General features: G+C 38.4%; 1 protein-coding gene across 1 annotated transcript; it reads right to left on the bottom strand.

Moving 5' to 3' along the window:
- Positions 1-39764: 39764 nt before the first annotated feature.
- Positions 39765-52911, bottom strand: LOC110789623 (serine/threonine-protein kinase STN7, chloroplastic). The gene is made up of 10 exons (XM_021994321.2): positions 52133-52911; positions 51952-52044; positions 51458-51577; positions 51227-51325; positions 44087-44255; positions 43907-44000; positions 42483-42576; positions 42321-42377; positions 41494-41907; positions 39765-40170 (listed from the first exon to the last, which is right to left on the bottom strand). Exons 1-10 carry the CDS (start codon positions 52565-52567, stop codon positions 40009-40011), a joined length of 1737 nt encoding a protein of 578 aa, XP_021850013.1. The 5' UTR covers positions 52568-52911; the 3' UTR covers positions 39765-40008.
- Positions 52912-72089: the final 19178 nt, after the last annotated feature.

Below are 72089 nucleotides of genomic sequence, written 5' to 3'. Positions count from 1 at the left end.
CAATTCTATCTTTCCACGAACTCTTTTCTATAAATAGGGCCCTAAGTTCGACGTGAAAAACACAACACAATTATTATTCTGAGTATTGACTCTAAACCCCTAAGCCTAAGCCTCACGCTGCAAAACTGAACACGCGTTCTGTCGCAATCGATCCAAAAATCGAACAGAACGTATCCTGTCCTATAATTTGAGATTCGTTAAATAAAAGGAGAAATAGCAAAGTCAAAGTGGTTAGTTTTCTGAGAACCGTGACGCACCTCTCAATGGTGCGTCGTAATGTGTCCCTCTTCCATGGTTTAATTGCTTTCCTCGCCCTTTTATGAACTGTTAAACTAATTAAATCTGATTGTTCTATCACGCCTAATAAAGATAACATGTTGGGAAATTGGATTATCATGCTAGGTCCCTTAAAACAATCTAAATCAGATAATCGCGTTCGATCTAGTACTATATGTTGCATATTGTTAAAATCAACTCAGATTAGTTTAATAGTTAACGCATGTCCCTTCAATTATTTATGCTGAGCTAGTAAGGATATCCTGCCTCTGAAGTTATCGAAGAGCGAGTACTCCTCTCGGTAGTTACAGTCCCCCGAACCCTCAATCTCTACCTTGCGGGTGTATGTTGAGAGATCCCCACCCCAGGGATCACAAGGGAACCTACGGCCGTCGTGGTCAAACATAATTGCACTCCCTTTATGTCACGATAACCGGGTTTTTTTCAGTTTTTCTCATTGTCGTTAAAACCTGAATGGCGACTCCTATATTACTAGTCAATTGGGTGTAAACTCACAGGAAATCCAATTACACTTGATTTGACAAAAGAAACGTCACACCCACGAGGGACAAGGTCACGCATTACCCTCGTGCTTTTTCGACCCCCTCACAGTGGCGACTCCACTTGGGATAGTAAGGGAAATACCCGTGCTCGTAGGTAATCAAAATAGCCGAAGGGTGAAAAGATCCTACCCCGCGTTTATTTCCCCATCAAGTTGGGACGACCTGAAAATCAGCATATTAATATGAACGGACAGAACCGCATAGCGAATCTTGGCTCCCTTGGATGTTTCATCTCGGGAGTTGGGACTAAGGATACCCATCGCCAACCGGGGGGTGCATACGCTTCGAATGTTGTCCACTCGGCACTTTCGCTAGTAGTACACCCGTCCCAAACCCAATCACTCGCCCATTAGGTCCCTCTCATTGGTGCATGCTGAAGGAAATAATGCCCTTGGTCCAAGTATGCATTCTATGTTAAGTCTAATAAATGCGGTTCAGTATTAATTAACAAGTTAATAATTCAGTGAGATCAAGTGAGCTGAATGCCTAGCTAGAGGCCGCTTCAGTTCAAGTGGAATTAATGATATTAATCCACATCTTACTCTTGACTGAACCCGTAGGGTCACACAAATAGTACGTAAACGGATCAAGTATTTAATGGCATTAGATACTCCATCTATGGATATTCGGAATCGACGGATCTTGGTTTCAGTGGGATCTGAGATCGTCACAGGCAAGAAATGAATACTCCGGAAACGATGATATTGCCAGAAACGGAAATATGGATCGTATCGGAAATATAAATATTATCCAAGTCGTAGATGTTGCCGGAAACGGAAACATGGTACGTATCGGAAAATATTTTCGGAAATGGAAATATTGCCAGAATCGGAAATATTGCCGGAAACGGAGATATTGTCAGAATCGGAAATATTATCGGAATCGGAAAATAATTCCGGAAACGGAAATATTAAATATTTGTTCGAAACGGAAATTGATTCCGGAATCGGAAATATTAAATATTGTTCGTATCGGAAATGAATTCCGGAACCGGGAATTTAATCGGAAGCGTATCGTACGAATTAGCATCGGACGAGGCCTGCCGGATGAAGGCCCAGCACGAAGTCGGGCCATCGCCCAGCAAGCCAAACGCGCGCCCAGCCAAGGCAGCGCCCAGGCCCACCGCAAGGCAGGCCCAGCGCGCGCCAAGGCCATGGCCTCGCTGCGTGGGCTGCTGCTCGCACGCACACGCATGGGCGGCCCTCGTGGCTGCCGTGTGTGTGTGAGTTTGTGTTCATGCATGATTCCTAAAACTATTAGAATTAGTATATGATTAAATTCCTATTCCTAAAAGGATAAATTAATTAATTAGAGTTCTTGTAGGATTCTAAGTTTAATTAATTCGTATCCTACTAGGATTCCAATTCCCTTTCCATAACTCTATAAATACGTGCCTAGGGTCACATATTTTCAGAGATTAATTCAAGTATTCAAAGTGAGTTTTGAGAGAAAAATTCAGTCATATTTCTTACCTAAGAGTGCCGAAAATTCTAGTACCTTAAGGGCGATTCTAGTTGGTCAATCTTAAGGCGGATCCGGACGTGCTGTGGACTATCTACGGAGGGACGACACTTGGAGTCCTAAAGACTTGTTCTTGTTCGGTTCGGGCGCAGCTAGGGAAGGCACGCAACAAAGAGTATGCATCTAAATTATGCTATATGATTATGTGTAAATAATATGTATTCCTGGCTAAATGGTTGTTTCCGCATGATTTATGAATTGTCATATGTATCATAACCGAACAGTGGTATCACGAGCCCCTTATTATTTTCATAATCTAAATTGCATGAACATGGTTAAATATTACAAATTTGCAAGAATTAAAAGGGGTGATTAATTTTCGTAATTGTTAATTAATTGCAAATTGCGTTTATTTAATTATACGTACGCAGTTTTTCGGCAGTTTCTTCGTTACTCATCCAAATCGAGTGATTTTTGTGTCAATTCCGCATGTAAAAGGCATTCTAAAATTTTGACAAAAAAATATTTTTCTGCCGAACCCAGAATTCTCAAATTCGAAGCCTAACTATGACTTTTCGAAGGTTTTAGTTTTTCGAATGCAAAATTTCGTAAATTTAAGATGTTAAATTAAATATTTGCGATTCTTGTTGATAAATCTTGAATTTTTGATTGACCTACTGTATATGTTTAACAAGTTTGAATGCCTAGCCTTGTTAATTATGCAATCTAATTTGTAATTATGATTAATTTGTTGAAAATTAGAATAATTTAGAATTAATTTGATTTTCATAATTAATTATAATTTAATTAGAAACCTATGATTAAAAACCACCATAAAAATTGTAAATTTATGATAAATTTTAAATTTTTATGACCTAGACTTGAATCCATAATAATCGGAAATCAATTGGATAATAAATTTTCGATTTTTCGCCCTAAAATTATGAAATTAATATTATTTATTAATTTGTCATTAATTTTAAATATAAATTTTAATTTTTTATGCGATTCGTTCATATAACTTGCACGCACAAAGCAATGGACGCTTCGTGTTACCCTTAAGGGGTGTTGTATAGTGCGGGCATGCGACGACGAGCAAGGGAGCTCGTCGCCCGTGCGGCACGAATGCAATGAGCAAGGGCATGGTGCACGAGCACAAGGCAGCAGCCCTGCCTTGTGTCGTGGGCCACGAGCTATTAACAAATGGGCATGGGCGAAAGGCAAGCCAAGGCAGTCGCGTGTGGGCTGCAAGCGAGCTGCGCCACGACGCGCACTGCCTCGCGCAAGCGCGCGCAGCCTCGCGCGCAGCGAGCGCAAGCTCGCGTGCCACGAGCGCTGCGCCCAGCGATTGATCGCGCGCAATTGCTCGCGCGCATAGCAAGCGATGGCTCGCGCGCACAGCGAGCAATGGCTCGCGCGCAGCGAGCGCTGGCGAGCGCGCACAGCGAGCGATGGCTCGCGTGCGTCGAGCGCTGGCGCGCGCGTAGCGAGCACCATAGCGTGCGATGGCTTGCGATGGAAGATGCAGCAGCTATGCGACGAGCGCATGGGCTGCGCGCACATGGCCAGCGATGCGTAGGGTGTTTGCGTTGCGATTAGATCGTTTTGAATGTTTAATTTGAAATTTTTCAGTTTACGTAATTTTAATTAATTTTAAAATTAATAATTTAAATTATTTCCTTGGATTTTAATTTTGAATATTGTAATTATAATAAAATTTATTTATTCTAATTATTTTACTAAAATTAAAATCATGAATTAATTTAAATACGACTGAAATTAAATTAAACTTTTTGGATTCAACTATAAATTTATATGAGCTTTAAATTTTAATTAAATTTGTATGTTTCCGGTTAGACTTGAAATATATTTTTATGTTTAAAATTAGTAAAGCATGTGAATTTATTGGTTTAAGTGGGAGCCCTTTTAGTCATAAAACTCTTGATTAGGTCTACGAATCCTTAAGGTTAAAACAACTTGATTAGAATTAATAAGGACTGAATAATTGGTAGATTATTGGTGCCGTTGATTAATTGCTGCAAATGTTTACGTGATGCATAATGTGTTTTACTAACCAGCTATGTGGGCCATTCATGATAATGAATGGGTGAATGGTATATATTGTATATGTACTGTTTTGCAGGTTATGAAGTGACTAGTATGGCCCAAATAGGATAGAAAATATGGTATGCGTACCATTAATTTGAATGTAATTGGTCTAAAGTACCAAAGTTATTTTTCAATTCAAATATGGTCTGCGTACCATCAAATAGTTGTAATTAGTTATAGCTTATCCTATTTGAAGAAAATGGTGCCTCCCACGGAGATTTTCAAGACGGACTTTGAAGTCAAAGCTTCAAGATGAAGTCGGGCCATACTAGATCACATTTATCTTATGCATGCTTTAAGTTATTTATTGCTTTAAATATGTCTTAATTATGCGTAAGATTGTGGCTTGATTATGTTGCATGATTAAGGATTTTAGTTCACTTAAAATCTAACCAACATAGTAAGAGCCTTAAGTTCCAAACTTAAAAATTGAGTTAAAAGGTGCCATGCCAAAATATACACTTGCTTGGATATCCTTTACATCAATCTAGTAATAGTTTTCGCTCAGCGAGGTGTTACTTATTGGTCCTAAAGGGGCAAGGTACACAAATAATTGTGAGTACATGTTAGTTTTGGTGAAACTCAACGATATAAGTAAGGAGTCCTTTTATGTCGTGGCAAAATCGATAGGTTTACCTAATAAGTTCTTAGACGTACCTATCAACCAAGAATAGTTTCTAGACTATTAGCAAAAGGCTTTTGCTTACCTAAGATGTTCTAGGATTAAGTCGACAAACTGTGCTTAGTTCTTCAATGATTTTAGGATCTTGGAATCATTTTATTCACACCTGCCGGAACACATAACTTGAATAAAATGCTTAATAAACATTGAATTATGCATGTATGCTAGAACTTAAGTTTATTAAGAGAAACTGTGAATGGTTATTTATTTGTTTATTCTTTTCAATTGTAGTTTTAATATGGCAAACAACAATCAAAACATCATCATGGGTTCTGAGCTTATGGTCAAGCTGAACCTGGCAAATTTTCTTGAATGGGAAGCTAAGCTAGTTGAAATAGTCAAACTCAATGGACTTGAGTATGTACTGTCACATCCCATGTCAAGCTACTATGCCAGAGACATGACCCTTGAGAGATTTTACGCCTGGGATGCGGATCTCAAAAAGGTTATGAGTCTCATGCTGAACAATATCCCTGATGATTGGGCTAAAAGGTTTGTAGCTTATGAACCTTTTACGCTCATCAAGAATCTGAGGGATATCTGTCGTGGAAGTACGGAGGACAGGGACCTGAACGTCCATGAGTTGATTGAATCAACGTCTGGTCTAAAGGTTGGTTCTCCCAACAGGTGTTATAGGATGGAGGTCCAAGAAACACATGTTCAGCTCCTTCGCACTAAACAGAGGGTAGGCGTCCCACTGAGGTTCCATGTGGATCTTATGTGTTCATACTTTGATCGCCTAAGTCTACTAGGAACACCAATAAGCGAAAGGATGGTAGTCTCTATCTTGCTCAATTCACTACACAGTGGGTTTGGTCGCTTCAAGCAACTATACCTAAGTGAACCAAGAGAAGAAACAGTTGCAGAATTTGTTCACCTTGTCAGAAAGGCTGAAATAATACTGGACTGTGAAGCCAAAGATTTACTCAAGGCTAGAAGGAGACCGTTCAAGAAAGGTGGAAAGTCCAAGGGCAATGCTAAATCAAAGCAGGACAAGTCCACATCAAGCTGTCTTTATTGTGATGGAATAGGCCATTACAAAAGAGAATGTCCAAAGCTAAAGGAAGATCAGAAGAACGAAACAGTCGTTCCATCTTCAGGTATTTTCGTTATAGACTGTATACTTGCTAATTCAACTTCTTGGGTATTAGATACAGGTTGTGGCTCACACTTATGTTCCAATCCACAGGGACTAAGAAGAAGTAGAAAGTTAAGCAAGGGTGAAGTCGACCTACGAGTGGGAAATGGAGCACGGATTGCTGCATTAGCTGTAGGAACTTACTATTTGTCGTTGCCCTCCGGGCTAGTTTTGGAACTGGAAGATTGTTTCCATGTTCCAAGTCTTACTAAAAACATCATTTCAGTTTCTTGCTTAGATGCTAAGGGATTTTCCTTTTTAATAAAAGACAATAGTTGTTCGTTTTATTTTAAAGAGATGTTTTATGGATCTGCTAGATTAGTCAATGGACTTTATTTATTAGATCACGACAAACAAGTATATAACATAAATACCAAAAAGGCCAAAAAGGATGATTCAGATCTCACCTATCTGTGGCATTGTCGATTAGGCCATATAAACTTGAAACGCTTAGAAAGACTTCAAAAGGAAGGAATTCTAGAACCATTTGACTTAGAGGATTATGGTAAATGCGAATCATGTTTACTTGGCAAAATGACAAAGCAACCTTTCTCTAAAGTTGGAGAAAGAGAAAATGAACTATTGGGTTTAATCCATACAGATGTATGTGGACCAATGAGTACAAATGCTAGAGGTGGTTTCAGCTACTTTATCACTTTCACTGATGACTTCAGTAGGTATGGTTATGTCTACCTAATGAAGCATAAGTCTGAATCCTTTGACAAATTCAAGGAATTTCAGAGTGAAGTAGAGAATCAATTAGGCAAGAAGATTAAAGCACTGCGGTCTGATAGAGGCGGTGAATATCTGAACTATGAATTTGATGACCATCTGAAAGAATGTGGAATTCTATCAGAATTGACTCCTCCTGGAACACCACAATGGAACGGTGTGTCGGAACGGAGGAACAGAACCTTGCTAGACATGGTCAGGTCAATGATGGGTCAGGCCGAACTTCCATTAGAATTTTGGGGACATGCACTAAATACAGCTGCACTCACTATAAATAGAGCTCCGTCTAAAGCTGTTGAAAAGACTCCATACGAATTATGGTTTGGAAAGCCTCCAAATGTGTCTTTTCTTAAGATTTGGGGATGTGAAGTATACGTCAAACGATTAATTTCAGACAAACTTCATCCAAAATCTGACAAATGTATCCTTGTGGGCTATCCAAAGGAAACAAAGGGGTATTACTTCTACAATACATCTGAGAACAAAGTGTTTGTTGCTCGAGATGGTGTCTTTTTGGAGAAAGATCACATTTCCAAAATGACAAGTGGGAGAAAAATAGACCTCGAAGAAATTCGAGTCGAACAACAAACTCTAGAGAATGCTCAAGATGACATTCAGGATGAAACTCAGAGATCTTTAGAAGAATCTGGTGAGAATCATGGTCAATCTAGAAATGTTACCCCGCGTAGATCGCAAAGATATAGATCTCAACCGGAAAGGTACTTAGGTATTTTGACGAACGAGAGCTATGACGTTCTATTACTTGAAAGTGATGAACCTGCGACTTACAAACAAGCTATGACGAGCCCTAGCTCCAAGCAATGGCAAGAAGCCATGCAATCTGAATTGGACTCCATGTCTGAAAACCAAGTCTGGGATTTGGTCGATTTGCCAGATGGCTACCAAGCCATTGGAAGCAAATGGGTTTTCAAACTGAAAAAGGACAAGGATGGGAAACTTGAAGTTTTCAAAGCTAGATTGGTTGCAAAAGGTTACAGGCAAGTCCACGGTGTGGACTACGATGAAACCTTTTCACCAGTTGCAATGCTAAAGTCTATTCGGATAATGTTAGCAATCGCTGCATATTACGATTACGAAATATGGCAGATGGATGTCAAAACTGCTTTCTTAAACGGCGTTTTAACAGAAACTGTGTTTATGACACAGCCTGAAGGTTTTGAGGATCCAAAGAATGCTAAAAAGGTATGCAAGCTAAAGAAGTCAATCTACGGATTGAAGCAGACATCCAGGAGCTGGAATATACGTTTTGATGAAGCAGTCAAGGACTTTGGTTTCATCAAGAACGCAGACGAATCTTGTGTATACAAGAAGGTCAGTGGGAGCAAAATTGCTTTCCTAGTATTATATGTCGACGACATATTGCTTATCGGAAATGACATTCCTATGTTGAACTCTGTCAAGATTTGGCTTGGGAAATGTTTTTCGATGAAGGATCTAGGAGAAGCACAGTACATATTGGGCATCAAGATTTACAGAGATAGATCTAAAAGGATGATTGGACTTAGTCAAAGCACTTATATCAATAAGGTGCTTGATAGGTTCAAGATGGCGGACTCCAAGCGAGGCTACCTACCCATGTCTCATGGAATAACTCTAAGGAAGACTCAGTGCCCAAAAACACTTGATGAGCGTAGACGAATGAATGGGATTCCATATGCATCATTGATTGGTTCAATAATGTATGCTATGATATGTACACGCCCGGATGTTGCGTACGCACTCAGTGCTACGAGCAGATACCAGTCAGACCCAGGAGAGGCGCATTGGACTGCTGCCAAGAACATTCTGAAGTACCTGAAAAGGCACAAAGATGACTTCCTGGTCTATGGTGGAGATGATGAATTAATTGTTAAAGGCTATACGGACGCAAGTTTCCAAACCGACAAAGATGATTTCAGATCACAGTCTGGGTTTGTCTTCTGCCTCAACAGAGGAGCAGTAAGCTGGAAAAGTGCTAAGCAAAGCACCATTGCGGATTCTACAACTGAAGCGGAGTACATTGCTGCACATGAAGCAGCAAAGGAAGCTATATGGCTAAGGAAGTTCATAGGTGAACTTGGTGTAGTCCCCTCCATTAAAGGACCAATAGCCCTGTATTGTGACAATAACGGAGCTATTGCACAGGCAAAAGAGCCTAGACACCACCAGAGAGTCAAGCATGTACTTCGTAGATTTCACCTTCTACGAGAGTTCGTTGAAAGAAAAGAAGTCGAGATAAGCAAAATTGGAACTGATGACAACATATCAGATCCATTAACTAAACCTCTGCCGCAGGCGAAGCACAACTCGCACACTGCAGCTATGGGAATCAAGCATATTGGAGAATGGCTTTGATGTCTCTGTTTAATGTTTTAAAGTTTTAGAGTTTAAATCTTTGTAAAACATTATTGGTTAATCATTCACAATAAATGAAAAGAATTCATTTTTCCTTTTAATTTGTGGTTTATTAAATGATGAGTCCCTTCAATTTGACGATATATTCAAGATAGATTGTCAGGACCAGTCCTGTGACTAAGAAATGTCTATCAAGTGAACTTGAATGTCAAAGGTTGAAAATGGTCCCTAGTCGGAGTTTTCTATAAAATTGGACGCATAGAAAACGTTAGACGATTAGAATGCAAGATGACTAGTAGTTCTGTTTCTTGAACTATGTGGACATGGCAATGTCATAATCATTTGCATAGATACTTACTTTGGGAAGACTAGTATCGGACAAGACCTATGAAACTTTACTGTAAGAGATAAAAGTCTGTCATAAGTAAATTTCATTAAATTATTAGACACTAAATCCTCAATACCTGAGTGATTTGAGATTACTTGTTTGAGAACTGGTTGCTTTGACGTTGACCAACCGTCGCACCGTAAAAGGAGGCTATAAAGGCAACGCTCAGGTAATCACCTATCAAACGAAGTCTAATCTCAAGATCGCAAGATTGGGATTGTCCTCCCATAAATCGGGATGAGATGCTTAAAAGTTGAACAAGGCCACTCGGAGAGCTAGAAACTGTGAAATGCATGGCCGTGCTCGGATGAATCATAGGCTATGATTATCTGTTTATTTGATCAGTTGAACTCTGAAACCGAGGAACACCTCTGGACATAATAAGGATGACAACTCTTACCTTATGTTCAAGAGCAAGCATCGAGCGACAAAGGAATTAGGAAATGCACACTTGTCCCTAAGGACAAGTGGGAGACTGAAGGAAATAATGCCCTTGGTCCAAGTATGCATTCTATGTTAAGTCTAATAAATGCGGTTCAGTATTAATTAACAAGTTAATAATTCAGTGAGATCAAGTGAGCTGAATGCCTAGCTAGAGGCCGCTTCAGTTCAAGTGGAATTAATGATATTAATCCACAGCTTACTCTTGACTGGACCCGTAGGGTCACACAAATAGTACGTAAACGGATCAAGTATTTAATGGCATTAGATACTCCATCTATGGATATTCGGAATCGACGGATCTTGGTTTCAGTGGGAGCTGAGATCGTCACAGGCAAGAAATGAATACTCCGGAAACGATGATATTGCCGGAAACGGAAATATGGTTCGTATCGGAAATATAAATATTATCCAAGTCGTAGATGTTGCCGGAAACGGAAACATGGTACGTATCGGAAAATATTATCGGAAATGGAAATATTGCCAGAATCGGAAATATTGCCGGAAACGGAAATATTGTCAGAATCGGAAATATTATCGGAATCGGAAAATAATTCCGGAAACGGAAATATTAAATATTTGTTCGAAACGGAAATTGATTCCGGAATCGGAAATATTAAATATTGTTCGTATCGGAAATGAATTCCGGAACCGGGAATTTAATCGGAAGCGTATCGTACGAATTAGCATCGGACGAGGCCTGCCGGACGAAGGCCCAGCACGAAGTCGGGCCATCGCCCAGCAAGCCAAACGCGCGCCCAGCCAAGGCAGCGCCCAGGCCCACCGCAAGGCAGGCCCAGCGCGCGCCAAGGCCATGGCCTCGCTGCGTGGGCTGCTGCTCGCACGCACACGCATGGGCGGCCCTCGTGGCTGCCGTGTGTGTGTGAGTTTGTGTTCATGCATGATTCCTAAAACTATTAGAATTAGTATATGATTAAATTCCTATTCCTAAAAGGATAAATTAATTAATTAGAGTTCTTGTAGGATTCTAAGTTTAATTAATTCGTATCCTACTAGGATTCCAATTCCCTTTCCATAACTCTATAAATACGTGCCTAGGGTCACATATTTTCAGAGATTAATTCAAGTATTCAAAGTGAGTTTTGAGAGAAAAATTCAGTCATATTTCTTACCTAAGAGTGCCGAAAATTCTAGTACCTTAAGGGCGATTCTAGTTGGTCAATCTTAAGGCGGATCCGGACGTGCTGTGGACTATCTACAGAGGGACGACACTTGGAGTCCTAAAGACTTGTTCTTGTTCGGTTCGGGCGCAGCTAGGGAAGGCACGCAACAAAGAGTATGCATCTAAATTATGCTATATGATTATGTGTAAATAATATGTATTCCTGGCTAAATGGTTGTTTCCGCATGATTTATGAATTGTCATATGTATCATAACCTAACACATGCCCCCTTGGCTTACATCGTGATTGGCCTCTTGGGCGAAATTCGTCTGTTGAAGGCACTACCTCGACCGGGGCATGTGTTGGATCTGCGATAGAAGCGGTACCAAGCCGGCGCAAACACTACCCATAGAAGCCTATCATAAACTACATGACATATTATTATTTTGCCTCATGATGTAATGTTAGTTATGTGTAGCGAATTATGTGATTGTGTGTTACAAATAATGCTAGAAAACCAACGAACTTAAAAATTGCCCAAACATTCATAAACCAATTGGCCAAAGAGTTATACCAAAATACGTGTTCCGCAAACCCGAACGATCGCCACAAAAATAAGCGACGCTCGGGATGGCCCGTAACGAATCCCACAAAACGCTGCAACGCGTAAAGGACGTTATTAGGCAAGCACGCAAAATTAAGTCGCATATACAAAAAAAATATACGCGAACAGAATACGAGTACCAGTCAGGGACGCATTTTCAGCGCCCCTAGCTGGGCGCCAAATATTCTCATGCCCACCGCTGGGCGCTGAAGTTGATGCCTGGCCTTTTGGTCAGGCACAGCAGCCTCGGTGCCCGCGCATAAAGAAAATACGTAGCAAAAAAAAATTTCGTAAAAAAAAGTGCTGCGAGGGCGTATGAAAAGGCACTCGATTCTAAAAGCAACTAAAATATAATAATAAATAACTCTTTGTGTCGTTGTTAAGCCTCCTAAGACGACAATGTTCGGCACCAAAACCGAGCATGCTAATTAAATGACCTTGAATGTCACATAGGCAAAGTATTCAAAAAATAATGTTCAAATAGAGTCTTCAAAAAATAATGTTCGAATAAAAAAAATAAATCCGAGTCTAGACTAGGCTATGCCAAAGTACAATCTAAATCCCAAGTCTTAGTTGTCTTATCCATAGAATCGGTCCTAATGCTTGGTGTCGTTCTGCAAGTTAAAAGGTTAAACCATATTGAGTCTCCCTTCCTAACATTTAAATCAATAAGCACCCATATGTAATTGTCATCCCTTGCTAAGAGTCTACGGCCTCAATACTCTCTCTCACCAATAAAAAGAATATATTATAATATTTGCAAAATGGAAACAGTCACATTCTGAAAATCATTCCCCCATAGTCGCACAACCCCCAAAGTGAACCTAAGGTATCAATACCATTGGCAAAAAAATTATTAATGGCCTCAAGGCTTATGATCACATTGGGTCACGACTATCATAGTCCTCTCGAGCCACTCGCTCCTTGAAATACTACTAAGTACGGACTAAAAGATTTTCCATGAATGCAACATGACGAGCCATGAAAATACCCAAATCGGCATACCATAAAGCTACCATTGGGGTAAAGCAATACACGCTAAGAGGGAAGCCGCACTAATGATTCTAGTCTTGCAAAAATGAAAATTCGATCTCCCTAATTAACTACCTTTCCAACATTAAAGCAAAATGACACATGACAAATGAACACCCAAGGGTTAAAATCTAAAGTGTCAACCAACGAAAGTTATGGTCCAATTAGCCTAAGTCTGAGAGTCGCTTATGAAGGAAATAATGCCCTTGGTCCAAGTATGCATTCTATGTTAAGTCTAATTAATGCGGTTCAGTATTAATTAACAAGTTAATAATTCAGTGAGATCAAGTGAGCTGAATGCCTAGCTAGAGGCCGCTTCAGTTCAAGTGGAATTAATGATATTAATCCACAGCTTACTCTTGACTGAACCCGTAGGGTCACACAAATAGTACGTAAACGGATCAAGTATTTAATGGCATTAAATACTCCATCTATGAATACTCGGAACCGACGGATCTTGGTTTCAGTGGGAGCTAAGATCGTCACAGGCAAGAAATGAATACTCCGTAAACGATGATATTGCCGGAAACGGAAATATGGATCGTATCGGAAATATAAATATTATCCAAGTCGTAGATGTTGCCGGAAACGGAAACATGGTACGTATCGGAAAATATTATCGGAAATGGAAATATTGCCAGAATCGGAAATATTGCCGGAAACGGAAATATTGTCAGAATCGGAAATATTACCGGAATCGGAAAATAATTCCGGAAACGGAAATATTAAATATTTGTTCGAAACGGAAATTAATTCCGGAATCGGAAATATTAAATATTGTTCGTATCGGAAATGAATTCCGGAATCGGAAAATTTAATCGGAAGCGCATCGTACGAATAAGCATCGGACGAGGCCTGCCGGACGAGGCCCAGCACGAAGCCAGGCCATCGCCCAGCAAGCCAAGCGCGCCGCACAAACAGCCACGCCAGGCCCAGCGCAAGGCCGGGCCCAGCAGGCTGCGCAGCGCGCGCGGGCGCTGCGTGGGCTGCTGCTCGCGCGCACGCATGGGGCCCATCATGGCAGCCGTGCGTGTGTGTGCAAGTGTTTGTGTTCGTGCACGTTTCCTAAAACATGCAGAGTTCGGTTAATGATTAAATTCCTAATTCTATTTGATAAATTAATTAAATTAGAGTTCTTGTAGGATTCTAGGTTTAATTAATTTGTATCTGAATAGGATTTCGATTCCCTTTCCATACCCCTATAAATATGAGGCTAGGGCTCACAATTTATAAGAAGTTTCAAAGTATTCAAAATTGAGTTTTTTGAGAGAAAATTAAAACACACATCTTGCTCATAAAAGTGCCGAAATTTTCTAGTACCTTAAGGGCGATTCTAGTTGGTCAATCTTAAGGCGGATCCGGACGTACTGTGGACTATCTACGGAGGGACGACACTTGGAGTCCTAAAGACTTGTTCTTGTTCGGTTCGGGCGCAGCTAGGGAGGGCACGCAACAAAGAGTATGCATCTAAATTATGCTATATGATTATGTGTAAATAATATGTTGTCCTGGGTTAATGGTTGTTTCCGCATGATCTATGTAATGTCATATGTATCATAACCTAACAGTGGTATCACGAGCCCCTTATTATTTTCATAATCTAAATTGCATGAACATGGTTAAATATTACAAATTTGCAAGAATTAAAAGGGGTGATTAATTTTCGTAATTGTTAATTAATTGCAAATTGCGTTTATTTAATTATACGTACGCAGTTTTTCGGCAGTTTTTCGTTACTCATCCAAATTGAGTGATTTTTGTGTCAATTCCGCATGTAAAAGGCATTCTAAAATTTTGACAAAAGTAGTATTTTTCTGCCGAACCCAGAATTCTCAAATTCGAAGCCTAACTATGACTTTTCGAAGGTTTTAGTTTTTCGAATGCAAAATTTCGTAAATTTAAGATGTTAAATTAAATATTTGCGATTCTTGTTGAGAAATCTTGAATTTTTGATTGACCTACTGCATATGTTTAACAAGTTTGAATGCCTAGTCTTGTTAATTATGCAATCTAATTTGTAATTATGATTAATTTGTTGAAAATTAGAATAATTTAGAATTAATTTGATTTTCATAATTAATTGTAATTTAATTAGAAACCTATGATTAAAAACCACCATAAAAATTGTAAATTTATGATAAATTTTAAATTTTTATGACCTAGACTTGAATCCATAACAATCGGAAATCAATTGGATAATAAATTTTCGATTTTTTCGCCCTAAAATTATGAAATTAATATTATTTATTAATTTGTCATTAATTTTAAATATAAATTTTAAATTTTTATGCGATTCGTTCATAAAACTTGCACGCACGAAGCAATGGACGCTTCGTGTTACCCTTAAGGGGTGTTGTATAATGCGGGCATGCGACGACGAGCAAGGGAGCTCGTCGCCCGTGCGGCACGAATGCAATGAGCAAGGGCGTAGTGCACGAGCACAAGGCAGCAGCCCTGCCTTGTGTCGTGTGCCACGAGCAATGGACGAATGGGCATGGGCGAAGGGCGAGCCAAGGCAGTCGCGTGTGGGCAGCAAGCGAGCTGCGCCACAACGCGCGCTGCCTCGCACAAGGGCGCGCAGCCTCGCTCGCAGCGAGCGCAAGCTCGCGTGCCACGAGCGCTGCGCCCAGCATTGCTCGCGCGCACAACGAGCGAGGACTCGCGCGCACAGCCAGCATTGCTCGCGCGCACAGCGAGCGATGTCGCCCGCCCAGCGAGCGATGGCTCGCGCGCCCAGCGAGCGATGTCGCTCGCCCAGCGAGCGATGTCGCGCGCGCACTGCGAGCGATAGCCCGCGTGCGATGAGCGCTGGCGCGCGCAGCGAGCACCAATGCGTGCGGAGGCTTGCGATAGGGATGCAGCAGCTATGCGACGAGCGCATGGGCTGCGCGCGCATGGCCAGCAATGGCTGTGTGCGTGCGGCCCATGGGCGTGCAACGCGTAGGGTGTTTGCGTTACGATTAAAGATCGTTTTGAATGTTTAATTTGAAAATTTCAGTTCACGTAATTTTAATTAATTTTAAAATTAATAATTTAAATTATTTTCTTGGATTTTAATTTTGAATATTGTAATTATAATAAATGTTATTTATTCTAATTATTTTACTAAAATTAAAATCATGAATTAATTTAAATACGACTGAAATTAAATTAAACTTTTTGGATTCAATTATAAATTTATATGAGCTTTAAATTTTAATTAAATTTGTATGTTTCCGGTTGGACTAGAAATACATTTTTATGTTTAAAATTAGTAAAGCATATAAATTTATTGGTTTAAGTGGGAGCGCTTTTAGTCATAAACTCTTGATTAGGTCTACAAATCCTTAAGGTTAAAACAACTTGATTAGAATTAATAAGGAATGAATAATTGGTAGATTATTGGTGCCCTTGATTAATTGCTGCAAATGTTTACGTGATGCATAATGTGTTTTACTAACCAGCTATGTGGGCCATTCATGATAATGAATGGGTGAATGGTATATATTGTATATGTACTGTTTTGCAGGTTATGAAGTGACTAGTATGGCCCAAATAGGATAGAAAATATGGTCTGCGTACCATTAATTTGAATGTAATTGGTCTAAAGTACCAAAGTTATTTTTCAATTCAAATATGGTCTGCGAACCATCAAATAGTTGTAATTAGTTATAGCTTATCCTATTTGAAGAAAATGGTGCCTCCCACGGAGATTTTCAAGACGGACTTTGAAGTCAAAGCTTCAAGATGAAGTCGGGCCATACTAGATCACATTTATCTTATGCATGTTTTAAGTTATTTATTGTTTTAAATATGTCTTAAAATGCATGAGATCAAAAGCTTGATTATGTTGCATGATTAAGGATTTTAGTTCACTTAAAATCTAACCAACATAGTAAGAGCCTTAAGTTCCAAACTTAAAAATTGAGTTAAAAGGTGCCATGCCAAAATATACACTTGCTTGGATATCCTTTACATCAATCTAGTAATAGTTTTCGCTCAGCGAGGTGTTACTTATTGGTCCTAAAGGGGCAAGGTACACAAATAATTGTGAGTACATGTTAGTTTTGGTGAAACTCAACGATATAAGTAAGGAGTCCTTTTATGTCGTGGCAAATTCGATAGGTTTACCTAATAACTTCTTAGACGTACCTATCAACCAAGAATAGTTTCTAGACTATTAGCAAAAGGCTTTTGCTTACCTAAGATGTTCTAGGATTAAGTCGACAAACTGTGCTTAGTTCTTCAATGATTTTAGGATCTTGGAATCATTTTATTCACACCTGCCGGAACACATAACTTGAATAAAATGCTTAATAAACATTGAATTATGCATGTATGCTAGAATTTAAGTTTATTAAGAGAAACTGTGAATGGTTATTTATTTGTTTATTCTTTTCAATTGTAGTTTTAATATGGCAAACAACAATCAAAACATCATCATGGGTTCTGAGCTTATGGTCAAGCTGAACCTGACAAATTTTCTTGAATGGGAAGCTAAGCTAGTTGAAATAGTCAAACTCAATGGACTTGAGTATGTACTGTCACATCCCATGCCAAGCTACTATGCCAGAGACATGACCCCTGAGAGATTTTACGCCTGGGATGCGGATCTCAAAAAGGTTATGAGTCTCATGCTGAACAATATCCCTGATGATTGGGCTAAAAGGTTTGTAGCCTATGAACCTTTTACGCTCATCAAGAATCTGAGGGATATCTGTCGTGGAAGTACGGAGGACAGGGACCAGAACGTCCATGAGTTGATTGAATCAATGTCTGGTCTAAAGGTTAGTTCTCCCAACAGGTGTTATAGGATGGAGGTCCAAGAAACACATGTTCAGCTCCTTCGCACTAAACAGAGGGTAGGCGTCCCACTGAGGTTCCATGTGGATCTTATGTGTTCATATTTTGATCGCCTAAGTCTACTAGGAACACCAATAAGCGAAAGGATGGAAGTCTCTGTCTTGCTCAATTCACTACACAGTGGGTTTGGTCGCTTCAAGCAACTATACCTAAGTGAACCAAGAGAAGAAACAGTTGCAGAATTTATTCACCTTGTTAGAAAGGCTGAAATAGTACTGGACTGTGAAGCCAAAGATTTACTCAAGGCTAGAAAGAGACCATTCAAGAAAGGTGGAAAGTCCAAGGGCAGTGCTAAATCAAAGCAGGACAAGTCCACATCAAGCTGTCTTTATTGTGATGGAATAGGCCATTACAAAAGAGAATGTCCAAAGCTAAAGGAAGATCAGAAGAACGGAACAGTCGTTCCATCTTCAGGTATTTTCGTTATAGACTGTATACTTGCTAATTCAACTTCTTGGGTATTAGATACAGGTTGTGGCTCACACTTATGTTCCAATCCACAGGGACTAAGAAGAAGTAGAAAGTTAAGCAAGGGTGAAGTCGACCTACGAGTGGGAAATGGAGCACGGATTGCTGCATTAGCTGTAGGAACTTACTATTTGTCGTTGCCCTCCGGGCTAGTTTTGGAACTGGAAGAATGTTTCCATGTTCCAAGTCTTACTAAAAACATCATTTCAGTTTCTTGCTTAGATGCTAAGGGATTCTCCTTTTTAATAAAAGACAATAGTTGTTCGTTTTATTTTAAAGAGATGTTTTATGGATCTGCTAGATTAGTCAATGGACTTTATTTATTAGATCACGACAAACAAGTATATAACATAAATACCAAAAAGGCCAAAAAGGATTATTCATATCTCACCTATCTGTGGCATTGTCGATTAGGCCATATAAACTTGAAACGCTTAGAAAGACTTCAAAGGGAAGGAATTCTAGAACCATTTGACTTAGAGGATTATGGTAAATGCGAATCATGTTTACTTGGCAAAATGACAAAGCAACCTTTCTCTAAAGTTGGAGAAAGAGCAAATGAACTATTGGGTTTAATCCATACAGATGTATGTGGACCAATGAGTACAAATGCTAGAGGTGGTTTCAGCTACTTTATCACTTTCACTGATGACTTCAGTAGGTATGGTTATGTCTACCTAATGAAGCATAAGTCTGAATCCTTTGACAAATTCAAGGAATTTCAGAGTGAAGTAGAGAATCAATTAGGCAAGAAGATTAAGGCACTGCGGTCTGATAGAGGCGGTGAATATCTGAGCAATGAATTTGATGACCATCTGAAAGAATGTGGAATTCTATCAGAATTGACTCCTCCTGGAACACCACAATGGAACGGTGTGTCAGAACGGAGGAACAGAACCTTGCTAGACATGGTCAGGTCAATGATGGGTCAGGCCGAACTTCCATTAGAATTTTGGGGACATGCACTAAATACAGCTGCACTCACTATAAATAGAGCTCCGTCTAAAGCTGTCGAAAAGACTCCATACGAATTATGGTTTGGAAAGCCTCCAAATATGTCTTTTCTTAAGATTTGGGGATGTGAAGTATACGTCAAACGATTAATTTCGGACAAACTTCATCCAAAATCTGACAAATGTATCCTTGTGGGCTATCCAAAGGAAACAAAGGGGTATTACTTCTACAATACATCTGAGAACAAAGTGTTTGTTGCTCGAGATGGTGTCTTTTTGGAGAAGGATCACATTTCCAAAATGACAAGTGGGAGAAAAGTAGACCTCGAAGAAATTCGAGTCGAACAACAAACTCTAGAGAATGCTCAAGATGACATTCAGGATGAAACTCAGAGATCTTTAGAAGAATCTGGTGAGAATCATGGTCAATCTAGAAATGTTACCCCGCGTAGATCGCAAAGATATAGATCTCAACCGGAAAGGTACTTAGGTATTTTGACGAACGAGAGCTATGACGTTCTATTACTTGAAAGTGATGAACCTGCGACTTACAAGCAAGCTATGACGAGCCCTAGCTCCAAGCAGTGGCAAGAAGCCATGCAATCTGAATTAGACTCCATGTCTGAAAACCAAGTATGGGATTTGGTCGATTTGCCAGATGGCTACCAAGCCATTGGAAGCAAATGGGTTTTCAAACTGAAAAAGGACAAGGATGGGAAACTTGAAGTTTTCAAAGCTAGATTGGTCGCAAAAGGTTACAGGCAAGTCCACGGTGTGGATTACGATGAAACCTTTTCACCAGTTGCAATGCTAAAGTCTATTCGAATAATGTTAGCAATCGCTGCATATTACGATTACGAAATATGGCAGATGGATGTCAAAACTGCTTTCTTAAACGGCGTTTTAACAGAAACTGTGTTTATGACACAGCCTGAAGGTTTTGAGGATCCAAAGAATGCTAAAAAGGTATGCAAGCTAAAGAAGTCAATCTACGGATTGAAGCAGGCATCCAGGAGCTGGAATATACGTTTTGATGAAGCAGTCAGTGACTTTGGTTTCATCAAGAACGCGGACGAATCTTGTGTATACAAGAAGGTCAGTGGGAGCAAAATTGCTTTCCTAGTATTATATGTCGACGACATATTGCTTATCGGAAATGACATTCCTATGTTGAACTCTGTCAAGATTTGGCTTGGGAAATGTTTTTTCGATGAAGGATCTAGGAGAAGCACAGTACATATTGGGCATCAAGATTTACAGAGATAGATCTAAAAGGATGATTGGACTTAGTCAAAGCACTTATATCAATAAGGTGCTTGATAGGTTCAAGATGGCGGACTCCAAGCGAGGCTACCTACCCATGTCTCATGGAATGACTCTAAGCAAGACTCAGTGCCCAAAAACACTTGATGAGCGTAGACGAATGAATGGGATTCCATATGCATCATTGATTGGTTCAATAATGTATGCTATGATATGTACACGCCCGGATGTTGCGTACGCACTCAGTGCTACGAGCAGATACCAGTCAGACCCAGGAGAGGCGCATTGGACTGCTGCCAAGAACATTCTGAAGTACCTGAAAAGGCACAAAGATGACTTCCTGGTCTATGGTGGAGATGATGAATTAATTGTTAAAGGCTATACGGACGCAAGTTTCCAAACCGACAAAGATGATTTTAGATCACAGTCTGGGTTTTTCTTCTGCCTCAACGGAGGAGCAGTAAGCTGGAAAAGTGCTAAGCAAAGCACCATTGCGGATTCTACAACTGAAGCGGAGTACATTGCTGCACATGAAGCAGCAAAGGAAGCTATATGGCTAAGGAAGTTCATAGATGAACTTGGTGTAGTCCCCTCCATTAAAGGACCAATAGCCCTGTATTGTGATAATAACGGAGCTATTGCACAGGCAAAAGAGCCTAGACACCACCAGAGAGTCAAGCATGTACTTCGTAGATTTCACCTTCTACGAGAGTTCGTTGAAAGAAAAGAAGTCGAGATAAGCAAAATTGGAACTGATGACAACATATCAGATCCATTAAATAAACCTCTGCCGCAGGCGAAGCACAACTCGCACACTGCAGCTATGGGAATCAAGCATATTGGAGAATGGCTTTGATGTCTCTGTTTAATGTTTTAAAGTTTTAGAGTTTAAATCTTTGTAAAACATTATTGGTTAATCATTCACAATAAATGAAATGAATTCATTTTTCCATTTAATTTGTGGTTTATTAAATGATGAGTCCCTTCAATTTGACGATATATTCAAGATAGACTTTCAGGACCAGTCCTGTGACTAAGAAATGTCTATCAAGTGAACTTGAATGTCAAAGGTTGAAAATGGTCCCTAATCGGAGTTTTCTATAAAATTGGACGCATAGAAAACGTTAGACGATTAGAATGCAAGATGACTAGTAGTTCTGTTTCTTGAACTATGTGGACATGGCAATGTCATAATCATTTGCATAGATACTTACTTTGGGAAGACTAGTATCGGACAAGACCTATGAAACTTTACTGTAAGAGATGAAAATCTGTCATGAGTAAATTTCATTAAATTATTAGACACTAAATCCTCAATACCTGAGTGATTTGAGATTACTTGTTTGAGAACTGGTTGCTTTGACGTTGACCAACCGTCGCACCGTAAAAGGAGGCTATAAAGGCAACGCTCAGGTAATCACCTATCCAACGAAGTCTAATCTCAAGATCGCAAGATTGGGATTGTCCTCCCATAAATCGGGATGAGATGCTTAAAAGTTGTACAAGGCCACTCGGAGAGCTAGAAACTGTGAAATGCATGGCCGTGCTCGGATGAATCATAGGCTATGATTATCTGTTTATTTGATCAGTTGAACTCTGAAATCGAGGAACACCTCTGGACATAATAAGGATGACAACTCTTACCTTATGTTCAAGAGCAAGCATCGAGCGACAAAGGAATTAGGAAATGCACACTTGTCCCTAAGGACAAGTGGGAGACTGAAGGAAATAATGCCCTTGGTCCAAGTATGCATTCTATGTTAAGTCTAATAAATGCGGTTCAGTATTAATTAACAAGTTAATAATTCAGTGAGATCAAGTGAGCTGAATGCCTAGCTAGAGGCCGCTTCAGTTCAAGTGGAATTAATGATATTAATCCACAGCTTACTCTTGACTGAACCCGTAGGGTCACACAAATAGTACGTAAACGGATCAAGTATTTAATGGCATTAAATACTCCATCTATGAATACTCGGAACCGACGGATCTTGGTTTCAGTGGGAGCTAAGATCGTCACAGGCAAGAAATGAATACTCCAAAAACGATGATATTGCCGGAAACGGAAATATGGATCGTATCGGAAATATAAATATTATCCAAGTCGTAGATGTTGCCGGAAACGGAAACATGGTACGTATCGGAAAATATTATCGGAAATGGAAATATTGCCAGAATCGGAAATATTGCCGGAAACGGAAATATTGTCAGAATCGGAAATATTACCGGAATCGGAAAATAATTCCGGAAACGGAAATATTAAATATTTGTTCGAAACGGAAATTAATTCCGGAATCGGAAATATTAAATATTGTTCGTATCGGAAATGAATTCCGGAATCGGAAAATTTAATCGGAAGCGCATCGTACGAATAAGCATCGGACGAGGCCTGCCGGACGAGGCCCAGCACGAAGCCAGGCCATCGCCCAGCAAGCCAAGCGCGCCGCACAAACAGCCACGCCAGGCCCAGCAGGCTGCGCAGCGCGCACAGCGCGCACAGCACGCGCAGCGCGCAGCGCGCGCGGGCGCTGCGTGGGCTGCTGCTCGCGCGCACGCATGGGGCCCATCGTGGCAGCCGTGCGTGTGTGTGCAAGTGTTTGTGTTCGTGCACGTTTCCTAAAACATGCAGAGTTCGGTTAATGATTAAATTCCTAATTCTATTTGATAAATTAATTAAATTAGAGTTCTTGTAGGATTCTAGGTTTAATTAATTTGTATCTGAATAGGATTTCGATTCCCTTTCCATACCCCTATAAATATGAGGCTAGGGCTCACAATTTATAAGAAGTTTCAAAGTATTCAAAAGTTAGTTTTTTGAGAGAAAATTAAAACACACATCTTGCTCATAAAAGTGCCGAAATTTTCTAGTACCTTATGGGCGATTCTAGTTGGTCAATCTTAAGGCGGATCCGGACGTACTGTGGACTATCTACGGAGGGACGACACTTGGAGTCCTAAAGACTTGTTCTTGTTCGGTTCGGGCGCAGCTAGGGAGGGCACGCAACAAAGAGTATGCATCTAAATTATGCTATATGATTATGTGTAAATAATATGTTGTCCTGGGTTAAGGGTTGTTTCCGCATGATCTATGTAATGTCATATGTATCATAACCTAACAGCTTAGTCAAGTGTTATAGGCTTACGCCACGTCATTATTTTGAGTCTAGGCCACCTCCTTGTATTCATACACGGGTTATAATCAGAAAAATTAATGAAAGTTCGAGTCTAAATCACAACTTCCAATTAAATCCCGAAAATTGGAATCTGAAAAGAAGCAAAAAAATTATTTTCGATGTAATTCTTTCGTTAAATTTCAAAAAGGTACAAGCAACATTTTGAATCTACGCTATTTGCACATTTTAAGAAACGACTAAATACGCTTGCAAAGTAAGACAATTTAAAGGTCCACCCTAGGCCCGCTAAAATTAAAAGGTCCACTATAGGCCTACCAAACGAGGCTCACTCAGTCTCGCCTCGTGACTCAAAGACCACAACCATCTACCTCTTAGCCCAAATAAAAAATTTTGAAGGATTTATGTTGGGGAGAAATCCCAAGCAAAAAGAAAAATAGAAAGAGAAAAGGGAGAGCGAAAAGAGCAAGCCATGAAATACTTAAAAAGAAAGAGAAAAGGGAGAGCGAAAAGAGCAAACCATGAAATACTTAAAAAGAAAGAGAAAAGGGAGAGCGAAAAGAGCGAGCCATGAAATACTTAGCCCGTACCTCCCAAAGTGCGAAATTTACCCAAGTGAACGAAGGAAAAGAATTGAGTCAACCAATCCAAATCATAAAATTCTGCGATGTCTACCCTTCCCAATCCATGTGTTCTTAGACGCCTTCGCTCTGCGGCCCCTGTTCAACTCATTTAACCCATCCATGTTCTCATTGTCATAACCCAAGAAACCATTAGCTCGACTCTTGTTCTTGGGCTTGTTGTCAACTGCAAACCACGTACGGCCATTGACACGTGCGTCAAACCTGCTCTTGCATCACCATTAGCATAATGACCATGTAACTTGTGTGGATACATCCTGTTGATATACCCTTGAGCCGTCCCCATGCTACTCATTGGCCTTGATTGATGTAAACTCGTGACACTAGCTTGAGGCAGCAAATTGTGAGTCCTAGCAGATATAATCCTCATGATTGACCAATACCTATACAAATTATCCTATCTCATTCAACCCATCTTTCAAACCGTCTTGAGTCACGAGTAAAAAAAAAAGACAAATGAAAAGTACAAAACAATAATGAATAATAAAAAAGCAAACTTTGCAAAGCGCGTTTAAAAGTTCGTCTAAAAAGAAAAAGAAGCATTTAGCGCACCAAAAAAGATCGGCCCAGAAATCATTTTCAGCGCCCAGAGCTGGGCGCCAAAATCTTTAGCGCCCCAGCCTGGGCGTTGAATCTCTCTGCTTGCTAAAATTTGTCCAGAAGTGCTCGTCATTTTATCCGCACATACACGGAACAATAACGAACACTTGGGGGGGTACAGCACGTATTCAGAAATACGTACCACCAAAGAAATACATGTACTCAATCAAAAAAAAATACATAAAACAAATTTTGGCTTACGGCAAGGCAGCAGATTGAAATAATAATAAACTTCACTTATTCTACCGTTTCAAATAATATGTTTCCACCTCAGAACGTACTTGTTTAAAATCGGCATTCTAAGAAACCATTTTCTAAGCCAAGAACTACGCAAGACCTGATTCCAAATTAAATCTATTTAAGGCGGATACGTAGGCAATCCATGATTCGGTCCAACCAATTTGCAAAAATATTAAAGCCTATAGAAAAAACAAGAATAAAAAATAGAAGTCCCTTATTGAAATTTAATTACTTGCAACCCAAGTCGAAAGAAAAGTCAAAGGAAGAACCCAAGTCACCAAGATGCCAAAACGAGCACACATCGAAAAATAATAAGGGCACGTACCCTTGCTAGAAGGAGCACTCACACTCCTAGGCACTTAGCCAAGACTCAAAAGACCGCTTTGCCTCAATTGAATGCGGGCTAGCGCAAGCGTCCATGACCTCTAAAGTACTCGACTTGACCCTCCCTAAAGCGAACTAACTCACTTAAAGACCTTCTTTCACCAAAAGACATAGTCGTTCGCCTAAATACCTTCTTTCACCACCAGACACAGTCACAATCGCCAACAAGTAATAAAGGCAGTAAGCTTGCAATAAAGAGGATTGTTCTATAGCATCGCCCCATCGTTCCTTCGAACTCAGGGCACCCGTTCATGGTAATTCAAATGCTTGCGAATCCCCTTTGAAAAAATCAGACATTGTCAATAGGACTTGGCACTTAACCAAGGCTCACCCTACTCAGACATATGACACGGGCATCTAAAATCGAAATCTAAAAGCATCATTAATGGGAAGACATGATAGCAACTGGGGGCTAAAAAATTGAAATGAAAGAGCTAGGGAAAAGAACTAAGTATACCTCGACCTTTTGTACAGACATACACCAAGTAAATCTAAGTCAATTTGAAAACGGTTTATATTCCCGCAATTCTGGAAAAGATGGCCCTAAAAGCCCAAAGCATGTGCCACACAGGCACAAGTAATATCTTGACGCCTGCACCCTGGCCTCTAGCAAATCCTTAGACATCATTCCAAAAATCGTAACAGTATTTTGATTCACACATGTAATCCTGTACGAACCCTTCTATAAGTCAACTTACTTAGGACACCTCGGATTGTACTCAGTAGGACTCGGATTTCAAATAATTTTCAAAAGACTTCTTCGAACATAATAAAGTGTCGTTGGTTTAAGCTAAGTATGCGTTTATCTCGACGTTGCAAGTGAGTCAAAAAGATTTCTAAATATAATTAGGGGTAAAGAAAGGCACCTAACTTTTGGTCAAGGCACACTTCAACATGTGACTACCTTGACCATGGCAATGTCGCATAATACGACATTTACAAGAGAAGTAGCAGATCACTACTCGAACGTACCTCGCACTAAACGAGTCTGGTTCAAACTATTCATGATCCATGTCACCATGAATGCATAAAGACGTATGCAAAGCATTATAGCACCAAGACCATCCCGTAGCTACAGTTGGAGGCTTGAGAAAAACACTCTAAAAATGCTCGAAACGACGATTTTATCGCAAATTCTCGACGCTAAGGCTATACACACGTCATAAGGGCACAATCCTAAGGTTTGATCGTGTAAAACGAACCTTAGAATGGCTACAACCCCTCCCAAATTCTAAGCACTACTTAGAATATATAAAGTCGCCCCCCTAACAAGGGTAACTGAAAATCGCGAGTCACCAAAACTCCGATCAAACTACTGCACATAACGCTCGCCCTACAAGCGCCCGTTACACAGTCTACCTCGTTCCAAAGCAAAAGCGAAAGAAAAAATCAAGGATAAGAACTGTCAAAACATACCCAGAAATCATTTTCAACGCCCAGAGCTGGGCGCCGGTATCTTTAACGCCCCAGCCTGGGCGCTGAATCTTTCTGCTAGCCAAGTTTTGCCCAGATATAAAAATAAGAAAGAAACGCCTATGAATCCTCGCATCGAACGAAGTAATAAACCGTGCACGCCCACGCAGAAGGTGCTACACTTGTTCGAGCACCTAAACGAGGCGTGAGAAAGTACTCCAATGCAAAAAATAAATAATGATATCCCTACACCTGGAGAAATGTTCTAATACATGCGGTTAGGCTGTACACAAGCCTACGCTGCACCATAAGTTCAACCATCCCACGGTACAAGTCTAAAAAAGAGAGTAAGGCATATTGCACTAATGCGGGCACGACCAAAGAGCATGTGTAAAAGAGGCAAAGACTACTTATCGCCCAAATTCAAAATGCAAGCCACACGACTTCTACATTAAGGATTAAAGGTAGCAAAATATTACCTACCACGGAAGGGATAGCTCGCACCTACACGAGCGGAACCCCAAGGCATCTTTCTCAAAAGAACCTACCGAAAATCGTACGCCAAAAGGAAGCATCCCAACATGCATACTTGGGGGCTCCAAGCTACGAAACAACCATAGCAAAATAAAAAAAATCTCGAAGCAAATGTTTGAACAATCGAAAGGGCACGATGTTTGAGCCCACCTCGTGAATGGGCCTGAACCCTGTCAAGCTTCTAAGAAAACTATTCAAAATCAGTCATTGCTCAAAAAAAATGATTCAAGAAAACTGATTAATGGACCGCACACAACGGCCATTCTATGAACGCTCGTTCGCACATACATATCATCATTCTAAGTATCGAACATTCACGAACGCGTTCAAAAGGAAAAATATACAACAACAAGAGCGGTCCCTTCAACGAATGAACAAGAGGCCAACTGTGTCATCAAAAGACCAGCCCAAACAACACTTTCAACGCCCCACCTGGGCGTGAATTATTTCAACCCCCAGGCCTGGGCGCCGAAAATGATCCCAGACCCAAAAAACAGCTCTGACTTCTATAGGGCCCTGCCATATTTATTCGACTTGAAAATTGCCGATTCCTTTACTGAAAGTCGCACCTCACGGCTTTGCTAAGAGTAGTACACCACTACAAAGATCGCTCGCACTTACGAGCACAATCCCAAACACGATCAAGGACATTACAGAATGCGTATCCCCAAGGAACCTCTTTGACAAGAAATGACCGTCAAGCACGAATGCTTGGGGGCTCGAAAGAAAATATATATTATGCAAAGTTAAAACAATATTCTCAGACTACGCTGTACGAAGTCCCGTGTTTGGATGTCTCAAAAAATAAAACCGGTTTACGACCTCAAGACAAAGGTCGCCATTGACACTTATACATAGTCCCCTAATCAAGGATCCAGGTAGTGGCAAGATTGAGCCGTAAAGACTAGCTCAAAACCATGAAAGATGATGACCACAAGAGAATGGTCCATCTAAGCACGTTGTCAACCCACATTCAGGTTACAACTAAATCCGAGCATCCCTCGAAAGAATTCGCTCTTACAAGAATGGATAAAAGAAATTCTCAAAAGAAATCACGATAGGGACTTGCCCACCTCAATCGGGCAAGATCGCGCCACGAACCACACGATTTCCAAATCAAGAAAAAACGAATTCAGGGACGTCCACCCTCAGCGGACAGGGCTCGCCCACCTTCAGCGGGCGGGGTCTTGGTCACTAGCCGCGCAGGTCCTCAGTTCTCGAAAAAATAAAATCTTCAAATTCAAAATAGGCTCGCCATCTTTAGCCGGCGGGGTCTACGTCACAAACCGCGTAGGTCCTTATTTTCAAAAAAGCACAAACAAATTTCAAAAATAGATTCGTCCACTTCTATCGGATGGGGTGTCCACCCTTAGCGGACAGGTTCGCCATCTTTAGCCGGCGGGGTCTACGTCACAAGCCGCGTAGGTCCTTATTTTCAAATTTCAAAAAAAATAGATTCGTCCACTTCTATCGGACGGGGTATCCACCCTTAGCGGACAGGCTCGCCATCTTTAGCCGGCGGGGTCTGCGTCACAAGCCGCGCAGGTCCTTAGTCGCTGCAGCGATAACTTTTTCTGGTTTTCCCTTTTCCAAAAATTAAAAGGATTGGTTTTCCGTTTTTTTCCAAAAAAGAGTGATGTGCTGGATTTTCCTTCGTTTTACGTCATGTGAAAACAAGGGGGTTTTCTCGTTTGGGTAGCCCTGAAAATGAGAATCTTTAAAAACATTTTTACCTCGTGGTTGGGCTTGGCCAGGCCCAATTACACTTTATAGCTTTGATTTCGAAAAACATCTGTAGCTACTCCCAATAAGGTGAGGGAGTTTCTACGCCTCTTTAGATAATTCCAATGACAAAGTGAGGGAGTTTCTATACTATCCGTTGACAAATCCCAATGACACGTGAGGGATATGTCGACACTTCAAGTGATGACCCTGAAGTCAAATGTTATCACTCGGGGGCTCGTGAGACCCTCGCAAAAATAGGTCACCATGACTTTTGTGACGCACTCCGTCTAATACGTTGACCATCGTCTTACTCCAAGACTCAGTCAAAGTGGGGGCTAACTGTAGACACCTACTTTTATCCCCATTCCCGAAAGGGAAGGTTCGATGATGAGAACATAAATCTCCACTTGACAACGCATCTCCTATAAAATAACGAATCTCAATCACCCTTTTCATTTCACCCGAAACCTTCTATTTATAGAAACCTGTTGTTTATGGAAACCTGCTAAAAATAGTAACCGCCGTAATGGGTAGCTGTTAAAAGTGGCAAGTCATAAAAGATAGAAACCTGTCAGAATTAGGTGTTGCACTCCAACATAAATCCTATATGAGATAGAAATTGCGAGAGAATCCTATTCCTAATACGATTCGAAAATAAGAGTCACGTGTTAATTAAAATCCTAACGAGCATAGAGTTCGTAACGGGCCCAGATGCATTCCATCATAAAATTAATACGCACTAAAAGACTCGATTAAGTCTCATACACTCCGGATTCTAAGAATCCTAATCTGACAAAGAAACGGCCCAGACCCTATTTTCAACGCCTGGCTCTGGGCGCCGGAATCTTCGGCGCCCAGCCCTGGGCGCTGAAAATACCTGGGACGTATTCTTTCCTAATTCCTCGTGGATTAGAGTTCTACAATTCTATCTTTCCACGAACTCTTTTCTATAAATAGGGCCCTAAGTTCGACGTGAAAAACACAACACAATTATTATTCTGAGTATTGACTCTAAACCCCTAAGCCTAAGCCTCACGCTGCAAAACTGATCACGCGTTCTGTCGCAATCGATCCAAAAATCGAACAGAACGTATCCTGTCCTATAATTTGAGATTCGTTAAATAAAAGGAGAAATAGCAAAGTCAAAGTGGTTAGTTTTCTGAGAACCGTGACGCACCTCTCAAGGGTGCGTCGTAATGTGTCCCTCTTCCATGGTTTAATTGCTTTCCTCGCCCTTTTATGAACTATTAAACTAATTAAATCTGATTGTTCTATCACGCCTAATAAAGATAACATGTTGGGAAATTGGATTATCATGCTAGGTCCCTTAAAACAATCTAAATCAGATAATCGCGTTCGATCTAGTACTATATGTTGCATATTGTTAAAATCAACTCAGATTAGTTTAATAGTTAACGCATGTCCCTTCAATTATTTATGCTGAGCTAGTAAGGATATCCTGCCTCTGGAGTTATCGAAGAGCGAGTACTCCTCTCGGTAGTTACAGTCCCCCGAACCCTCAATCTCTACCTTGCGGGTGTATGTTGAGAGATCCCCACACCAGGGATCACAAGGGAACCTACGGCCGTCGTGGTCAAACATAATTGCACTCCCTTTATGTCACGATAATCGGGTTTTGTCAGTTTTTCTCATTGTCGTTAAAAACTGAATGGCGACTCCTATATTACTAGTCAATTGGGTGTAAACTCACAGAAAATCCAATTACACTTGATTTGACAAAAAGAAACGTCACACCCACGAGGGACAAGGTCACGCATTAGCCTCGTGCTTTTTCGACCCCCTCACAGCCGTAAGGCCTGCGTGCGGTGCATTGCCACTCGTGTGTGTTACTCGGAATCCTAAGGCTACCGGGATTCGTGATATGATTAAATCTAATCCTAATAGATAAAGTTTTTTAATTAGAGTCCTAGTAGGATTATAATTAAATAGATTTGAATTCTAATAGGATTATAATTCCTTTCCATAAACTCTATAAATAGGTGCCTAGGGTCACATATTTACATCGAGAATTGAAGTATTCAAAGGTAAGATTTTGGAACAAAATCAGCCAAACACTTGTAGCCTATTAGCCGAAAATTATTAGAACATTAAGGGCAATTCTAGTTGGTCAAGCTTAAGGCAGATCCGGACGTGCTGTGGACTATATACGGAGGGACGACACTTGGAGTCCTAAAGACTTGTTCTTGTTCGGTTCGGGCGCAGCTAGGGAGGGCACGCTACAAAGTGTATGCATCTGAATTATGCTAAATGATTATGTGTAAATAATATGTTTCCTGGCATTACGGTTTTCCGCATGATTTATGTTTTGTCATATGTATCATAACCTAACAACACCACGTCTAATTGATGAGGAAACCCTCAACCAAATTTATTACCTTGGCCGTGAGTTTCTTCAGTCTAGCTTCTTCCCTTAAGTCCGTGGACTCGCTAGTTCCTCCGCTTCCTCAACCAAACCTAGATACAACGTTTCTTTGTTTGGCGAGGAGTGGATCGGGGCTGTGTGGGGGGTTTGGGTTTTTTGGGGCTGTATGGGTCGCCCGAAACCTATACACGACATTATCCTAACATTGTAGTCCACTTTTTGGGAAGATAAAGAAATACTTTGAAAAATTTTACTTGTAAACCCGAAATTTTCCTAAAATCCTCTAGGATGTGAAGCATTATATCAATATTGGTAGAGGTGTCTTTCCAAAAAAGGAAAACATCATCCGCATAGAAAAGATGCGATAAAAAAACATCCTTAGAAATACGAATAGGTTTCCAAAGTTTGTCACAAACTGCCAATTCAATTATATGGGAAAGTCTTTCAAGGCAAAGGACAAAGATAAAGGGAGAAAGCGGGTCTCCTTAACGGATACCTCCTTGACCGGGGTTGTGTGGGTCACTCGAAACCTAGACACGACATCGTCCTAACATTGTAGTCCATTTTTTGGGGAAGATAAGGAAATTTTGAAAATTTTACTTGTAAACCCCAAATTTTCCTAAAATCCTATAGGATGTGAAGCATTATATCAATATTGGTAGAGGTGTCCTTAGAAATACGAATTGGTATCCAAAGTTTGTCACAAACTGCCAATTCATCATATGGAAAAGTCTTTTAAAGAAAAGGGCAAAGATAAAGGTAGAAAGCGGGTCTCCTTGACGGATACCTCTAGTGGTTTGGAAAGACTCTGTAATTTGTACATTTCAAAGGATAAAGATAGTGGCAGTTGTAATACAATTCATAATAAGATGAACAAGAGACATTAGAAAATTAAACCATATTAGAGTATCCCTAATAAAAATCCACTCTAAACTATTAAAGGACTTGCTTAATTAGATCGATATTAAGGGCCATATTTTTTTTCTTTTTACTAGCTTTATGAAAAATATGGGCAACTTCTTTGATGATAATAACATTCTCATCAATAGTACGATTCATAAAAAAAATATAGGTTGGAGAGGACTAATAAGGTCACGAAGAAGATGTTTTAGCCTATTAGAGATGATCTTAGTGATGAGTTTGTATATTGAATTACAAAGACCTATAGGTCTGAATTATTTCATACATGTGGGAATATCAGTTTTGGGGATAAGAAAAAGGTAAGAATTATTAATGTTTGGAGGGATGGAAGAGTTGGAAAAACAATCCTATTTGAAAGTGATAATATAGCAACCTAAGTGATTCCATGAGGGGTTGAAGACCACAAGGGCCAGGACTCTTAATAGGACTCATTTGAAAAAGCACTGATTTAATTTCATCTATTGAAGGACTGCTAATAAGGTGGTCAACATCAATATCATTAATTTGTTTTGATGGAAAATGAACATTGTTGATCACCCTTAAGGAGTGGGTAGTAGTGATAGAGATAAAATAGGTTCTTGCCATAGACTTAAGAGCTTCCTGATCATGAATCCACACATCATCTCATCTTTTAAGCAAAGAATTTTACTTCTACTTTTCTTGACTTTTTCCAAGGTATGGAAATATTTAGTATTCCAATCAGAAAATTTTCTCCAGTTAATACCAGCTTTTTGAGCCCAGATTACCCTTTCCATCTGATAAATATTATTAAGCTCTGAAAGTAATTATTTTTCTAGGTTAAACATAAAAGTTGAGTAATGTCTTGCTAAACTTATATGTATTCCATCAATTCTACGCAAAATATTCCTTTTTTTGATAGTTAAGTTACCAAAGATATTTTTATTCCACACATTCACATCTCACAGGAGCTTATCACGCCCTCCTAAAAAGTCAATATTGCAAGTTTTCCAATTATCAACAAAGAATTTAGAAAAAGCATGATGAGCAAGCCAAACTTCTTTACAACGAAAGGGGAATGGGCCAGACAATCTTTTAGAGTAAAGCATAACTAAGAGAGGGAAATGATCAGAGTAAGATTTAGGAATATGTAATACCTAGGTGTTAGGAAAGGTGTTTAGCCAACTCGGATTCGCTAGTGCTTTATCCAGACGTTCACGAATCAAATCCAATCTTTAGCATTGGTCCAGGTGTAAGGGTTCTGTTGAAAACCCAAGTCAACCAATGAAGCAACATCAACAAGTAAATTCAAGTCTACACATTAATTGGTATCGAACCTTCTGCCTCCCGATTTTTCAGCCTGGCTGGTAACCTCATTAAGATCCCCAAGCATCAGCCATGGGGTTGAAGGAGAAAGAGACGACTTGAGATCAGCCCAAAGTTCATGCCTTTTACTGCTAGTGGTAAGGGCGTACTCACCATAAATAAGAACTTCGGGTTGGTTTGGGTTAAGCTTGAACATGGCATGGAAATAGTTGGGGATTTTCTCTGTATGGAGGACAAAAGAGACAATTGAGGGGTTGTAAAACATCCACATGTAGACGCCTACATTTGTCCCTAGGCCAGATACAGTGTGTTTGATGATAAAACCAAACACTATTTGACTAAGCTTTCCTAAGTATGCAACGAACAATCCGTGACTGACTGACAATCCCGAAAACCATATTTCTATTTTTAGAAACTTCTATTTATAGTAACTTCTATGCTTAACCGCTGCCCGGGATGGTAACCGTGTAAGATAAATATTCAAGTGATTAAGTTGCATTACAATTGATCCTCGGATAAAGAATAAGAGTTGCATCCCAACCAGTATTCTTAGGAGATAAAACCGTGAGTGAGATTCGGATAAAATCGGATAAATCTGGAAAAGTTGAAGTAAAACACCAGCGCTAGAATATTCTAGCACTCGGCACACATGCGCTACAATATTTCCAGCGCACCAACCAGAGTGCCATAATTTTCTGGCGCTGCCATTTGGTTCTCACCCAAGCACGCAAAGATAAAGTTTTAATCCAGCTGTTAAAAAACAGATCTGGCGCTGACCTGCTAAGCGCTAGAAAATAACAACGCTCTTGATTACAGCGTTGGAATATTCTAGCACTGCAAGTTACTTTTCTGAAAACTCTCATTTTCTCGAACTTATCTTATTCTGGCCTGTTTCACTATAAATAGGGTCTCTGAAATCCGGAAAAGAACACACAATCCTAACCTAAAAACCCTAAACTTGAGTATTGACCGAAGCTTTTCACTGTCCCGCATTCTCGCCCGTCTACCGTATTAACACACTGTTAAGCAGACGCTGCTTGCACGATCGTCCAGTTCAGTCCAGACGCTGCCGAAGTCATGACCCAATCTCTAGCCTAAACACACAAAACTCTGGAAGAATCCCGCCCCCACGGTCAGTTAGTTATCGGAAAGTTTGAAGGTTAAAAGGAAAGCTACCAAAGTCAAGTGGTAGGTGTTCCTGAGAACCGCAGTATAGCCTACGCTATACTGTAAACTGAAATCTACATTTTTATTGCTTTCGTGACCTTATAAATCTGCTCACTTAATTTGCTATAATATTCACGCCTAAATCAGTTAATCTCAAGACAAACCATTGCTAAGCACCTTGAATTAATCTAAATCACCGTTTTGACGTCTGTTTAGTAAATATCTGTGCATTAAAACCAACTCAGATTAGTAATGTAGCATAACGCATGTCCCGTTCATCGTCGCATTGAACTAGTAAGAACCGCCGCGTGGGCAAATGCTGCGCACTCCCCTTATTAGTAAACGACCCCCAAACTCTCAATCTGTACTCCGCTGGATGTACGTTGAGGGATCTCCACACCGGGGATCACAAGGGAACCTATGGCCGTTGTGAGTCAAATAAGTTTGCAATCCAGGCATATCACGATAACCGGGTTTTGTCATTTTTCTTAAACTGAATTGCGCCTCCTACAGGCTAGTAAAAAAGACGTTAACGCCCACAGTTAGTTCCTATTTACTTAATATGCTTGCCACATCCAGAGGGGAAAAGTCGTGCGGGCCTGTCGTAATACATTAAATCATAATTTATTTTTTTCAACCCTAATTTATTTTTTCATATATACTTCTATTATATTAAATAGAATGAAAGAATAAAAAGAAGAAAAAAAAATCAAAAAATCAGATATTTTAAAAGATTCTTAAATTATTATTTTTAAAAAAAATACTAAGGACTCATCAGGACGTGACACGTGTCATTCCTAGTGTGTCTTTTAGTATATAATAATAGATATAAGGAAAAGAAACTTATCAGGCAATAATTAGATATCATTTTCTTTTGGAATTGAATAATATCTGTAACCGTAATCATACCCGTACCCTCGATCTATCCAAATTTTTGGATATGGTATTGATTTGATAGTCATATCAGTTATAATACCCTATTTTCTAGATTGCGTATTTGACAGGCTTTTCAGGTTTATAAGTAATTTTGTTGGACCCACTTTTTAACACTTGTTTTACATAAAATAAAAAATAAAAAATTGTTTTTTGTTTGGGCATGGTCGTATAATAACACATTTCAGTGTAATTTTTTTTTATTTATTTATTAACTAATTGTAGGTTAAGAGTATAATGATTCTTTTTTGAAAATTTTATACGAAAATCAAAAAAATATTTTGCTAATTTGCTTTTATGGAGTTTGCGTAATAGCTTACTACGTATATTATAGAAACAGTAATATCAAAAAAGAAAACTATGATTTTTTCCATTCCTAACATATATGTTCTTCAAATCAGTAATAATATACTTTTTTTTTATCCTTGTCGTAATACATGAAATCATAATTTATTTTTTCATATATAATTTATTTTTCGATATATACTTCTATTATATTAAAGAGAAGGAAAGAAAAAGAAAAAAAAAATCAGAAAATCAGATATTTTAAATGATTCTTAAATTATTATTATTTTTAAAAAAGAAAAAACATACTAAGGACTCACCAGGACGTGACACGTGTCATTCCTTGTGTGTCTTTTAGTATATAGTAATAGATAGATTAAAATTTGAAATATTGTATGTTTCTCCTTGGGTTAAAACACCCTTAAATCTCGCAATAAATGCCATTTTTATAGAAGATTGAATCTTGTCTTCCTAGTATACAATAAAAGTAATAAAATAATAGTTAGCAACATATTGTTTTATGAATTTTAACATTGAATATAGAACATATTTCTTCAGGAATTACCTCTGCATCTAGTAAAACCATTTCAATAGTATATTTTTCACCCGGATTATTGAATGAAGGAACTATCCATAGTCGGATAACCATTGCGTCATTGCATGTATAGTTATGTTTTCTATGGATGAATTAATATTGTGTATGAGACTAAAATTTGTGTCATTTTTTTTCTGAACAAATAACGTTTATGTTAATTGTTGCTTGATATTATTGTTGGATGTACAGGGAGTATATATAATGGGCAGGGAGTATACGTAATCCTAATTCTTTGTGATCTGGATTCTTGTCTTGCTTACTATATTCTAGGGAATTCACGGATAGTCAAGCCCTTTATATTTTTTTAATCCGTAATCTGTTCTATTTAATTGATGTTACATTATTCATTCTTTATCTATTTTCAGGATGTTCACGCATAGAGAATAGTTTTTTGTTTTGTATAATCTTTATTTTTTATTTGTTACTCCCTCCGTTTCTTTTTGTTTGTTACGTATTCTATTTAGGGTGTTTCACAATGTTTATTACGTGGAAGAATCTTTTCTTTTATAAATTTATTCATCTATCATTTTTTGTGTCATCTTTTAATTTTTAATTGGTCCAATTTTTTAAACTCATTAAATTTCTTTACAATTTCCCAAGTATGTTAAGTTAGCAATCTTTGTGTTTTTCCAATATTGGTTCATTTTGATAAATAAAACAATCATATTGGTTGTTGTAATGATTAGTGGATTGAGGTTTTACTTGGGTTTATTTTTTTAATAAAAAAGAAAAAAAAAATCTTTATTACTGTATACGTTAATAAACGTGAAAAAATCCAAACGTTAACAAACAAAAAGAAACGGAGAGAGTACTTTTTTTAAAAAAAAGAAAAAAAAAATCTGATTTGGGATTGATTTCAGCTTTTTTTTTTTTGTTTCTTACCTAATTTTTACCTCTTTTTTAGGGAATACGTTTATTTCTTTTTTGTTTTGTTACCTACTCCGTAATTGTTACCTCTTTTTTTAGGGAATACATTTACGGTTTTTTTCTTTACTAGTTGTTGGACTGCGCGCTAGCGCGCGCGGTCCCCCAAGAAATTGAAATCAATTTGCAAAATAAGTTGGGTAATTATGTTGCCTAATTAAGTAATTAAGAATTAATTTAACGAATTTAGAATGTAACTTAGTTACTAATAATAGTCACAATTGAAATACCCTGCTATTTAAAATAATGTCAACTCGTAGAACAATTTTGTAAGTTCAAAGGTTTGCGGAAAGAGGAAGAAGAATATGTAAGTTAGGGGGTTTGAACTCAAGACCTTTGCAAATGATAATATAGAGCTTCTAAAGGGAAGGCTTCAATTTTCAATCTCTTGTGAATAGTGAATTTCAAGGTTTTAACACTCAAAACACTGTTGATAAGCATAGTATTTTCAATGCATGCATTTTAAAGGTTTGGGATATGCAATTAATGTAATATTTTCCATTTATACCTGTTATTTATTCTACTTTTCTTATTATTCCATTTATACCTATTTTCAATTTGTTTTATTATTAGCCTGATTTTGCAATTTGATTCAAAAGTAATTATATTATAAATATTTAAGAATGAATTTAAAAAGGAAAATGCCATGATGCTTCAGGAGATGACATGTGTCATTCCGGATATGTCTTTTAGTATATATAGTAATAGATAGATAAATGGGGATTTATTCTAAAAACCACACCTCACAAAAATTGAGTTGAAATGGCTATACATCATATCCATTAAATCATATCCATTCAAGTTGATTTGGATTTGATATTATTTTCACCTTAATTAAATAAATTTTAGATTTAACAAGTCAAGAGAAGTTACAATCAGATATAATCAAGTTAATAAATTGCAACCATGTATAATTAGGTCTTATCAGGTCTATTAGGTCAATAAATTTTAATCATGTCTTATAAGTTTCAATAAGGGCTTATTGCCTTTTATAAGTTTACTCTATCAACTATACTCACTTGAAATCAGGTTTAATCAGGCCTAGTAAGTTCCAATAGTCATATCAAGTTTAATAAAGTCCAATAAGCTTAAATAGATTCAAGTTTTATCTGGTGAATAGAGAATACACTTAGATAACTTATTTTCAATCTTGTTTTTTTCTCATAACCAAAACGATAATCAATTCAATCTAACCAATAACAAATTGTCAAAAGAAGACATTGAGGATAGATTGAAATTGGAAACTCGGAAGAAGAAGCAACACTAACTGTTTAGGACCCAATGTATGGCTCAAACATATCTACTGGGTCCCAAGTAGTAATGGGTTATTACTCAATATTGTCCAAATGTGTCCAAAGCCTCACCAAAGTGGCACATGTGGGTAGGTTGTTACTTGTTGGTACACTGCTTTCCCCTAATTTCTTTCATTTGAATTCATTCAATGAAAATGAACTAAACATGATATTTTTACATTTTTAGCCGACACAATGTATAAATGGCACTCCATAATCATTACACATTAAAAGATTTGTAAACTATTTGACGTGTGACTTATACGGTCAAAGTTCAGTCAAATTAATATTATCAGATCAGACTAGAAAATAAATAAAATTAGAGCGTACTAGATTAAAACTTGTAAAATTCAAACCATAATACCTTATTTCAGATGAAAAGAACAAACCCTTATTATTTTGAGTTTGAATTTCAAGAGTTTGGAAAAGAATTGGAGTGATGACCAAAACAAATAACAAATATATTTTCAACAGACTGCAATTATGTGCAAAGATGAGGTTGTTTTGATCTATGGTTTGTTATTCTAAAAATATTATGAGAAGAAGATGAGCAGAAGCCATCATACTTCCACGTATAGAAAGAGACAGAATGGTCATTTGATTCAGGTCATTTTTATGTAATGCGTCCATGCCATTTAACTTATTTCGATAAATAAATCAATTAGTCACAATAATTTTTGGGGCGAGTCAAGTTAGAATCAGGTGGTGCTCATGTACACACTGTCAGTTCTACTCTGAGAAGAAACTGAACAAATAATAGGATACTCTGAATTATCATACTGTATGATACATAATGTACAGAGCCCAGCCAGATCTGCAGAAATATGGAGAAAGGAAGTGCAGAAGACAAGAGTTGCAGGATACATTAAAATTATGCAAATGTATAAAACATGCGCAAATTTCACTCCTGTTTCTTCTCTGACATTGAACATTCTGAATTATAGTGCTGAATTCATTACAATGTAACCTATACATAATTGCTACCTGTATATGAAATCCATAACAAGGAAAAAAAAAAAAAAAAAAAAAAAAATCTGACAGCAACTACTTTTCATTTTAAACCAGATAATAACAGGTATAGATTTACAAACTTTACAGATATAAGTCAACATAGTACATATACAGTCCTTACTCCTCTCTAGGGATCCACCTGCTCCACCACATGCTCTTCCTTGTCTGGTTGAGTTCACCGATGCTCTCATTAATTGTTTTGCTGATCTTTCTCTGCATCCGAAGAGCCGAAGCTAGAACATTTCTTTGGGCACTCCCTTTCTTTCTTGGCTCCATCTCCTTCATCAACCAATAATACACGACAATCGTAAGGCTTTTATTATGGAGGTGGAAGTATCTATATACCCTTAATCCTAAAACTACTGTCTTGTTTTCCTTTTTCTTTCACATACACGATTTCAAGGCCTTTCTGTAAATATAACATTACAAGGATTATCTGACTTTATTTTCAAACCAGATGACTTTTTAGACAAATTGTTATGAAATTTAAGGATAAATTTTTTTTACCACCTAAAAAAATCGAAAAATTGTTTTTTACCACCTAAAAAACTAAAACTTGTATTTTACCACCTAAAAAAACTTTAAAACTTGTTTTTTACCACCTGAAAAATGGAAAAATAGATGAAAATGTTATGTAGGGGGCCACAACAACGGTAATACTTCTGATATGTTCTATTCTTCCACGATTTAATGTATTTAACTCTCTTCTCTTCCCCCGCTTCCTTATATTCCATGAATTTACATAATTTTTCACCACCATTAATTCACAAAATTGACAAAATGTAATGGAAGTAAAGAGAGAAGGATTAAAGAGTTAAAGAAAATCACACAAGGAGTGTAAAAAATTGAAGGGAAATTGAATTATGTAGCCATACATTAAGGTTTCATCTATCTTTTTGTTTTCAGGTGGTAAAAAACAAGTTTTAATTTTTTTTAGGTGGTAAAATACAAGTTCTAATTTTTTAGGTGGTAAAAAACAATTTTTCGATTTTTGTAGGTGGTAAAAAACAATTTGTCCGAAATTTGAAATCTAAAATCTAATTAACAATAAAATGGTAAGCCAAATAGTTTTCATTCACACTGCATCAGCATCACTTGGATTTGATCCTAGGACAGACCAACAATGGGGTGGGTTTTATACCTTATCAGTCAGTCTCATATGAAAATCTATATTAGTACAACTCTTAAAATTATTATAGGTCTTAAACTGCATACTACCTTAAATGCAAAAAAGATGAACTTACAGTTTAAAAAAGTGAAGTCATAAAATTTATGAAAATTAACCTTCAATTCAAAAAAAAAAAAACACAAACTTTGTTTTTGATGGAAAAGTATGTACTTGGCTGTACACATGTAGGAATATAGATTTACTCATCTAATTTGAAACTTGTATGTGCGTGCGTGCGACTTGCGTGTGTGAGTGTATGTGTGTGTGTCTGTGGGTATGTGTGTGCACCATATGCATACCCTCAGTTCAACCATATGCATACCCTCAGTTCAACCATATGCATACCCTCACCTCAGTTCAACCATATGCATACCCTCAGTTCAACCAATTTTACAAAAAGAAAAGGAAGGAACATCATTCAACCATATGCATACCCTCAGATCCTGCAGCTGAGCTTCAGTGAATCCGCCATCCTTTTTTGTCCCTGATCTAGCCATCAACTGAGTGATCCATTTTGCAGCCTCCCCATAATCCTTTTGTGTTGCTCGGAACAATTGCAACCTCAGATTTTGCATAAAGGACAAAGCCAAAAGGCCTTCTCTATCGAAATACGGGTATGCTAAGGCAGCTTTTGCACTCAGCCGTTGCCGTGCTTTGTACCGTACCATTGATGTCAGGAGCTCCCATCCAGTCCCTCCATCTAAATCTAAGAGGTCGAAACCTCTTTTGAGATCAGCTGTTGCTCGTGGCTCAACTGAACTTCTCCATGCATTTAAATCATAGTCACACCTCTTCAGCTGACGGTTGAACTGGATAAGGTTGCTGTCAGAACGCAATGAAGGGAAGGCCTGCACAGAGAGAGAGAATATCAAATGAGGTTCATTCAAAACCCAGGATATATAACGAAGCAGATAAGGAAAGAATTGGAATTAATTGTCACAAATGAAAGACAGATTACGAAAATGATATACGTTATGAAAATTGTGATGGCTACAAACTATTCCAAATATCTTTGATTCTACAGTAAGCATCATTTCTTGAACATCTGACCAAACAAATATCGTCTTAGAAATTAATGTGGGTACAACAGAAGAACATGCATTTCCAAGAATATTCAGATGCTCAGAGGCTTCTCATAGGTCCAGTACAAATATGATATAAAGACTCAGTCATTAGCAAATAATTGAAAATACTCAAGTTACACATTTATGCATACTTCTATGTTTCAGAAAATAATTAGTGATGTTACTTGAATACTTACCATTTGTAAGAATATCAGACCAGCACTGTATATGTCAAATCGATCTGGTAAATTCAACTGTCAAGCACAAGATCCACATTACTTTAAGGAGAAAAATATAGTGAAAATTTACAACAAAAAGCACTAATAAAAGGGTCAATTAGTTTCTAAATCCTGCAGGACCTGCCACAGGACTGGGGAAAGTGCAGCGGCCACAGGAGGTGATGGTGCTGATGGAGTTTGAGTGCTCATGATATATTGCTCAGGTGCAGCATATCTAACCAAAAAAGACAAGGTCATCAATGTCATGAGACAAAGAACATCAGGTTATGCAAATACAAAATCCGATAAACAAAACTATGGAAAAAAGCCAGATACATTTTGCTCTTTCGCAATATGGAATGACCTGCCATTTTTTTTATATACTAGCAGGTCTGAAATGAGATGAGTCAGATGACCACTTAAAGATGCCGCATGTGATAACGGTTGTACTTGCGTTACCCTTATTTTCATAAAGAGGTTGCTTCCACGTATCGAACCCGTGACCTAGCCGATAGCAAGTAGACACTTCACCATCGTGCAAAGGCACGATCTTCCATTAACAAATTGGATGATAAAGAAAGTTTTCTTTTGAGCAACAATATGCCATTAACTGATTGCCAAGTTTCACACGTAATATTAAGTTAATCACGTAGATTGTGTGTTCCGTATCAGACCGCCTTGGTATAAAAACAATGCTACGAATGTTATGTATGTGTCTTTGGTGTTTCTGTTAGCAACGAAAGAGTGCAGGGCCCTCTGACTTGGAATTCTAAGGTTTCCTACATTTGGAAGAGTAAGCTTTGAAATTGCCGAATGCACCTCTAAAAAATGTGATATATTCATATATCTGTAGCATTATACTTAAAGATGCCACATGTGATACCTCCTTTAAATCATTACATGGTCATAAACCAATTCCTAGAGGCTACAATGATTTTTCTGGGTACGTGCATGGGTTTGGGTGTGCGTGTGTGCGCGGGTATATGTGCATGCGAGTATGTGCGCGTGTGGGTATGTGTGCATGCCAGTATGTGTGCGTGCGGGTATGTGTGTGTGTGCGCGCGGGTATGTGTGTGTGTGTGTGTGCGCGTGTGTGCTTATCTATCCTTGCCTTATCAATTTAAAAAAGAAAAGGAAAAAAAGCAATTGTAAAGGTGCCGCATGTGATCATCATTATCATTCATCATTATCATTACCCTATTGCCTCAAAGAGGCTCCCGCAAGAAGCGGGGTAAGGGAGGGTCGGGTGTACGCAACCTTACCCCTGCAATTGCAGAGAGGTTGTTTCCAATTGACCCAAAAGCGATAACGGGACGACAACGGGACGACCATCTTCTACTTCATGGAAAGGAAGTGAATAGTTTTTAAGAGCCATTTTGATTTAGTCCATTACATCCCACAGCCAAAAGAACAAATGAATCTTTGGCTCCATCGGAAATGAATCTTTGCCGCATGTGATACCTCATTTAAATCATTTTGAAGAAAATCCTGCAGATACAGTCATAAACCAATTCCTGGAGGCTATATAGAGGTTTTTGAACTTTTTAATCAAGGAGACTATTCACCTTGGGTCCAAAAGGAACTCTTTCGGGATATAGTTAATGCCTACTCGTAGATCTGCTGCAGCCCCAAGATCAATAATCTTGAATGTGCGAGTATCTGGACAAATGTTAATATCAGCAAGAAGCAAATCAGAGAAAAGTGAGACTTGAAACAACAAGGACAACATAATCATAAACCACCACCTTCGGAGAAAATAATGTTCTGGGGCTTTATGTCTCTATGAACAATTCCAGTCGAGTGAAGAGCATCCAAAGCGAATAAAAGTTGCTTCATTATTGTTTGTATGATTCTATTCTCTCGTTCTAATCCCTTAGGCAAGTTCTGTACTTCTCCCAGGATCTTTGTTTCAACCTAAGATATCACAGCAAACAAGGAACCACGTGAATTGTCAATCACTTAGCAGTTATAATGAATAACAAACATATGTAAGCAAACCTGTCCAATATAAGCCAATAAATTTCAGCAAACTACTCCTTAAAAGATTATAGGGAAAGTGTGCTATGAGCCTATGACATATGAGAAGCTACTCTTAGCAAAGATACTATCCAAATGTCATTTCTGATAGTCAGGATGCACCATTTGCGACTTCTATGATCCTTCAAATCACAATCAATTTGAATATATTATATCAATAAAAATGTTTAAATCAGCAAAATGTCTATGAACTAATTAATATCCTTGAAATTCCCTCTCTGTGAGTTGGGAATTGGGACAATCTAGCATAGCAAAAATATGCACAAAAGACGCAATAGTTATGCCAGAAAACCCGGCTTTAGAGGCTCCTCACAGTGGAAAATTCTGGAATGAATTACATCTACCAATATCTCTGCTAGGTGCTCCATTTATTTTCTTCTGGTAATTGTTTTGCAAAGGGCTCTAAGAGTCCAAATGACTACAACTAAACAAATATAAATATAGCCTCCAATATGCCGTGAACAGGCATATAAATTTAACAATCGAAGAATATACAAGCACAAACAGTACCCATTAGGATATATCGCACCCCAAAATACAATACTTCAGGAAAAAAAGGTCCAGTTAAATATACAAAGTAATAAACAACATTATTGAAATAGAGTTGTAGCTATTAATTCTTTAATCATAGCCTACAGAAAATCCTATGCCCTTCAATCGCAAATTTAAGCAAGCCCTTATTACTTTTGGCTAATTTATTTAACACAAAGCTGAAGTTACTCGGTTAATGGTCCAACCTGATGCTTTGTGTAAATTTTTAAATCCCCCAACATTACTTGGCTAGTTCCTCAATCTCTGCTTTACATTCCTAAAACAAAAAGAGCCTTCTCTGCATTTAGCAACATATGCAGCTATGCATAACTATTGCATCGTCGGTTTTTTTAGAAATGACAACTGCAGACAAAGTTGATGTAAAACAGCCTCAAAAGCCTGATAAATGCCGGCCAATGTTTTGCCACAACAATAGCTTCAAGTCATAATTATTTTACTAGTTTCCATCATCAGCTGCAAAGGCTATAGGAAAAATATATATATTAAAAAAAAGTGTGAATCACTAGTTTCATCCACCAAGCAATGGCTTTGTGGGCATTCTTCTCCCTTGAATCCCATATTAAACATTTAATCCATGGCATCTATGAGCATTGGCAGCTCATAGCAATTGAATTGCCGTGTTAGCTTAACCACCCTACAAACATCAAAAACTCAATCAGCTTCAGCTCCTGCAGGATTTTTTTAGCAAACCCAATAATGCCTGAGACATCTTCCACCAGCATACTGTATCCTTTGCAAGCAGTATGGGGGATCCTACAAGGCTACAATGCATCTTTTTACTACTAAATGTTCTTTTATTAGTTAAAACAGAAGTCAAGGGCTCAGGAACTAAGCCTTAAATCTTGATGTAGAAATGTATAATTACGACCACTTCAGATTTCCCCAGTGCCTTTGATTCTACAGAACATTCTTAGATCCCTAAATAAAAAAACAAGGTCCACTTTGAAGAACATAAAGACTAGCAAAAGAAGGTCCAGAAATCAAATGCAGAGTGTTGAGAACAATAAGTCCTTTAGCAAAAAAACAAAAACAAAAAAAACAGAGCAAATGTAGCACAATAGAATACTATTTGTACCAGCTTGATACTCCCTCTATCCCTTAATACTCGCACCGGTTTGACCGATACGGAGTTTAAAGCACTTGAATTGACTTATTAATTTAATGGGTGTTAGTTGATAGTGGAGTATGTTTTTAATATAGTTAGTGGGAAATGTGTAAGGGGTGGGGAGTGGTGAGTGAAGGGTGTGAATTTTTAAATGATTTTTTGTAGGGAGTAGAGGTGTGGGTGGGTTAGTAGGTAAGTGTGAGAAATAATATAATATTGGTAAAACTTTCCATTTATAGCGATGCAAGTATTAAGGGACGGCCCGAAAGGAAAAGCAGTGCGAGTATTAAGGGACGGAGGGAGTATTAATGACAATATGACATAAATATACAGTCCCCATGGAAATAGGATTAGAGAAAACATGCTACAAGGTAAAGAGAACCATACTACTCGGCAGGAAACCCACTAGAAAAGCGTGAAATTCAAAAAGAAATTGTGTTCTGCTCTTCTGCCTCAACAAATATGACAACCTAATATTGCAACAATTCCACAAAAATATTCCCTTCTCATTCGTAGCAAAACCTATACACTCGACGAGGAAAACAACTCAAACTCCAAAGGAAAATCTAGAAGCATTCATTAGAAGAAAGCAATAGTTTGAATCACACTTTCTAAGAGTACATACTAGTCATACTACTGGGAAAAGTTGTTAGAATGTGCCCCTGCAAACAGAACCCACGCATCAGGATTTAGGAGACTGCATTGAGAAGCATCTTCTTCAAGAATAGATTGAAGATTTTATTCTACACACAACTGCAGTGTGGACAATTTGTCCATTTCAAATAGAGTCAAAGGTTCACTATTCTTTTGCTTTTGAATTGTATTGGAGATTGGACTATATAAAACCGACTAAACTGCTTGCACGTCTTATGCATTGTGAAGTAGCATAGAGTCATAGCGGGTAAAGAATCAACCAGAACCAACCTGCTCCTTATCTTAAGGGTAAAGCTATATATATCCGTCTTCCATTACCCTACATACGAGGGGAGCGTTTTTAGAAGTGTTGGGGTATGTTCATGTTGAAATGCAGTCTAAAATTTCAAACAAAATCTGTTATGTAAATTTGATTCTGATGTATGCAACAAACTATTAATATCCTAAACTTGCTTAGAGAAGAAGAGTGAGGTAGAGAGGGAGAAAAATTGTGGCTGAAAAGAGTGTTGACAAGTCAATGCATGTGTTGTCGGCACATCACTCATATAAATCTAAAGTCCTAAACAAACTGCAATCATATGAAGATCTAACAAGAAACGCCATTTCATCCATTTCCTCCTTTTGATTTATTCAAAGTCAGGTAGATTCCTAATTGAGATAAGGTCTTCAAAATGATTTCTCTAATTCTATTACTGGGCACCTTGAAGGCTTTATTTCTTCCATCTACGAGACCTCTCCTTGGTGTGTGAAATGTATTGAATCAATACCCAGAAACAATAGGATCTAGGATTCCATTGTAGAATTATTTTCAAACGCTCCTTCAGTCTCTCTATATTCAACCAAGACATCACCAATGATGTCTTGGCCTAGTGGTTAAGACTGAGGGCCTGTGTACAATAGGTCTCAGGTTCGAATCCCCCCGGCCCCATTTGTAATTTATATTGCCCTTGTGGCTCATTCGCACCAAAAAAAAAAAATACTCAACCAAGACATCTAATCTTGGCTTTGGTCTTCACAAATCAGCTCCACTCGAAAAAAGGAGTGGTCTTAGGCCCTGTTCTTCTGGACTTTATTTGGCTGAACTGAACTGAACTGAACTAAACTGAACTGAACTGAACTTAATGGAGCTGAACTGAACTGGCTGAACTGAACTTAATGGAGCTGAACTGAATGGAACTAAATGAATAGTAAATAATAAGTAAATAATAAATAATAAATAATAAATAATAAATAATAAATAATATATAATAAATAATAAATAATATATAATAAATAATATATAATAAATAATAAATAATATATAATAAATAATAAATAATTAATAATATATAATAATAGTAATATTTAAGTAATAATAAAGATAATAATAATTATTATACATATAAATAATAAATGTCAATTTTAATTGCAATATCAAGAATAAAAATAATTACAAAGAAAGATGAATCCGTTCTTTTGAACTGAACTGAATTGAACTGAATGAAGCTGAACTGAACTGAACTTAATTGAGCTGAACTGAACTGAACTGAATGGAGCTGAACTGAACTGAACTGAACTTAATGGAGCCGAAATGAACTGAACTTAATGGAGCTGAGCTGAGCTGAGCTGAACTTAATGGAGCTGAGCTGAACTGAACTGAACTTAATGGAACTGCAAAAATGTCCAAAAGAACAGGGCCTTAAAAGGATCTTCACCATCTTAGGCTCCAGTAAAGTAATCAGTTAGAAAGGCGCAAGAAATGAACAGTTAGGATCCCTTATTGGAACCATCTGCATCAAAACCTATTGGAACCAGCAGAGTAAACTGGAAGAAAAACGTGTGAGTTTTCAGTATCAAAATTCCTAGCTCCAATACATCTCTTCCCTTCAGTTGTTTCCATTCAATTGGAGTACTTTATTTTGTAATAAGTGAGTAGGTCAACTATGTTCAGTAGCAATAACCAACCCTTTTCCAAATTCATATTCCAGAGGAGTGAGAGTGCCCCTTTTATGCTTAATGTTGGTCAGGAACCTAAGTCCTAGAGCACATGCATACCAAGTCTACCCTTCAGTGCAATTTACCTATTTATTACAGAATTAACCTTTTGCAAGTTCCTGTTCAATGCAAAACTGGAGCACCGAAAAAATAAAAACCAGCCTAAGTCTCATAGATGATTTGCAATAAATGAACGAACCCTTGGATTTGACTTAATTCTTTGTCACATGTAGCAGACGTCGAATTCAACCAGTTATCAGCAACCTGATGTTCTGGCTTGACAATTGGATAATCCATTGCGATTTTATGTGACTTTACTTTCCATTTCAGACTCCTCGTAAAGGTAAAAGTTCAAATCTACTCCGGTTCATCATAGCCAGAAATCGCAACAACTAGTTATAAACACCAGAATCTTTAATTGCATCCTTATATGGACTCAAACTCTCAACTCTCAGGCAGCAGAGGCCATAAATAACATCTCCATGACCTTTTAGGTCTAACAAGAACTTAATCCTCAAACATCTTAAAAACAGAAGACAAGTCTTAAACCATAATTTGGTATGCATTAACCCATGGATAAACTTGAACAAGTGAAATTGATATGTGGATAAGCTGTTCAGACCCACATCTCCTGTGTGCTGGATCCTTTCAGCATCAAGAATAATCACTTTACCCTAGAATGATGGATAAATGGCTACGTAGTACAAAAGGCTATTTACGATGGCATCTTATGACTACAAATCAAGTTTTGCAATAGCTTGAGTCCAACTGCATCATCAAGCCATTTATTGTTCATCTTCATTCTCTCTTCATGGCTACTTATTTCTGCTATATGGCGAGCTAAGTTCCATTAAAACAAACACAGAATCATCGGCCCTCTAGATATTTCAAATTTGAATTGCTCTAGTTGGATGCTATTACGCTTCCCCTCTCACCTTTATTATCTACTCGAAGTGTAATTATTTGACTTTTGCTTTGTTTGTGCTTTCTATTAAATCATTGTTTACTAAAGCCATTGTTTTTCTCTCTTTCTTGTATAATTAATACTTCGTATAATTTTTTTAGTTCAACTACATAATTTTGATAATTACGTGCTAACAAAAAGGTATAACTATTTTTCACTACGCTAAATGTTTTCAAAAACAATTGTTTCTAAACACATGCAACAATTTGACTTCTGCACAATTCACAAACTAAGTTTTGACTTCTGCACTATTCACAAACTAAGTTTGACTTCAAACTTTAACCAATACATCAAAAACAAATGTTCTTATGCAAAATGTTGTTAGATTAAGTCAGGCATCGGCAAGCGTGAAAGTAAAACTGTTGTATGTACTTAAAAACGTAGGATGTACATCTTTTCCTTCTTAAAGCCCACCAACAGCATACCACATTGGATGATCTTGTTTTGTTACACGATTCAGAATGTGCAGCCATTAAAGATCTCTGATTAAGTATTTTTTAACAATCCCTATTAGTTGTTCCTTTTGTTTTATAACAACAACTAGCAGGATGTACAAGAACATAGCACAAGTTTTCCTCGTAACAGGAAAACGAAACAGATTACATAATAGCCCTGTTCCGTTGAATTTCGGAACTTTTGTCCTCCATACAAGAAAGCACAATAACCCAAACATTTATTTTGGGAGAAAGTACAAGAACAGCGCACAAGTTATCCTCCATACATGAAGATCCCAGACATTGCTAGCATGGAATGCGGAAATAGGAGCTTCATGTATGGCCTTCACTTACTATGAAACAATCCCTATTAACTGTTAAACAAGATACAAGCTTTTCAATTAGTATGGCCTTCACTTAATCTGCACCAACACTTAATAGGTGATCCTAATGACATCACTTAATATTTGAACTGACAAGGAAAAGTTCAAAACTGTTTGAAGACCCAGGAAGGTAACTAAATGGATCAGGTGGAAGTCTCAAGTAGGAATGATTTCAAGGGATCAAAATTAGTTATGAATTTCTGATGCATAGCAAGGTACCATTACCAAAGTTCTGAATCTTCTGATTAATATTTCACAATTGAGAACATTTCATATCTAACCCCAAGGTTGTATCTTTTTACGCTTATAAAATTCTCTGCAATAAATAGTACCAAATTGCAGCAAAGATTAAATCCCAAAAATCCTAAAGTATGGGCATGCAGATAACAAGTGTTGTGAAATTAAATTGTTTTGTCCCATACTCCGTACCTAAAACTTGAAACATAATCTAAATGCCACAACAGTTTAAATCGACAATCAATCCAATGGTCCCGAACTTAGCAACACACCTATTAGGTACTGAATTACTGATACAAGGTGCAGCTACAAGCCAACAAGGGTCGGAATCTCTACCTTGAATTGTGGAGATATTATTACTGAAGCAAAAGAGTTTGAAATAGAAAACTTATATCCTCCTAGAACACCAAATGTAAGACAGAGAAATATGGCGAACCAAATGAAAATAGGAAAAATTAATAACAATCAATCAACAATGGCATAAAGCAAAATTCTTGCAAAACATATTATGATCAGCTAGGTCGTCAATGAGAGAGAATACTAACATTGTAGGGGAACTCTCGGCCCGTCAGTAAATCTGCTAGTGTTGACTCACCCTCAAAACGCCATATAAGCCAATATTCACCTTTTTTCTTAGAAGAACTCTGGGAAATGTCCAAAGAAATTACATTCAGCACAATACCTAAAAAGATGAAGACAAATTATGAAGAAGATATAGTTGCAAACCAATGGTACCAGGCCATAAAAGAAAGAGGTACAAAACCAAGCCACAGTACCTCCATGAAACCGTATAAAAAATCAGCGCAACTACTAGCACAAGCTCTTCGCACACGCTCATTCATCCAGATTTCTACAGCGCCATACTCAGTAGCCTTTTTCAAGACCAAGTCACTTTCCTTCAACGCAAAATCACAACATATATAAGCATCATAGTATCATTTCCAAATCAAAGTTTAACAGCGCAAATCTACAAAAACCTAAAAGCACTGCAGTAAATTACAAAATGAAAATATCATATACAATTGTTTCTAGATGATTAGATGAGCAAGCAAATATGTTAGTACTAATTTTAATGAACTGATGAACTCGGTGAATTTGTGGTAAATGCTTAAATCCAAATAACAACTAAGTGATGATAAATGCATCACTTGCATTTGCATATATCGTACACCACCAATCAGTCAGCATCATATCTACATCATTAGCTTAATAGTTAAAAAGAAAATTAGACAAAATTAGCTTTTCATAAAAGAGGCATCAAGAAAGATACCTTCATAGAGGGCTTCTTGTTGTTGGCTAAAGAAACCTTATAAACAACTCCAAAAGCTCCTTCCCCCAATTTTTTTCCCAACACAAAGTCATCCTGTAAAAAAAAAGAACAAATACTCAGTAAAATTAAGCAAACACAAACCCCAAAAACCCCATAATCAAAACACCACAAATTTAAATACCTTTTTAAAGGTGGGTCTGGAAATTCTCTCAAGAAAAGCAAGCACAAACATATCCCAAAACCCAGGAGCCACACCGGGGGTAGCCCAAAGGTAAGAAACTGCCCCAAGAGCCAACACCACGCCTGGAACAGTAAGTGTCAATTCATTAGACCTTGGTAGAGTGCTCCTATAAATAATGTCTCCACACTCCATAACTGTACAAGGTAACCCAACTCCCACACCCAGGAAAAGGTCTCGAACCGGGTCGAATAACTCGAACCCAGAAGCAAAAACTACACATTTTTTCCGGGATTTGAAAGTGGATGATGATCTGAATTGGGGTTTGAAGAAAAGGGGTTTCCCCAGAAATTGAGTGTGTGATTTTTTGGGGTTAAGGGTTTTGATACTGGGGCAAATTTGTCCTAATCCGACCCTACTTGATGCAATTGCTGCCATTTTTAAAGAACAATTCCAAAGGAGGAAACTTTCAATAAGCACTAAGAAACATCTGAGTAACAAAATTTTCCAAGTAACAATTTAACTTGTGTTTGATCAGAATAATAAAAATCTTATGGATTAGAATGATAGAAAACAGCGACAGTTAAATCTGGTAGTATATTTTTGTGATTCGCAAGCAATTGTAGCCATATTTTAAAATTAAATTAAAACGGTTGGAAGATTTTGTGGAGCTCAGCCATTCTTCTCTTCTTAGTGACAGTGACAAATTATGGTGAAATCGGTGTTTTGGGGAAATGACTTTGAGGTAGCTTTTTCATTGAGCTAAAAATTGGGGCTTCATTTTTTCAATTTTTCACCGCTAAGGATTCAAATATTTTCTTTTCATTATTAGGATTCAGTTTTTTTTTCGCCATTAAGTATCTGTAAAGTATTTTTGGGACAAAATTAACTAATAAATCTGAAAGGTTAGTCCCTTAATTAAAAAGTCAGACACTATGGTTAAAGATTATTCCTAATACGTGTCAACTCCATTACACATGTCACAATAAAAGGGGAAAATAACATTTTTTTTCTTATTCGGGCAAAAATAAGGAGTTTTTGCGCCAATTCATCTTTCTCTTCTCTCTCATTTGTCCATTTAACTCAGAATTTATTCATCTCTTCAATTACTCCAAGCCTTAAAGGTAGATTCATACCCCCGAACAACAAAATTCAGAGCAATGACTCCAAATTCTCAAGGTACGAACTTCTGATTTTGTTTGTTTTTTGTTTTTCTGGTAAAATTCTGATATGCTCTGATTTCATATGTAGTAATTGAAATTGAAAAAAAAAAAAAAATTCTAAGTTGAAAATTGAAATTTTAATTTTCTAAGTTGAAATTTTGTGTTGTATTTGCATTTATTATGTGTGAAATTATTTAATTTGCATAGATGATGTGCGTAGTTGTGTGACTTGTACATCAGACAAGTTAGGGTTTGAGTGGTTTGTGTATACTTGGAGAATAGGGGAAAGGGGTAGAATAAAGGGGAATGTAGTAGCTAAGTATGTTCTTATCATTCATTTAATTTCACCAAAATTCCTATAATCGATAATTTCACTAACCTAGATGTCTGGTCTGGTATGTCTTTAGGAATCATGTCTGGATTAGCTGGAGGAAACCTCGTGTTCTGCCATGAGGAATTGATGAACATGTGCGTGTTCCCCAAGCTTCCCTATGAGAATTAGAAGGCTTGTTGTCAAACTTGCCATCATTGGAGGAGGTGGTGGCATTGGTAGAAGGATATTCCAAAGAAAGTCGAGAACAATTTCAATAGTTTTTCATAGGTGGGTGGCAATTGACATCACTAAAAATAATGCCATAGGGTTGTATGCAATGCTTAGTAGTGATTGAGTTGACCTTTTTGATGGCTTCCCACTGTACTCTGGGTAGTTATACTAGAAGCAGTTGGTGGATTGTTTCTGGTGAATTGATTTTTGGTGCAATATTAGCTAATAGTTGTAGCAGCATCAACCTTGACACTTAGTTTTTGATGGATTGGTTTATGCTTTAGTAGTTAGTTTTTGATGGAATTGTTTAGGCTGCAGCAGGTAGTTGGTAGCAAAATCCTGTAAGCAGATGTAGCAGAAGCATGTAAGCTTGTATATAGTTTTTTTTAATGGGTTTTGAGTGTCAAAGTTTTGATGTGGGTAACATTGTGAAGGTAAGTTGTGACACAGTGTCATAGTGTAGACGCCTACATTTAATTCCTTGTCCCGTAGCGGTAGGTTCAATGATGAAACTATAACCCACTCGTTGACAAAGCACTCTGATTAGCTGAAGACCAACCCTCGACTAACTGAAGAGATCATTAGGAGCAGAACCTGTTAAATATAGCAACTTCCATAAATAGAAAGCATCCTAAAATAGACTGGACACGTACTTAGTCGCATTTGCATCCTGATACGGCTTGATACTGGTTGCACATCGATAGAAAGATTTAATGTAGTTGTCTGCGTTATGACACACCTGTACGCGCCACAATATTCTAGTGCTTTCCTTCAGGCTCTAGAAAAACATAGCTCGAATGACAACATTTCTCGAAATCATATTTATTGGCACAATACATGTAATGTTAGGTTATGATATATATGACAATTCATAAATCATGCGGAAAAACCATAAACCCAGGAAAACATATTATTTACACATAATCATTTAGCATAGATTAGATGCATACTCTTTGTTGCGTGCCTTCCCTAGCTGCGCCCGAACCGAACAAGAACAAGTCTTTAGGACTCCAAGTGTCGTCCCTCCGTAGATAGTCCACAGCACGTCCGGATCCGCCTTAAGATTGACCAACTAGAATCGCCCTTAAGGTACTATTATTTTCGGCACTTTATAGGCAAATGTGTGACTGAATTTTTCTCTCAAAAACTCACTTTGAATACTTTGAAACTTTTTTGTTATAAATTGTGAGCCCTAGCCTCATATTTATAGCGGTATGGAAAGGGAATCGAAATCCTATTCAGATACAAATTAATTAAACCTAGAATCCTATAAGAACTCTAATTTAATTAATTTATCAAATAGAATTAGGAATTTAATCATTAACCGAACTCTGCATGTTTTAGGAAACGTGCACGAACACAAACACTTGCACACACACGCACGGCAGCCACGATGGGCCCCATGCGTGCGGGCGAGCAGCAGCCCACTCAGCGCCCGCGCGCGCTGCGCGCTGCGCGCTGCGCGTGCTGTGCGCGCTGTGCGCGCTGCGCGCAGCCTGCTGGGCCTGGCCTTGCGCTGGGCCTGGCGTGGCTGTTTGTGCGGCGCGCTTGGCTTGCTGGGCGATGGCCTGGCTTCGTGCTGGGCCTCGTCCGGCAGGCCTCGTCCGATGCTTATTCGTACGATGCGCTTCCGATTAAATTTTCCGATTCCGGAATTCATTTCCGATACGAACAATATTTAATATTTCCGATTCCGGAATTAATTTCCGTTTCGAACAAATATTTAATATTTCCGTTTCCGGAATTATTTTCCGATTCCGGTAATATTTCCGATTCTGACAATATTTCCGTTTCCGGCAATATTTCCGATTCTGGCAATATTTCCATTTCCGATAATATTTTCCGACACGTACCATGTTTCCGTTTCCGGCAACATCTACGACTTGGATAATATTTATATTTCCGATACGATCCATATTTCCGTTTCCGGCAATATCATCGTTTCCGGAGTATTCATTCCTTGCCTTTGACGATCTTAGCTCCCACTGAAACCAAGATCCGTCGGTTCCGAATATTCATAGATGGAGTATTTAATGCTATTAAATACTTGATCCGTTAACGTACTATTTGTGTGACCCTACGGGTTCAGTCAAGAGTAAGCTGTGGATTAATATCATTAATTCCACTTGAACTGAAGCGGCCTCTAGCTAGGCATTCAGCTCACTTGATCTCACTGAATTATTAACTTGTTAATTAATACTGAACCGCATTTATTAGACTTAACATAGAATGCATACTTGGACCAAGGGCATTATTTCCTTCAGTCTCCCACTTGTCCTTAGGGACAAGTGTGCATTTCCTAATTCCTTTGTCGCTCGATGCTTGCTCTTGAACATAAGGTAAGAGTTGTCATCCTTATTATGTCCAGAGGTGTTCCTCGGTTTCAGAGTTCAACTGATCAAATAAACAGATAATCATAGCCTATGATTCATCCGAGCACGGCCATGCATTTCACAGTTTCTAGCTCTCCGAGTGGCCTTGTATAACTTTTAAGCATCTCATCCCGATTTATGGGAGGACAATCCCAATCTTGCGATCTTGAGATTAGACTTCGTTTGATAGGTGATTACCTGAGCGTTGCCTTTATAGCCTCCTTTTACGGTGCGACGGTTGGTCAACGTCAAAGCAACCAGTTCTCAAACAAGTAATCTTCAAATCACTCAGGTATTGAGGATTTAGTGTCTAATAATTTAATGAAATTTACTTATGACAGACTTTCATCTCTTACAGTAAAGTTTCATAGGTCTCGTCCGATACTAGTCTTCCCAAAGTAAGTATCTATGCAAATGATTATGACATTGCCATGTCCACATAGTTCAAGAAACAGAACTACTAGTCATCTTGCATTCTAATCGTCTAACGTTTTCTATGCGTCCAATTTTATAGAAAACTCCGATTAGGGACCATTTTCAACCTTTGACATTCAAGTTCACTTGATAGACATTTCTTAGTCACAGGACTGGTCCTGACAGTCTATCTTGAATATATCGTCAAATTGAAGGGACTCATCATTTAATAAACCACAAATTAAATGGAAAAATGAATTCTTTTCATTTATTGTGAATGATTAACCAATAATGTTTTACAAAGATTTAAACTCTAAAACTTTAAAACATTAAACAGAGACATCAAAGCCATTCTCCAATATGCTTGATTCCCATAGCTGCAGTGTGCGAGTTGTGCTTCGCCTGCGGCAGAGGTTTAGTTAATGGATCTGATATGTTGTCATCAGTTCCAATTTTGCTTATCTCGACTTCTTTTCTTTCAACGAACTCTCGTAGAAGGTGAAATCTACGAAGTACATGCTTGACTCTCTGGTGGTGTCTAGGCTCTTTTGCCTGTGCAATAGCTCCGTTATTATCACAATACAGGGCTATTGGTCCTTTAATGGAGGGGACTACACCAAGTTCTCCTATGAACTTCCTTAGCCATATAGCTTCCTTTGCTGCTTCATGTGCAGCAATGTACTCCGCTTCAGTTGTAGAATCCGCAATGGTGCTTTGCTTAGCACTTTTCCAGCTTACTGCTCCTCCGTTGAGGCAGAAGACAAACCCAGACTGTGATCTGAAATCATCTTTGTCGGTTTGGAAACTTGCGTCCGTATAGCCTTTAACAATTAATTCATCATCTCCACCATAGACCAGGAAGTCATCTTTGTGCCTTTTCAGGTACTTCAGAATGTTCTTGGCAGCAGTCCAATGCGCCTCTCCTGGGTCTGACTGGTATCTGCTCGTAGCACTGAGTGCGTACGCAACATCCGGGCGTGTACATATCATAGCATACATTATTGAACCAATCAATGATGCATATGGAATCCCATTCATTCGTCTACGCTCATCAAGTGTTTTTGGGCACTGAGTCTTGCTTAGAGTCATTCCATGAGACATGGGTAGGTAGCCTCGCTTGGAGTCCGCCATCTTGAACCTATCAAGCACCTTATTGATATAAGTGCTTTGACTAAGTCCAATCATCCTTTTAGATCTATCTCTGTAAATCTTGATGCCCAATATGTACTGTGCTTCTCCTAGATCCTTCATCGAAAAACATTTCCCAAGCCAAATCTTGACAGAGTTCAACATAGGAATGTCATTTCCGATAAGCAATATGTCGTCGACATATAATACTAGGAAAGCAATTTTGCTCCCACTGACCTTCTTGTATACACAAGATTCGTCCGCGTTCTTGATGAAACCAAAGTCACTGACTGCTTCATCAAAACGTATATTCCAGCTCCTGGATGCCTGCTTCAATCCGTAGATTGACTTCTTTAGCTTGCATACCTTTTTAGCATTCTTTGGATCCTCAAAACCTTCAGGCTGTGTCATAAACACAGTTTCTGTTAAAACGCCGTTTAAGAAAGCAGTTTTGACATCCATCTGCCATATTTCGTAATCGTAATATGCAGCGATTGCTAACATTATTCGAATAGACTTTAGCATTGCAACTGGTGAAAAGGTTTCATCGTAATCCACACCGTGGACTTGCCTGTAACCTTTTGCAACCAATCTAGCTTTGAAAACTTCAAGTTTCCCATCCTTGTCCTTTTTCAGTTTGAAAACCCATTTGCTTCCAATGGCTTGGTAGCCATCTGGCAAATCGACCAAATCCCATACTTGGTTTTCAGACATGGAGTCTAATTCAGATTGCATGGCTTCTTGCCATTGCTTGGAGCTAGGGCTCGTCATAGCTTGCTTGTAAGTCGCAGGTTCATCACTTTCAAGTAATAGAACGTCATAGCTCTCGTTCGTCAAAATACCTAAGTACCTTTCCGGTTGAGATCTATATCTTTGCGATCTACGCGGGGTAACATTTCTAGATTGACCATGATTCTCACCAGATTCTTCTAAAGATATCTGAGTTTCATCCTGAATGTCATCTTGAGCATTCTCTAGAGTTTGTTGTTCGACTCGAATTTCTTCGAGGTCTACTTTTCTCCCACTTGTCATTTTGCAAATGTGATCCTTCTCCAAAAAGACACCATCTCGAGCAACAAACACTTTGTTCTCAGATGTATTGTAGAAGTAATACCCCTTTGTTTCCTTTGGATAGCCCACAAAGATACATTTGTCAGATTTTTGGATGAAGTTTGTCTGAAATTAATCGTTTGACGTATACTTCACATCCCCAAATCTTAAGAAAAGACACATTTGGAGGCTTTCCAAACCATAATTCGTATGGAGTCTTTTCGACAGCTTTAGACGGAGCTCTATTTATAGTGAGTGCAGCTGTATTTAGTGCATGTCCCCAAAATTCTAATGGAAGTTCGGCCTGACCCATCATTGACCTGACCATGTCTAGCAAGGTTCTGTTCCTCCGTTCTGACACACCGTTCCATTGTGGTGTTCCAGGAGGAGTCAATTCTGATAGAATTCTACATTCTTTCAGATGGTCATCAAATTCATAGCTCAGATATTCACCGCCTCTATCAGACCGCAGTGCCTTAATCTTCTTGCCTAATTGATTCTCTACTTCACTCTGAAATTCCTTGAATTTGTCAAAGGATTCAGACTTATGCTTCATTAGGTAGACATAACCATACCTACTGAAGTCATCAGTGAAAGTGATAAAGTAGCTGAAACCACCTCTAGCATTTGTACTCATTGGTCCACATACATCTGTATGGATTAAACCCAATAGTTCATTTGCTCTTTCTCCAACTTTAGAGAAAGGTTGCTTCGTCATTTTGCCAAGTAAACATGATTCGCATTTACCATAATCCTCTAAGTCAAATGGTTCTAGAATTCCTTCTCTTTGAAGTCTTTCTAAGCGTTTCAAGTTTATATGGCCTAATCGACAATGCCACAGATAGGTGAGATCTGAATCATCCTTTTTGGCCTTTTTGGTATTTATGTTATATACTTGTTTGTCGTGATCTAATAAATAAAGTCCATTGACTAATCTAGCAGATCCATAAAACATCTCTTTAAAATAAAACGAACAACTATTGTCTTTTATTATAAAGGAAAATCCCTTAGCATCTAAGCAAGAAACTGAAATGATGTTTTTAGTAAGACTTGGAACATGGAAACATTCTTCCAGTTCCAAAACTAGCCCGGAGGGCAACGACAAATAGTAAGTTCCTACAGCTAATGCAGCAATCCGTGCTCCATTTCCCACTCGTAGGTCGACTTCACCCTTGCTTAACTTTCTACTTCTTCTTAGTCCCTGTGGATTGGAACATAAGTGTGAGCCACAACCTGTATCTAATACCCAAGAAGTTGAATTAGCAAGTATACAGTCTATAACGAAAATACCTGAAGATGGAACGACTGTTCCGTTCTTCTGATCTTCCTTTAGCTTTGGACATTCTCTTTTGTAATGGCCTATTCCATCACAATAAAGACAGCTTGATGTGGACTTGTCCTGCTTTGATTTAGCATTGCCCTTGGACTTTCCACCTTTCTTGAATGGTCTCTTTCTAGCCTTGAGTAAATCTTTGGCTTCACAGTCCAGTACTATTTCAGCCTTTCTGACAAGGTGAATAAATTCTGCAACTGTTTCTTCTCTTGGTTCACTTAGGTATAGTTGCTTGAAGCGACCAAACCCACTGTGTAGTGAATTGAGCAAGACAGAGACTGCCATCCTTTCGCTTATTGGTGTACCTAGTAGACTTAGGCGATCAAAATATGAACACATAAGATCCACATGGAACCTCAGTGGGACGCCTACCCTTTGTTTAGTGCGAAGGAGCTGAACATGTGTTTCTTGGACCTCCATCCTATAACACCTGTTGGGAGAACTAACCTTTAGACCAGACATTGATTCAATCAACTCATGGACGTTCAGGTCCCTGTCCTCCGTACTTCCACGACAGATATCCCTCAGATTCTTGATGAGCGTAAAAGGTTCATAGGCTACAAACCTTCTAGCCCAATCATCAGGGATATTGTTCAGCATGAGACTCATAACCTTTTTGAGATCCGCATCCCAGGCGTAAAATCTCTCAGGGGTCATGTCTCTGGCATAGTAGCTTGGCATGGGATGTGACAGTACATACTCAAGTCCATTGAGTTTGACTATTTCAACTAGCTTAGCTTCCCATTCAAGAAAATTTGTCAGGTTCAGCTTGACCATAAGCTCAGAACCCATGATGATGTTTTGATTGTTGTTTGCCATATTAAAACTACAATTGAAAAGAATAAACAAATAAATAACCATTCACAGTTTCTCTTAATAAACTTAAATTCTAGCATACATGCATAATTCAATGTTTATTAAGCATTTTATTCAAATTATGTGTTCCGGCAGGTGTGAATAAAATGATTCCAAGATCCTAAAATCATTGAAGAACTAAGCACAGTTTGTCGACTTAATCCTAGAACATCTTAGGTAAGCAAAAGCCTTTTGCTAATAGTCTAGAAACTATTCTTGGTTGATAGGTACGTCTAAGAACTTATTAGGTAAACCTATCGAATTTGCCACGACATAAAAGGACTCCTTACTTATATCGTTGAGTTTCACCAAAACTAACATGTACTCACAATTATTTGTGTACCTTGCCCCTTTAGGACCAATAAGTAACACCTCGCTGAGCGAAAACTATTACTAGATTGATGTAAAGGATATCCAAGCAAGTGTATATTTTGGCATGGCACCTTTTAACTCAATTTTTAAGTTTGGAACTTAAGGCTCTTACTATGTTGGTTAGATTTTAAGTGAACTAAAATCCTTAATCATGCAACATAATCAAGCTTTTGATCTCATGCATTTTAAGACATATTTAAAACAATAAATAACTTAAAACATGCATAAGATATTTGTGATCTAGTATGGCCCGACTTCATCTTGAAGCTTTGACTTCAAAGTCCGTCTTGAAAATCTCCGTGGGAGGCACCATTTTCTTCAAATAGGATAAGCTATAACTAATTACAACTATTTGATGGTTCGCAGACCATATTTGAATTGAAAAATAACTTTGGTACTTTAGACCAATTACATTCAAATTAATGGTACGCAAACCATATTTTCTATCCTATTTGGGCCATACTAGTCACTTCATAACCTGCAAAACAGTACATATACAATATATACCATTCACCCATTCATTATCATGAATGGCCCACATAGCTGGTTAGTAAAACACATTATGCATCACGTAAACATTTGCAGCAATTAATCAAGGGCACCAATAATCTACCAATTATTCAGTCCTTATTAATTCTAATCAAGTTGTTTTAACCTTAAGGATTTGTAGACCTAATCAAGAGTTTATGACTAAAAAGCGCTCCCACTTAAACCAATAAATTCATATGCTTTACCAATTTTAAACATAAAAATGTATTTCTAGTCTAACCGGAAACATACAAATTTAATTAAAATTTAAAGCTCATATAAATTTATAATTGAATCCAAAAAGTTTAATTTAATTTCAGTCGCATTTAAATTAATTCATGATTTTAATTTTAGTAAAATAATTAGAATAAATAACATTTATTATAATTATAATATTCAAAATTTAAAATCCAAGAAAATAATTTAAATTATTAATTTTAAAATTAATTAAAATTACGTGAACTGAAATTTTCAAATTAAACATTCAAAACGATCTAATCGTAACGCAAACACCCTACGCGTTGCACGCCCATGGGCCGCACGCACACAGCCATTGCTGGTCATGCGCGCGCAGCCCATGCGCTCGTCGCATAGCTGCTGCATCCCTATCGCAAGCCTCCGCACGCATTGGTGCTCGCTGCGCGCGCCAGCGCTCATCGCACGCGGGCTATCGCTCGCAGTGCGCGCGCGACATCGCTCGCTGGGCGCGCGACATCGCTCGCTGGGCGCGCGAGCCATCGCTCGCTGGGCGCGCGACATCGCTCGCTGGGCGGGCGACATCGCTCGCTGTGCGCGCGAGCAATGCTAGGCGCAGCGCTCGTGGCACGCGAGCTTGCGCTCGCTGCGTGCGAGGCTGCGCGCTCTTGTGCGAGGCAGCGCGCGTTGTGGCGCAGCTCGCTTGCTGCCCACACGCGACTGCCTTGGCTCGCCCTACGCCCATGCCCATTCGTCCATTGGTCGTGGCACACGACACAAGGCAGGGCTGCTGCCTTGTGCTCGTGCACTACGCCCTTGCTCATTGCATTTGTGCCGCATGGGCGACGAGCTCCCTTGCTCGTCGTCGCATGCCCGCATTATACAACACCCCTTAAGGGTTACACGAAGCGTCCATTGCTTCGTGCGTGCAAGTTATATGAACGAATCGCATAAAAATTTAAAATTTATATTTAAAATTAATGACAAATTAATAAATAATATTAATTTCATAATTTTAGGGCGAAAAATCGAAAATTTATTATCCAATTGATTTCCGATTGTTATGGATTCAAGTCTAGGTCATAAAAATTTAAAATTTATCGTAAATTTACAATTTTTATGGTGGTTTTTAATCATAGGTTTCTAATTAAATTACAATTAATTATGAAAATCAAATTAATTCTAAATTATTCTAATTTTCAACAAATTAATCATAATTACAAATTAGATTGCATAATTAACAAGACTAGGCATTCAAACTTGTTAAACATATGCAGTAGGTCAATCAAAAATTCAAGATTTATCAACAAGAATCGCAAATATTTAATTTAACATCTTAAATTTACGAAATTTTGCATTCGAAAAACTAAAACCTTCGAAAAGTCATAGTTAGGCTTCGAATTTGAGAATTCTGGGTTCGGCAGAAAAATATTATTTTTGTCAAAATTTTAGAATGCCTTTTACATGCGGAATTGACACAAAAATCACTCAATTCGGATGAGTAACGAAGAAACTGCCGAAAAACTGCGTACGTATAATTAAATAAACGCAATTTGCAATTAATTAACAATTACGAAAATTAATCACCCCTTTTAATTCTTGCAAATTTGTAATATTTAACCATGTTCATGCAATTTAGATTATGAAAATAATAAGGGGCTCGTGATACCACTGTTAGGTTATGATACATATGACAATTCATAAATCATGCGGAAAAACCATAAACCCAGGAAAACATATTATTTACACATAATCATTTAGCATAGATTAGATGCATACTCTTTGTTGCGTGCCTTCCCTAGCTGCGCCCGAACCGAACAAGAACAAGTCTTTAGGACTCCAAGTGTCGTCCCTCCGTAGATAGTCCACAGCACGTCCGGATCCGCCTTAAGATTGACCAACTAGAATCGCCCTTAAGGTACTATTATTTTCGGCACTTTATAGGCAAATGTGTGACTGAATTTTTCTCTCAAAAACTCACTTTGAATACTTTGAAACTTTTTTGTTATAAATTGTGAGCCCTAGCCTCATATTTATAGCGGTATGGAAAGGGAATCGAAATCCTATTCAGATACAAATTAATTAAACCTAGAATCCTATAAGAACTCTAATTTAATTAATTTATCAAATAGAATTAGGAATTTAATCATTAACCGAACTCTGCATGTTTTAGGAAACGTGCACGAACACAAACACTTGCACACACACGCACGGCAGCCACGATGGGCCCCATGCGTGCGCGCGAGCAGCAGCCCACTCAGCGCCCGCGCGCGCTGCGCGCTGCGCGTGCTGTGCGCGCTGCGCGCAGCCTGCTGGGCCTGGCCTTGCGCTGGGCCTGGCGTGGCTGTTTGTGCGGCGCGCTTGGCTTGCTGGGCGATGGCCTGGCTTCGTGCTGGGCCTCGTCCGGCAGGCCTCGTCCGATGCTTATTCGTACGATGCGCTTCCGATTAAATTTTCCGATTCCGGAATTCATTTCCGATACGAACAATATTTAATATTTCCGATTCCGGAATTAATTTCCGTTTCGAACAAATATTTAATATTTCCGTTTCCGGAATTATTTTCCGATTCCGGTAATATTTCCGATTCTGACAATATTTCCGTTTCCGGCAATATTTCCGATTCTGGCAATATTTCCATTTCCGATAATATTTTCCGACACGTACCATGTTTCCGTTTCCGGCAACATCTACGACTTGGATAATATTTATATTTCCGATACGATCCATATTTCCGTTTCCGGCAATATCATCGTTTCCGGAGTATTCATTCCTTGCCTGTGACGATCTTAGCTCCCACTGAAACCAAGATCCGTCGGTTCCGAATATTCATAGATGGAGTATTTAATGCTATTAAATACTTGATCCGTTTACGTACTATTTGTGTGACCCTACGGGTTCAGTCAAGAGTAAGCTGTGGATTAATATCATTAATTCCACTTGAACTGAAGCGGCCTCTAGCTAGGCATTCAGCTCACTTGATCTCACTGAATTATTAACTTGTTAATTAATACTGAACCGCATTTATTAGACTTAACATAGAATGCATACTTGGACCAAGGGCATTATTTCCTTCATGTAAATGTTAACCCAAGTTACTTAAACATGCTTATGAGTGCATAGAATACACTCGTTAGCTCATTTAGCAAATGATACGTCCTTATAAAGTCAAAGTTTATCGTATAAATTATGATTTGGATCATGCACATAACATGGTTGTATAGGCCTTGGAATAAACTTTCCATAGACTTATCATAAGCCCAAAATCCGATTTGAAATGAATAAGTAATAAGACTTTTACCTGTGCTTTGCCAAAACGGACCGACCTCCACTCTTTTGGATCATAACTCGAGATTTGTGAAGCCCGTTTTTGCAAGGCCGACGACATTGAAAAGCTGGATTTCGTAGATTTCCAACAAGATATTATTTTCTATAATCTAAGTTTGATGTGGATGTAAATAGAAGACTAATCAAATTCTCACTCCTGATTATTTGACTAGAGTTTTGATTCCCTTATAATACTCCTAATCTAAGTAATCAAGCAATAATCTTAATTCACTCCTAAATTAATATTAAAGGTGAAGGTTACTCCTAACACTCAAACAAATAATACATACGAATAATATTTTTTGTATCAACTCTCTAACCTCCAATTAGGTTAGACGTGCTTTATTTATACTAGTAGTAAATAACAATCTCATTGGGCTTAAAAGACCAACTTACAAACTGCACCATACTATGGACTTATTGGCTAGTAAAACATTAAAATGGATGTTATAAGGCAAGACTGTAACTAATGACTATTCGGTAAGCCAAGTAACACAACATAGAAACTATTGTCAGGAAGCAAATAAATTAAATCCAAGGGAGTCAAGAACTAAAGTGACCGTTTCTTCAAAGAGTGCCTTAATGATGTAGAATCAAAGGCACCCTTTGAAGAAACGGTCATTTTAGTTCTTGACTCCCTTGGATTTAATTTATTTGCTTCCGGACAATAGTTTCTATGTTGTGTTACTTGGCTTACCGAATAGTAATTAGTTACAGTCTTGCCGTATAACATCTATTTAATTGTTTTACTAGTCAATAAGCCCATGGTATGGTGCAGTTTGTAAGTTGGTCTTTTAAGCCCAATGAGATTGTTATTTACTACTAGTATAAATAAAGCACGTCTAACCTAATTGGAGGTTAGAGAGTTGATACAAAAAATATTATTCGTATGTATTATTTGTTTGAGTGTTAGGAGTAACATTCACCTTTAATCTTAATTTAGGAGTGAATTAAGATTATTGCTTGATTACTTAGATTAGAAGTATTATAAGGGAATCAAAACTCTAGTCAAATAATCAGGAGTGAGAATTTGATTAGTTTTCTATTTACATCCACATCAATTTGGTGTAGAATCAAAGGCACTCTTTGAAGAAACGGTCACTTTAGTTCTTGACTCCCTTGGATTTAATTTATTTGCTTCATGACAATAGTTTCTATGTTGTGTTACTTGGCTTACCGAATAGTCATTAGTTACAGTCTTGCCTTATAACATCTATTTTAATGTTTTACTAGCCAATAAGCCCATGGTATGGTGCAGTTTGTAAGTTGGTCTTTTAAGCCCAATGAGATTGTTATTTACTACTAGTATAAATAAAGCACGTCTAACCTAATTGGAGGTTAGAGAGTTGATACAAAAAATATTATTCGTATGTATTATTTGTTTGAGTGTTAGGAGTAAAATTCACCTTTAATCTTAATTTAGGAGTGAATTAAGATTATTGCTTGATTACATAGATTAGGAGTATTCTAAGGGAATCAAAACTCTAGTCAAATAATCAGGAGTGAGAATTTGATTAGTTTTCTATTTACATCCACATCAATTTGGTATCGGAGCAAGGTTTTTCCATCGCCTACGAGCGTACTTCGCTCACCTTCACCAGACGAAGGTATCAATTTTTCCCCCAAGCGATTTATTGAAGAAAAAATTAAATTCAAAAAAAATTAAATTCAAAAACTTCATCTTTGTCGTGAATCAGACTCGTTTTGTTGCGGCAAATCCTTTTATGTGGCTCCAAGTAATTTGATCTTCGAGTATAATAATTGAAGATTGGTTGGCGGTGGAATTTGTTTGGTTGGGCTTAAATTGAAGTAGATATTTTACTCTGGATTTAATTACTTTAGCTTTATTGGAATGGTTATTGCAATTGAGTTTCTTGGTAGTGGGTAATTTGCCGGCCTACTATCTCTTCGCCAATCTCTGGTTGTTTTACCTGAAATTTTGTTGTTGTAGTTTCTTGGCAGTATCTATTATTCTCAAATTATGACGGGTGTGTTAGGTTATGATACATATGACATTACATAGATCATGCGGAAACAACCATTAACCCAGGACAACATATTATTTACACATAATCATATAGCATAATTTAGATGCATACTCTTTGTTGCGTGCCCTCCCTAGCTGCGCCCGAACCGAACAAGAACAAGTCTTTAGGACTCCAAGTGTCGTCCCTCCGTAGATAGTCCACAGTACGTCCGGATCCGCCTTAAGATTGACCAACTAGAATCGCCCTTAAGGTACTAGAAAATTTCGGCACTTTTATGAGCAAGATGTGTGTTTTAATTTTCTCTCAAAAAAAACTCACTTTTGAATACTTTGAAACTTGTTATAAATTGTGAGCCCTAGCCTCATATTTATAGGGGTATGGAAAGGGAATCGAAATCCTATTCAGATACAAATTAATTAAACCTAGAATCCTACAAGAACTCTAATTTAATTAATTTATCAAATAGAATTAGGAATTTAATCATTAACCGAACTCTGCATGTTTTAGGAAACGTGCACGAACACAAACACTTGCACACACACGCACGGCTGCTACGATGGGCCCCATGCGTGCGCGCGAGCAGCAGCCCACGCAGCGCCCGCGCGCGCTGCGCGCTGCGCGTGCTGTGCGCGCTGCGCAGCCTGCTGGGCCTGGCCTTGCGCTGGGCCTGGCGTGGCTGTTTGTGCGGCGCGCTTGGCTTGCTGGGCGATGGCGTGGCTTCGTGCTGGGCCTCGTCCGGCAGGCCTCGTCCGATGCTTATTCGTACGATGCGCTTCCGATTAAATTTTCCGATTCCGGAATTCATTTCCGATACGAACAATATTTAATATTTCTGATTCCGGAATTAATTTCCGTTTCGAACAAATATTTAATATTTCCGTTTCCGGAATTATTTTCCGATTCCGGTAATATTTCCGATTCTGACAATATTTCCGTTTCCGGCAATATTTCCGATTCTGGCAATATTTCCATTTCCGATAATATTTTTCGATACGTACCATGTTTCCGTTTCCGGCAACATCTACGACTTGGATAATATTTATATTTCCGATACGATCCATATTTCCGTTTCCGGCAATATCATCGTTTCCGGAGTATTCATTTCTTGCCTGTGACGATCTTAGCTCCCACTGAAACCAAGATCCGTCGGTTCCGAATATTCATAGATGGAGTATTTAATGCCATTAAATACTTGATCCGTTTACGTACTATTTGTGTGACCCTACGGGTTCAGTCAAGAGTAAGCTGTGGATTAATATCATTAATTCCACTTGAACTGAAGCGGCCTCTAGCTAGGCATTCAGCTCACTTGATCTCACTGAATTATTAACTTGTTAATTAATACTGAACCGCATTTATTAGACTTAACATAGAATGCATACTTGGACCAAGGGCATTATTTCCTTCAGTCTCCCACTTGTCCTTAGGGACAAGTGTGCATTTCCTAATTTCTTTGTCGCTCGATGCTTGCTCTTGAACATAAGGTAAGAGTTGTCATCCTTATTATGTCCAGAGGTGTTCCTCGGTTTCAGAGTTCAACTGATCAAATAAACAGATAATCATAGCCTATGATTCATCCGAGCACGGCCATGCATTTCACAGTTTCTAGCTCTCCGAGTGGCCTTGTACAACTTTTAAGCATCTCATCCCGATTTATGGGAGGACAATCCCAATCTTGCGATCTTGAGATTAGACTTCGTTGGATAGGTGATTACCTGAGCGTTGCCTTTATAGCCTCCTTTTACGGTGCGACGGTTGGTCAACGTCAAAGCAACCAGTTCTCAAACAAGTAATCTCAAATCACTCAGGTATTGAGTATTTAGTGTCTAATAATTTAATGAAATTTACTTATGACAGACTTTCATCTCTTACAGTAAAGTTTCATAGGTCTTGTCCGATACTAGTCTTCCCAAAGTAAGTATCTATGCAAATGATTATGACATTGCCATGTCCACATAGTTCAAGAAACAGAACTACTAGTCATCTTGCATTCTAATCGTCTAACGTTTTCTATGCGTCCAATTTTATAGAAAACTCCGATTAGGGACCATTTTCAACCTTTGACATTCAAGTTCACTTGATAGACATTTCTTAGTCACAGGACTGGTCCTGACAGTCTATCTTGAATATATCGTCAAATTGAAGGGACTCATCATTTAATAAACCACAAATTAAATGGAAAAATGAATTCATTTCATTTATTGTGAATGATTAACCAATAATGTTTTACAAAGATTTAAACTCTAAAACTTTAAAACATTAAACAGAGACATCAAAGCCATTCTCCAATATGCTTGATTCCCATAGCTGCAGTGTGCGAGTTGTGCTTCGCCTGCGGCAGAGGTTTAGTTAATGGATCTGATATGTTTTCATCAGTTCCAATTTTGCTTATCTCGACTTCTTTTCTTTCAACGAACTCTCGTAGAAGGTGAAGTCTACGAAGTACATGCTTGACTCTCTGGTGGTGTCTAGGCTCTTTTGCCTGTGCAATAGCTCCGTTATTATCACAATACAGGGCTATTGGTCCTTTAATGGAGGGGACTACACCCAGTTCACCTATGAACTTCCTTAGCCATATAGCTTCCTTTGCTGGTTCATGTGCAGCAATGTACTCCGCTTCAGTTGTAGAATCCGCAATGGTGCTTTGCTTAGCACTTTTCCAGCTTACTGCTCCTCCGTTGAGGCAGAAGACAAACCCAGACTGTGATCTAAAATCATCTTTGTCGGTTTGGAAACTTGCGTCCGTATAGCCTTTAACAATTAATTCATCATCTCCACCATAGACCAGGAAGTCATCTTTGTGCCTTTTCAGGTACTTCAGAATATTCTTGGCAGCAGTCCAATGCGCCTCTCCTGGGTCTGACTGGTATCTGCTCGTAGCACTGAGTGCGTACGCAACATCCGGGCGTGTACATATCATAGCATACATTATTGAACCAATCAATGATGCATATGGAATCCCATTCATTCGTCTACGCTCATCAAGTGTTTTTGGGCACTGAGTCTTGCTTAGAGTCATTCCATGAGACATGGGTAGGTAGCCTCGCTTGGAGTCCGCCATCTTGAACCTATCAAGCACCTTATTGATATAAGTGCTTTGACTAAGTCCAATCATCTTTTTAGATCTATCTCTGTAAATCTTGATGCCCAATATGTACTGTGCTTCTCCTAGATCCTTCATCGAAAAACATTTCCCAAACCAAATCTTGACAGAGTTCAACATAGGAATGTCATTTCCGATAAGCAATATGTCGTCGACATATAATACTAGGAAAGCAATTTTGCTCCCACTGACCTTCTTGTATACACAAGATTCGTCCGCGTTCTTGATGAAACCAAAGTCACTGACTGCTTCATCAAAACGTATATTCCAGCTCCTGGATGCCTGCTTCAATCCGTAGATTGACTTCTTTAGCTTGCATACCTTTTTAGCATTCTTTGGATCCTCAAAACCTTCAGGCTGTGTCATAAACACAGTTTCTGTTAAAACGCCGTTTAAGAAAGCAGTTTTGACATCCATCTGCCATATTTCGTAATCGTAATATGCAGCGATTGCTAACATTATTCGAATAGACTTTAGCATTGCAACTGGTGAAAAGGTTTCATCGTAATCCACACCGTGGACTTGCCTGTAACCTTTTGCGACCAATCTAGCTTTGAAAACTTCAAGTTTCCCATCCTTGTCCTTTTTCAGTTTGAAAACCCATTTGCTTCCAATGGCTTGGTAGCCATCTGGCAAATCGACCAAATCCCATACTTGGTTTTCAGACATGGAGTCTAATTCAGATTGCATGGCTTCTTGCCACTGCTTGGAGCTAGGGCTCGTCATAGCTTGCTTGTAAGTCGCAGGTTCATCACTTTCAAGTAATAGAACGTCATAGCTCTCGTTCGTCAAAATACCTAAGTACCTTTCCGGTTGAGATCTATATCTTTGCGATCTACGCGGGGTAACATTTCTAGATTGACCATGATTCTCACCAGATTCTTCTAAAGATCTCTGAGTTTCATCCTGAATGTCATCTTGAGCATTCTCTAGAGTTTGTTGTTCGACTCGAATTTCTTCGAGGTCTACTTTTCTCCCACTTGTCATTTTGGAAATGTGATCCTTCTCCAAAAAGACACCATCTCGAGCAACAAACACTTTGTTCTCAGATGTATTGTAGAAGTAATACCCCTTTGTTTCCTTTGGATAGCCCACAAGGATACATTTGTCAGATTTTGGATGAAGTTTGTCTGAAATTAATCGTTTGACGTATACTTCACATCCCCAAATCTTAAGAAAAAACACATTTGGAGGCTTTCCAAACCATAATTCGTATGGAGTCTTTTCGACAGCTTTAGACGGAGCTCTATTTATAGTGAGTGCAGCTGTATTTAGTGCATGTCCCCAAAATTCTAATGGAAGTTCGGCCTGACCCATCATTGACCTGACCATGTCTAGCAAGGTTCTGTTCCTCCGTTCTGACACACCGTTCCATTGTGGTGTTCCAGGAGGAGTCAATTCTGATAGAATTCCACATTCTTTCAGATGGTCATCAAATTCATAGCTCAGATATTCACCGCCTCTATCAGACCGCAGTGCCTTAATCTTCTTGCCTAATTGATTCTCTACTTCACTCTGAAATTCCTTGAATTTGTCAAAGGATTCAGACTTATGCTTCATTAGGTAGACATAACCATACCTACTGAAGT

The sequence above is a fragment of the Spinacia oleracea genome, chromosome 3 (assembly GCF_020520425.1).
Source record: "Spinacia oleracea cultivar Varoflay chromosome 3, BTI_SOV_V1, whole genome shotgun sequence".
In the NCBI taxonomy this organism is placed as follows: domain Eukaryota; kingdom Viridiplantae; phylum Streptophyta; class Magnoliopsida; order Caryophyllales; family Amaranthaceae; genus Spinacia; species Spinacia oleracea.
The sequence above is the reverse complement of the archived record's forward strand: the minus strand, read 5'-3'. Positions and strand labels throughout refer to the sequence as shown.

Coding starts and splice junctions, on each gene's coding strand:
- LOC110789623 (XM_021994321.2), bottom strand. CDS start 52,567: ATGGCAGCAATTGCATCAAGTAGGGTCGGATTAGGACAAATTTGCCCC. Junction 51,326..51,457: donor TTTTATACGGTTTCATGGAG/GTACTGTGGCTT, acceptor GACATTTCCCAG/AGTTCTTCTAAGAAAAAAGG. Junction 42,577..43,906: donor GAGTTCCTTTTGGACCCAAG/GTGAATAGTCTC, acceptor TTTTTTGGTTAG/ATATGCTGCACCTGAGCAAT.